The sequence below is a fragment of the Danio rerio genome, chromosome 19, assembly GCF_052040795.2.
Source record: "Danio rerio strain M-AB ecotype USA chromosome 19, GRCz13ab, whole genome shotgun sequence".
In the NCBI taxonomy this organism is placed as follows: Eukaryota; Metazoa; Chordata; class Actinopteri; order Cypriniformes; family Danionidae; genus Danio; species Danio rerio.
The window spans coordinates 18,519,920-18,592,008 of NC_141039.2; the positions used below are offsets into that span (position 1 = coordinate 18,519,920).

Genomic DNA, 72,089 nt, shown 5'->3' on the forward strand with positions numbered 1-72,089 from the left:
GAATCCACCAGCGGCCGCTGATGACTGACTGACCAACCGACCATCCCCCCTCTCTTCTCTTAACCCAAACAATAGTGTTTTAAAAGCACCAATTGACCTGCCCACCCCCTGCCCCAAACCCAACCGCACTGTTTTAAAAACAATCCAGAAAAAGCCCCCTGACTTTTACCACTTTTTTAGATTTTACCACATTCTCGCCCTGTTATTTACCTTTTTGTTTTTTAGCTTTTGTTTTGTCTTACCTGCTTTCTGAAACCATTGTTCAAAGGACTGGAACCCTGTTGTTGCGGTCAATCCGCTGTGTCTCAAGTCCGCCGAAATACATGTCAAGCTACCAGACAAACTGGAAACAGCAGAAAAGCCATCCATGTGGAGGTAAGTGGTCAGCTGGTATGCAAGAAAATGAACGGCATCATACCGCCCTGTAGCGTTTATTTTAAAGATGAAATGCAGCCACACGTAGCTCAGGCTAAATATTTTTGTGATCTCCAGAAATGTATATAGTGCTAAAATTTTAGAAAGTGTGGTCTCAGATATTTTTTGTCTGTCTGACCAGCATGTAAAACAACAAGCCACTGTTCATTTTGTCGTTGAGGATAGTCTAAAAAAAAAGAAATGGTGCTAAATTCATTATCCACAAGCTAACAACAATAAAAATGTGTATGCATGTGATCACATATGGAGTGAAAGCAAACCTTTTTCCCAGTATTCCAGATATTGCCTGTCTGCCTGTATGTCTGTGGCTTTGCCATTGTTTTTATATTACTGCAGGCCCCAATCATTCTCTCGTCATTCTGAACAGAGTCAGAATTCCCATCCTGTCCCTTCCATGTCAGGATTGGTTTTGTTTCCATGGAAATCCTCCCCTGCAGTAAAACAGGGATATTTCATACCCTTGGGAGTGGTTGCTAAGCAACAATGCCTGAACCAATGGGGACATGTTACAGTTACAATTAGTTTGAGCTTATAGAAAGGTCAGAAGATGTGTAATGTACAGCAGGGTCATGGATCTCCAAGCCTTATTGTTGTTCAAACATTGATCTTTTGCTCACAGATCAGGACGAACAATAGCTGAACTGCTGAAACAAGCCTTTAGGCACTGAAAAGATCTTTTTTAATTTCATTTGATTTTCAGGATCTAATTTCATTTTCTTTGTACATATCTGCTGTAACTTCAATGGCTCCAACTCCAACTGTCAGGTTGAAGGGTCTCTTGCGATCTTTAGCTCCCTCCACAGATTCTCAGACGAATTTAAGTCAGGATGGGCCACTGTTAATGTTTATGTCTCCTAACAACTTTTTCACTACTTTTGATGTGTGTTTAGGGTTGTTGTGCTGAAATGTCCACTGGTGCCCAAGGCCAAGTTTCTTTGCAGACTACCTGATGTTTTTTTGTTGTATTGCTCCCTTTTCATGGTGCTGTTTACTGCTACTATATAGGTTCCCTGGTCCAACATCTGTAAAACACTCCTCAAAACAATAGATTCCCACCACCATGTGTGACAGTGGGGATGGCTTACTTAGGTTTAAAGGCTTCTTTTTAACACCAAATGAAGGTTACAACATTGTGGCCAAACAATTACATGTTTGCTGTTTTTATCTGACAATAAAACAGAAAACAAGAAGTCTTCCTTGTCCAAATGAGCATCTGCTAACTGTCCATTTTCTGGAGAAGTGGTGTCTTCATTGGTCTGTGTCCATGGACCCCAACGGTGTGTATATTGGACTGTCTGCCAGATTTATGAGGAACCAGCTAGCAAAATTCATGTGGCTCAAATCCAGCCCACACCAGATACTTACATCCAGCCCACATACCGCATGGAATGATGGCACTTGGGCAGTCCTCTTCTGTTTGCCAGATCTGGGCCACAATTAGGCAATAGAAATAACACATATCAGCTAGATTTCAACCAAATGAACCACAACTGACCCTATTCTAGGCCACAGTTTGCTTTTATTATGGCCCAGATCTGGCCCACACCAGACACTTACATCTGGACCACATTCTGAACGGATTGATTGCTCTAGGGCGGTCCGCTCTTGTTTGTCACATCTGGGCCATAAATAAGCCAGAGCAATACTACATATTAGCCAGAATTCAACCAAATGAACCAGAACTGACCCTATTCTGGGCTACAGTTTGCTTTTGTTTTAGCCCAAATCTGGCCTATTACTTCTAATAATTGATCAAATATTGGTAAACATCAGTGAATTATATTATTTCATCACGGGTTGTGCCTCACTTTATTTTGTTTGTTGTAATAAAAAAACTTTTCACGTTTCTTAAAAGTTACAGGAGCCCAAAATATTTTTTTTATTAAGAGGTTCAGGGCTATGAGCCCAACTAAAGCAAACACTTTTCTCCATGATGGTGACTTAAGTCAATATGGTCTACAAATGTTTTAAGATTACTGGGCCATATATCTTCTATGGGCCACTATAGGCTAACGGTTGCATTAGCCAAAATTTACTGGGCCGAATATTTGCCAAAAGTGGCCCACATATGTTTTAATAACTGGGCCATATTTGCTATATTTTCTCTGGGCCACATTAGGCCCACAACCGCAATAGCCAGAGCTTACTGTGCCAAATATTTGCCAAAAGTGGCCCACATATGTCTTAAGATAACTGGGCCACATTTGCACTTACGCATATGAGCCACTTCAGGTTTAGACCCAGATTACCCTTAAATCACTATGCCGCTATTTTGCCAACTATGGCCCACATTTGTCCTCCGTCATTTGGGCCAAATTTATCATTTTCCACATGGGCCACAATCAGATTACATTTTGCCATAAATGCCAAATCTTTGTCTTAAATGGCCCATATATGAGTTTGAATCTTCGGCCCCCCTTTGCCATTGTACAGACGAGCCACTTCAGGCTTACATTTTTTGTCTGGGCCAAAGGAATACCGCAGTGCCCACATTTGTATGCTATCTGGGGATGGCCTTGGTGGTGAATTTTGGGTTCTGTTATTACCTCTCTTACTAGGCTACTAGCCAGCACTGGTGTCACTTTTGGCTTTCAACCACATCCTGTGAGATTTTTCATACTGGAGAAAGTTTTGTATTTTTAATAATACTTTGGACTGAAGTCACTGGAACTTACAAATATTTAGATAGGGTATTAGAGCCCTTTCCTGACATGTGAGTTGCCACAAGTCTTTTCTGAGCCTCTTTGTCATAGCCATGACTGTTCACAAGCCAACAGCAGAGAATAGCAGTTTTTCAATGGTTTGATGAAAGCAGCTGTTCTCAGTGAATTACTGATTAGGATGTTTTGGAACAGCTTGGATTGTTTGGAATATTATAGAACTTTGGAATTTCTTTATGACTGTGACAGTTTGCAAAGGGAATAAATAATTTTGGACATTGCACTTTGTTTTCAAATGTAAATGATAGCTGAGAATTTTTTTTCCCCAATTATGTCTCTTGTACATCATTATGTTATCTTTTGGAAACAAACAATCATATAAAAACAACTTTGTACAACAGATTAAAGAAATTATCTTGCTTTTGTTTTATCGACAGGCTGACAGTCTTACTTTGTGGCAGGATGATACATATCAAGCTGTTTTTGTGTCTTTTGTTGAATTTTCACCTAAAATGTGCCACTTTTTTTTTTTTTTTTTTGGTAATGTTATAAAATTTGGTCTAATTTTTCTCTCTCTCTCTCTCTCTCTCTCTCTCTCTCTCTCTCTCTCCTTGCACCTTTTACAGATCATTTGCTTTAAATTAAATATTGAACTGTGATGGCAAATCACTTAAACAGCCTTTTCTCTTTTTTTTTTTTTGAAACAATGATGATGAAAAGGAAATCCTTTCTTACACTTCCTGTCTGCACACACAGAAGCAGAGGAAGTTAAAAACAGTCTCTGAGCACGATGACCGTTACAAACAGTTCTCGTTACTCTAGTCTGGTTATAATCTATTTGTGTTTATGGACAGAACCATCTTTGAAAAAAACATTAATCATAAATCAAGAATGATATGTTTTTCACTGTAATATTGACACTCCTTATTTCCAGGAAATTACAATGGTGGTTCCCAACAAACACTCTCTTGAACCTCTGTTCAGACAGTAAGAAATATGTTTTTGATTATGTCATATTACAATGATGTCAAATTTTTATCTTGTAAGGAAAGCATGTCAATGTTATGCAAAAAATGGTGACAGATCGTTTTCCTATTATGAAGTGAGATAAAAGTAAGTTGGCAGTGAGTGGAGTTTAAAGAGCCCATATTATACATGAAATAGGGTCATATCTTGGTTGTAAGGGTCTCCAACAACAGTTTAATATGCATGCAAGGTCAAAAAACACTTTCGTGGTCTTATAATCTGCATTTATTTTTACCAAATTATCCCAGCGACTCCCGTATGAATCGTCCAGTGATTTCTTTGTTCCCAAACCCCTCCTTAGCGCGAAGCTAATCTGCGCTGAGTGGACCAATGACAGTCTGTTGCGATTGGTCTACTGCCTTCAGTCAGAGTGAAAAGCCAAACAGCTAATCAGCAATATAAAAGTAATCACAGTTCATACACGCTCGATAGTGTAGGCGTGGATTTTAGCTGCCAGTGGGTCAATGTAAATACAGACTATGGACTTGAAAATACAGGCGACTATTTTATTGAGCAAAAACTCCAAAAACAGTTGAGGGAGCTCCTAGCTTCTCACTCTGCTCTTTTCACAGACACACACGCATATTGCACACACACACACACACACACACACACACACACAAACACACACACCTCCGGACGACAGCGCGCTCACACACAGACACACACACTACTCCTTGTCCACGTAGCTCCGTTAATAAAGCAGCACGCGTCGCGTTTTTAACGTGACTTTGCACGCGATAAGAGAATATAGCCAGTTAACCTGATACAGTACACGCGGTTACAAGTAACAAATCACAACTAAATACATTTGCAAGCTAGAGTCAACGAGGCAACTTTAATCGCACGTACTTACACTTGAGAAATGGAGGAAGAAAAATCCATCCTGACATCCATCAGTAAGTTACTCTTTACTGATCCTTCCTTTAACAAACGCTGATGAAGTATTCTTTGTAGCATGTAGTTTCCAGAAGTTTCCAGTAGTTTCCAACTGCTTGGCTATAATGCTGAGGTTTCATCTTTGGGTAGAGACTCAATATATCCATCTGCAGTGTGACTTCAATCCACCGGCATGTTTGTGTGTGTGTGTGTGTCTCTGGGTTTCTGCGCCAGAGGGCGGGGCCTCAGGTTTGAAATCTCCCAGGTTTGCGCGTGCACGTGAATAACTTGGTTTCGTTCGTACGTCATGGCGAAACACCTAATGAATCGGTATCAAGGCGACTCGTTTGAAGCACTATGAGTCGACTCTTTTATAGATGAATCAACCGTTTTAAACACTGTATTCTTACAGATTTAAGCCTTAGCTGGATACTTCACTTCACTTAGAGCTGTGTTACACACTACATGGAGGGGAATTTTCAAAAACCCATAATATGGGTTCTTTAAGACTTAAGTCCTGCAGATCAATAGAGGACAGTTTTTATGTGTTTCTGAATGACATTTTGATTAAAATAAACTGTAATAATTACTATACTAAATAACCACACAGAAACAGCAATATGAATTTCCAATCATCCAAAAATAAGTTTTTCATGTTGTTGTTCATGTTGCTTTAGGATCGATTCCAAATTATAATAGAAACTCCATTACCTCCCCTTTAGGCTATTTGACAACAGCTCAAGAAATTAGCCTAATAGATTAGTGGTCCACAGTCCAGTCATTCTCTTGGTATCCAAACATACTGACTTTGCCATATTCAGTGCCATATTCACAGACTGTAAACAAATGTTAATGCCTAAAACAAACATCCACCTGATATTAATGTATTTCTACTGGGTCTACATTGTGAATGTCAATAAAACAAAGATAACTCTAAGATAAATTGTATTTCCATCCTCATAAACTCTGCTAATTATAACTTCTTCTTTAATTTATTTGTAAAATTTCAAATAAGTCAACATTGTTGGATTATTATTGTTGTTTTTGTTGTTGATGTGTTTTGGCCTTCATATTTAAGGATTATGAAACACTTACTAGGAGTGCATACTATGCATCTTAAATCTAATATTTTAGAATAGCTCATTTATTCTGCATTGACTTGAAGGATACAGCATATACAAATGAAGGTCTCCAATCCTTGGTCCTCAAAGTTAGCGTTGTTTTAATAAATCAGACAATGAAGACATGCTGACAATATAAAGTGTTGTGAGGGAATCTGAGGACAATTTGAGAATACTGTCTTCGCTGCACATACTAAAATGTTCAGAATCTGTTAAGGCTATGCCCTGACAGCCTTGTGCTTCTTGCCAATGTTCTTAGAATTATTAGCCCTCCTTTTCCTGCCCAATTTCTGTTTAATGGAAAGAAGTTTTTTTTTACTTATTTCTTAAAATATAGTTTTGATATCTCATTTCTAATTACTGATTTCTTTTATCTTTGCTATGATGACAGTACATAATATTTTACTAGATATTTTTCAAAATACAAGCATTTAGATTAAAGTGTAGTTCAAAAGCTGGTAATAGGGCAAGTCATTGTATAACAGTAGTTTATTCTGCAGACAATCAAAAATATATATTGCGTAAAGGGGCTAATAATATTGAAATTAAATTGGTTTCAAAATATTTAAACCTGCTTTTCTTCTAGCTAAAATAAAACAAATAAGCCTAGAAGAAAAAATATTTGAGGAAATACGGTTAAAATTCCTTGTTCTGTTAAACATAATTTGGAAAATATTTATAAAAAACTAATTCTCAGGAGCGCTAATAATTTTGACTTTAACTGATAATAATTTTGAATAATCGTGATCACAATTATGACCAAAGTAATCGTGATTATGATTCATAATCGAGCAGCCCTACTATTATATATGTATTTATAAGTACCAAAAAAAAAAAAATCAGAACATGCTTAAAATTCCAACATAATAGTAAAAAAATTAAAATAAATAACTTTAAATAATTATTTAAATTTTGCTTACTCGCGCAATGTGCTTGTCCAACATGTCATAAAGGCAAAATCAAAACAAAAATGGCAGAGAAACGTAAATGCAGTGATTCTTCAGAGGCGAAGAAAAAGATTAGACAGTATGACAAAGTCTACCTAAATTTTGGTTTTATTAAAGGCCAAGACATGTTGAAACTGATTAATTTATATTTTCTATAAATATTATATATTAATATTACACAAACATGGTGGGGGGGCTCCAATGTTTGTATGTTCATGGGGGGGGTGGGAACCACTGTTCTATACAGTATGTCTTTGTTTATCCTATATGTAAACACTTCCAGAGCTATTTAAAAAAATTGTTTGTTTGTTTTTTGTACTGTAAACACTCATGTGAACACAAAACAACTGACCTAACGTAATTGTAATGGGGAAAAGCTCACCAGCTCAAGATTAAGGCTTCACTGTTTGTCCAAAAAACATAGATTACAATATGTTTCTGACTACGATATGTTAACATGTTTCCAAATGTAAACAATAGCAAAAGGATTCATGATAGAGGGCACTACCTGAACCCATGATGAAAGAGAAAAGTTAAATTAGTAAGTACATCTTAATTGGTATACATGCAGGGGCAAAACAGGGGTACAGTGGGCAGCGCTGTTGCCTCACAGCAAGAAGGTCGTTGGTTCGAGTTCCGACTGGGCCAGTTGGAATTTCTTTGTGGAGTTTCCAAAAACATGCGCAATAGGTGAATTAGATAAGCTAAATTGTCCGTAGTGTATGTGTGTATGTCCTGGTCCTCAAGCATGTCTTTTTGTGTTTTAAATAGCACACTATAAGTGCAACAAAGGCACCTCATTTATTGTCTTATTATATATCTCAGAAGTGTGTTCCAAAAAGAATAATTTTTTGACCCCTACACCCTTTATACCTTCGAGCTGTCACACTTTGAAGGGATTAGTGCACATGGGAAGAACACTTCTGAACAGAAATTGGCATATTCAACACAATCTCACTGCAATTCGTAACTTTTTGATTTAGTGGTTAAAGCTACAGTCACACTAAAGTTTGTGTGTGCGCAATTCTGTCATACGGCGCTGCGAAAACAAGATGATTAGACATTTAAAAATGCGAGCCATTGCTCCATGTGTTAAATTTCTGTCCAGAGAGGTCATGTTTTGATCCTTGATTAGTCTTATGCAGTCTACTGATGCAACTTCGCAGGTCAGAGTTCACCACCTGCGAATCTTGACGCATGACCCCGCGTTTCCGGTCTGACGAATTCGCGTGGGTATGAATGGAAGTCTAAGGGAGGAAAAGCCCAGTGTGACCGCAGCTTAAAGCTACGGTCACACTAGAGTTTGTGTGTGCAAAATTCTGACGGTCACACTGGGCTTTTCCTCCCATCGACTTCCATTCAAACGCATGCGAATGTGTCAGACTTAAAACGCAGAGTACAAAGTTCAAGCTTGGTGAACTCTGACCTGCAAAATCGCATCACTTGACTGCCTGAGACCAATCGAGGATCAAAACATGACCTCTCTGGACAGAAATTTAAAACATGGAGAAATCGCTCGCTTTTTTTAATGTCTAATAATCTTGTTTAATCCCGCCCCTTTTCGCAGCGCCATACGACAGAATTTCGCACACACAAACTGTAGTGTGACCATAGCTTAATTCGTACAATTTAGTACGATTTGCTAATCCCCCAGGGACTGTTGGGGTTAGGGGTGGGGTTAGGTGCCACGCTTTTTTTTTTAAATCGTACATTTTCTTACGACTGAACACTAAACTGGCAAAATGTAAAATACTTACATTTTCTCGTGAGATCAGGCAGGCATATTTGTGTTTGTGAATCTTATTGGACTTTTCATTTTCAATTCATTTGTTATATTCTTGTTTCCTGCAAATCCTTTATTGCTCTTTTTAATTGCTATCACCTGTGTTTCATTACACTTAATAGTGTCTGTGTATTTAAGCCCTTGTGCTAACAGTGTTGTCTTTCAGGTTTTGCTCTTGCGTTGTGAGCTATGTTCTGATTTAATTTTTAACACGCTAATTGAAAGTTTTATTTAAGTTGGGTTGTCTTGCCCAGGTTGTCCATCATGGTGGATACTGGTGGAAACCACATTATACTTCCACTTTTAAAGATTATTTTTATTTTTATTACGATAATCACTGAAAAATCTCTTAGGTTGTCTTATGATTCTTTTTGTATTCAATAAACTTTTGTCATATTCTTAACTGACAGGTCACTTTTCACAAGAGGATCTACTACAATAAGGAGGACAACTGGAGTCTAGCACTCACCATCTCCAAAGTGCTATATGCTCTCTGTTTGCAGACTGTAACCCTGGTAAGTCACACGTCCATAAACACACTTCAAGCTTATCGGTACTTGTTAGTTGGTCATGTTGTTGATGCTCTGGTGTCTGTCAGTATGTTGGAGCCTAAGCTGTTTGACCTAGACTAAAACTGAGGCAGTTACAGGTGTGGGCAATTTTGCAGCAGCTTGATGTTCATGTATGAAACTGCATACACTATTTAGTTTCTTGTGTAAGTGTTAATGATACAGTTCTTATAGACCGAACGCCACTGTTCCAAAATTTTAAAGCAAGATTTTCAAGTCCAAATCCCATAAAATGGGCTTTATCGATTTAATCTTGAAAAGGAACCCTCTTGAAAACAATTGAGAGAAGAATGGCATCTATGATTTTGTCTTTGTCCAGCCAGCCTAGATGATCGATCTGCACGGAGGACAATCACAACAGTGCTATACAATCAGAGGACATTCATAAAAGAAGAACCTATCAGTGATGAGACCAATCAGATCTTCATGGCCAACTTAAACTGTGTCCTGCTACTTCACCAAGAAGGACAGAAAACTGTGTAAATCTAGTCCCAGTCCAGTTTCCTGGTTTCCTTCAGTTTTTCACCTCCTCGCAATAAGTTTTAACCTAAGACTACTGAATGTGTTGCAATCTGCTTTGACAAGTGGCTTTATGTGAAGCACTATAGAAAAGCATGTGATTGCATCCTTGGGCTGCTCTATAACTTGACATTTTATTCAATAAATTTGATAATTGGAATTTTGTTTTTTAAAGATGGTCTTTTTTTTTTATGTATGTATGTATGTATGCGTGTGTGTGTGTGTGTGTGTGTATATGTATATATAATGGCGTTAGTTCTTCTGCACCTTACTTCTAAAAGTTTTGAATGTGTGTAGTTTCTGTATAAATTTGTTTTGATTTTTATTAGGGCTTGTTTCTGTTGTATGATACTTTCCTTATCAAATTGATGCAAATAAAGCTGCACATTATGGACACACAAAAAAATATTGTACTGCATTCAAAAGAATAGAAAAAGTAATATTGCACATGGCTGTTTATTACTCCAGCTACCACTTTTTTTCCTTTAGAAGGCTTGTAAATGGTAATTTGTTTCTCTGAGCTACTTAAAATTTCATCCTTTCAATATGACAACTCAAAACCACAGTACTACTGCTATGAGTAGAATGTTATTCATGTCATAGGCCACAAAATAAAAATATTACCTTTAAATTTAAATCAACTTTAAAAAAAAAAATCACGAATTCAGTGCATAACAATAAAATAAAAATAGCACATTCAACCTTGTTTTGTTGAAGTTCCATCAAAGTAGTTGTTTAATCTGTCATGGTTAAAATTCTTTCATTCCAAAAGTTTGTAATTGTCATGTAATCTATTTAAATGTTTGTGCTTGAGCCTTTTTTCTGTACCTATTTTATGTTTATACACTTGACTGGTTAACATCAATATTTAAATTTACAGGAAAACATTTATTTTGTAAGTATTTTTAAACAATTAAAAGAGACATGCATTTGTTTTTATTTTCGGCTTAGCCCCTAATCAAGGGTTGTGACAGTAGAATGAACCGCCAACTTATTCAGCATGTCTTACGCAGTGTATGCACTTCCAGCTGCAACCCAAGCAACACCCAATCACTCTTGCATTCACACACATGCACTATAGGCAATAGCACATTTTTAGTGGACTGTGGGGGAAACCCACGTGAACATGGGGAGAACATGCAAACTCCACACAGAAATGACAACCAACCCAGCTGGATTGGTCTCAAACCAGTGACATTCTTGCTGTGGGGCGATAGTGCTACCCACTGTGACACCCCGTAATAGAGGCATACTGATTTTTAAGACTTTTGTATGGTAGGACTGAACTTTAAATTTATTACAACAGAAATTAAGGCCCTGGTAGTGTCTACGAGATAAAATTGCAATTTTGTAATTTTCTTTAATTAAATCCTGGTAATTCCATTCACAATGAAAAGGCCCTCAAACGAAAGACAGACACATCTTTCTTCACCTATATTTTTCAACAAGTTTCAAATATGCCATTTCCAAAAATAAATATACCGCTTTTTGAAACAAATTCATATAGGCAGCATAATGCACAGTTTGCAATAAGAGCTAACGTTCCACTGTAAACAGCGTTTATATTAGCAGGGTTTTTATAGGGTTCAAATAGACAATACAGAAATTGAATCTCTCATTGATTGCAGTGTATATGTGGCACTCTTTGAGTGTTGCTCATAATTATTGTTCATCTAATCTAGCGATCTAAACACTTACATGTTTGCTAAATGACCTCATGCTGCAGACAGCCTGCACTACGTTTATCTTCCATCCATGCAACATTACAAAGCCTGTAAAACAGACAGACAGGAAGTAGACTGGCCTACCTTCCTCTTTCTAAATGTGAGGACGGTATGTGTTAATGCGAAGATGGAATAAGGGGGTTTCCTAAAACAGTCATACTTGACAGGACTTTTGTTATTTATGTTTTGAAGTATATTACAACCAAGACCACTTATTATAACACTAGACAGGACACACTAGAGTTCACATTTTAATAAAGGACAAGCCACTAAATTATCAGTTTCATATGACCTTTCATACAGAAAAACAAACAAAAACAAAACAGAAATAAATCAATCTATTCATAAAAAAAATGAAATGTGTAAAAATTACATTGTATGGGCTAAAATTTTGGATTTTTTTCATGCCAAAATCATTGGAATACCATGTAAAATCATCTTCCATTAAGGCACTTTGCACTCTTCCTAAGTAGTCTATATCAAATCGAAATTCTAATAATAGTAATGTGTATTGTTAAAAATTTCATTTGCACAAACTGTAAGGCAGTTTTGTCAGTATTTAGATTTTTTGACCTCATTTCTTTCTTTCTTTTCAGCTTAGTCCCTTTATTAATCCGGGGTCGCCACAGCGGAATGAACTGACAAGTTATCCAGCACATTTTTACACAGCAGATGCCCTTCCAGCTGATCTCTGGGCAGGGGCGCAACTTCACATTTACTGAGGGGTATGCGATTTAAAGTTTTGCCCAAATCCCCCCTCCCCCTATTTTTTTTATCATCAACATGTCAAAGTTCTGAACGCAACAGAAATTGTATGAAAGTGTAAAAGTATAATTACACTAATGTTAAGTCACAAAGAATTACAACTCATCCCAACCCAAATTTCTTCTTAATTCCATTTTCCTCACCAAATGATTATAGCACCTTGACATGTCTTGTTTTTGTGCTTTTTGTACATTTTCGAAACAAAATAATAGATATGGGAGGCAAAAAAACTTAAAATGCAATCACTTCTCACATGCATATGTGAGAGGTGTAGTGTCTGTCTTCGCATGAACAATTGACTAAAACTGCTATCACACCTTTTACAAAGTGAAATAAAAAATGCTTAGTGTAAAAACATAGACAAACTGTCTGAAATGTTTTATTTTATCAAAATGTTATGGGCAAACTTTTTTGGAACTAAATTGAACTAGTTTTGAGCACAAAACCAAAAGGTTACCAAAATGCCTGAAGTATCAATATACTTAATAAATTTATAAAAACATTCATTCATTCATTCATTTTCTTGTCGGCTCTGTCCCTTTATTAATCCGGGATCGCCACAGCGGAATGAACCGCCAACTTATCCAGCAGGATTTTATGCAGCGGATGCCCTTCCAGCCGCAACCCATCTCTGGGAAACATCCACACACACACACACACACACACACACACACAACGGACAATTTAGCTGACCCAATTCACCTGTACCGCATGTCTTTGGATTGTGGGGGAAACCGGAGCACCCGGAAGAAACCCACTCTAAGGCAGGAAGAACATGCAAACTCCAAACAGAAACGCCAACTGACCCAGCTGAGGCTCGACCAGCAACCCAGCAACCTTCTTGCTGTGAGGCGAAAGCACTATCTACTGCGCCACTGCATTGCCCATTTTTGAATCCTCAGATATGAATTAGTTTTATATAAATTATTATAATATTTTAAATCTTAGCCAAATATTGTCCTGTCCTAACAAACCATAGGCTACATCGATACAAATTCAGTTTTAAGCAGATATATATATACATTTAAAAAATTTACACTTATTACTGGTTTTGTAGTATGTGATCTTTTATGTTGTACATTTGACATATTTGTCAAGAAATTATTTTTGGATTTTTTTAGCCCAAGGCAGACACCCGGATCTGCGTTGATTTGAGCAGGTGTACATTTACTTTATTCCACCATAAATAGCTAAGTTTTTTTATGTTTATTATTTGTTAGCTCAATATTAAATTCTTAATTTGTTATTTTTACTGGATTTGATTGTACACACACACACACACATACACAGGCTATAACATTTACTTAGCTGATACGTGTTTGATTGTCATTTTGCCAACTTTAACTCTCTTAACGTACCCTAATATCTGTTTTATTTGTTCTGAAGTGTATAATGTAAAGTTTGTAAACTGATTGTTTGTAATAAACTTGATTCTTAATATTCAAAATTCTCTCTCTCCCCCTCTCTCTGTGTGTGTGCGCGCAGCAGTAGCACTTCCGCTCCGAGAGACACGCGCGTCCACGGACACACACCGACACAAAGAGAGGTACACAATCCTTTAAACATTACAAAATAGCGCATATTTATGTTATACTTACATCAGCGGTGTGTTCGAATGCTCGTATTCTCGTCTGTATTGTGACAGTCTGAAATATTTGTCCATCGATGTTAAATGAAGACTGAACCCGGACAACTAACTTACAGGGCTGACGACACATTTACTGTCTTTTTCATCATGTTCATTCAGCATATTTGTGGGATGGGGTAAAGTTTAAGTTTAGTGAACTCGACGGCGATGCGTGTTTGTGCGTTTCCTACTTAGGATTAATCTCGTGTATTTGATCGCGTGTGTAACGTTACGGATTCGATCAGACTCAGCGTTACGTTTGCGTGGATTAAAACACAAGAGATGGATATACGTCTGATTATTTTGAGGTGTTTTAACCGATATTTCGAGCTATAAATGCGGAGTGATCGCACCCACGGTATCGCAGTGTTGTTAATCCAGTGTTAAAGGTCAAACACGCGCCAGTAGTTGATACATCGACACGGTAACATTTATATTACCTACCATTTCGTCGATACAGCGAAACATTGTTACATGTGTGCTCCCATACGGCACATACAATCAAAGTGGTTAACAAATTATATATTATTTTTACTGCAGTGTTTGTGTTTCACTCTCATGTAGATCGGGATGTCGGATGAGGACTCGCGTGCAAGCTCTAGCTCATCTTCCTCTTCCTCCTCCTCCTCCACCCATCAGCAGCAGGAGAAAGACACACCTGGAAAAAAGAAAGAAAGCAAAGCCAACATGAGCAAGACATCCAAACTCCTCTCCACAAGTGCAAAGAGGTGAGGAAACATCATAGCTTGGGCTTTGTCAGAAAGCCAGCGTTGCTCCTGGACAGTGAAGGATTTAACAGCAAACGATATGTACAGTATACTGGATTAGAAAGGCTCTCATGACCCCAAAGCATCATATGAAATTATTTCACAAATTTAGTAAGCCCAATATTTCATTTTACTGAGTGCAGCAGGGTTAAATCAATCAAATTTAATAAATTGCAAATAAAATAATTTTAAAATGGCCACATGCACACTATATCCCTTGCAAAAACATTTTGAAACAACTGTTAATATTTATGAAAAAAATTGTTGAGTCACTTAAACCTTCTTCAAAATGGTCAAATTTGTAGGTATTAAAAGAATGGTTTACATACAAAAAAAAAAAACAAAACTCAAAATTCTGTCATCAGTTACCCTTGTTCCAAATCTGTTTGCCTTTTTTTCTTTTGAACACAATGAAAGATATTTTGAAGAAAGGTGGAAACCTGCAGCCATTAATTTCCATTGTATTAATTTTTCCTAATATGGAAGACAATGGTTACACACTTTTAGCTATTTTCACCATATATTCTTTAGGGTTCAACAGAGTAAAGATGCTTCTAAAGGTTTGGAACTGCCTAATTTATTGTGAAATGTGTTAAATTAGGTTGACTGTTTTTTTTTATATTGCAATAACATTTGTCAACTGTTATCTATGATCTATTTATTCCACTCTTTTGTTGTGCTGTGCTGACGTTCATGAAAACTAAAGCATTGCTCAGTAAATCAACATCAAACATTTTGATTTGATTGGTCATACACATTTTTTTGACATTAATGAGAACGAATAAGCTACTAATGCAGACTGAGCTCAAATATTTTAGCACTTTGCTTCATCTCAACAAGTGGTGTGTTGTTTGTCCTTATTTTACTTTTTTGAGGGCTTCCCATGACTGTTTGTGGGGGTTGTGTCTTCAGATGCCAGTTTTCATCCTTTCATCAACCAAAATGACATATTATTAAACAGAATGTTACACAATTACATTTGTAGGTGTCTTAATGTCATTGCTTTAGTTTTGTTAAAGTTTATTTTGATGTTTTGGGCAGCATCTTTTATGTTTCAAAGTTTTTACTGCAAAACAGCTACATTTAAATGTACAAAGAAAATACCAGTTTATAGATTGTTGCTTTTAGACTGCATTTTTGGTCATGTTCCCAATGCACTCAAATTAATATGTTGTTTTGATGAAACTCTTGCTAACTGTTGTTATTTGGATTGTTTTAACTGTTATTGGATGCCAGTTCAGAGTTTATATTCATGGGAATCATTCGGTCATGTCTTCTTTCAGGATTCAGAAAGAGCTGGCTGACATCATGTTGGATCCCCCACCTAACTGCAGGTATGGAAAATGCTTTGGATCTCTCTGATATCTTTTTCTGTTTGCATTAGGTTGCATTATCTTTGGTTAAAAGATTAAGAAGCAACAAACATACAATAGTTATTTATAGTTGTTATATACAATAGTAATTAAATTCATGTGGTCCCACAGTAGGGGTCACCAATCTTTGTCCTGAAGGGCCGGTGTCCCTGCAGAGTAGCTCCATCTTGCCTAAACACACCTACCTGGAAGTTTCAATTCTACCTTGAAAGACCTTGATTAGCTTGTTCAAGTGGGTTAATTAGAGCTGGAGCTAAACTCTGCAGGACACCAGCCTTTCAGGGCCAAGTCCTGGCATTCAAACATAAACATGCGGCAGGTCAGATTAGTACATTAGCTCTTAGTTGAGATTTTGTGTACAAAAGAAAGACCTGTTGTCAGTGATGTCACATATAAAACCCTGTGTTCATATGGGTTTCCTCTGGGTGCTCAGGTTTCCCCCACATTCTAAAGACATGCGTTATGGATGAATTGAATAAACTAAATTGGTTTCCTGGTACTGGGTTGCAGTTGGAAGGGTATCTGCTGTCTAAAACATATGCTGGAATAGTTGGTGGTTCATTCTGGTGTTGTGAACTCTGAAATACAGACTAAGCTGAAGGAAAATGAATGAATGAATAAATTTTTACAAACGTGTAAAAAGTCATGCTGTTGGCTGTTTTAAATAATGCGCTTGTTTTTGTTATACAGTATGTTATTTGTTTGTAGCAGTGCTAGTAGTTGGCTTTGGATTTAGTTTACATTACATTGTTTAATTTTGACATGATAAAATGGGACAATTTTTAAAAATTAACCACGCTTGTGCTTGAGACAAAGAATGTAGTAGAATTATATACCATTAAAATTGGTGTGTTAAAGCGTAATGTGCTTTATGACATGCAGGATCATCCTCCCGCTTAACTCTGCCAAACCTTTCGCAAGTTTGCTAATGACACAAAGCAGCAAACTCAACAAGTTACACTTTTAATTCTCGCAACTGTATATTTTCAAAGAAATATATATTTATATATAATATATATATCTATATTTTTCAAAGAAATCTTGTCTTTGTATTTTTTCAAAAGCTTTTTAATAGCAGTAATTGTGACCTCTCAGATGGGGCTCAAACGTTTACACTTGATTTAAAATACTGATATAATGTATATGTGTACCACTTAGGGATGCTCATATTAATCGATTAACCACTAACCAAAAGGCTGCGTTTGTAACCGATTAATGGTATTAGTTAAGTGATTAAAAACTTAATTTTATATGTTTTTAGTTTGGATGCATAAAGGGCCGATCCAATGTGCTTTTTGCTTCAAGAGGGCCATCTTTTGAATGGTTTACAAACGGCCGCAAGTGTTTTGCACGCTGCTCAACGCAGAGAAGCAGTGTTTGTGTTGTCAAGACAACGTAGAGCTGAAGATCTTTGTACCACCGGGTTCGGGTTTAATTTCTATCATTTTAGACGGGGCCGGGCTTGGCATGCGCAGTAAATGAACAGTCATGTTATGTATTTCGATTAGCGCAAGAAAGTAATTAAATCGTTTGTGACATCATTAAATTCTCTCCCTGCATAGTTGAAACAAAAGATGACGGAGTAGTCAAAAAGAACATATTTTGACAGCAGTCAGGCCAGCCACCAGTTCAGAAAGGTCCTGTCAGTCTAGCCGCAAAGGTATTTCGGCGATCCCTCATACACTGCAAATTACGGAGTGCTAAACAGCCAGCCTGATCTCACGAGAAAACGCAAATATTTTACGTTTTGCTAGTTTAGTGGCTAATTGCTACAAGTTCAGTTGTACGAAATTGTACGATTTTTAAAAAGGAGGTGTGGCACCTAACCCCACCCCTAAACCCAACCGTCATTGGGGTATGAGCAAATCGTACTAAATTGTACGAATTAGATCGTGCGAATTGATACGAATTTGCTACTAAATTAAAAAGTTACGAATTGCCATGAGATTGGGTTGAAACAGCACAGGAAGCTGACAGGGAAGATGACAAGGCCACTCGCTATATTGAAACTGCTTTCATGGAAAATTAAATGAATGTTCTTGGTTGGGAAAAGATGAAAAAACAATCCCACTTAAAAATTGAAAAATTAGCCAGATCAGTTATGCATCTTGGCCTGTAGAAGCAGTGAAAGGGTGTTCAGTGCTTTTGAACACACCATCCTGAGCGCAGGTCTGCGCTAAAGCCATTTACAGTGGATTCAATAATGTTCCTCCACAAAAAAAAACACGTAGCCTAATCTTGGTGAGTAAAGGGTTTTTTAAATTATAAATAAATATTAATTAAACCTTAAAATCATAATGTAGTCAGAGTACACAGGCTAATGTTGGCATTAAGCTATTTTAATATTTAGCTTCACCGTCACCTTAAGGCCAGATTGTAAAGAGAAGTGGTAAAACAAATCTAGCAAAGCCTTTATCTTAATTTCATTATTGCCAAATACCTGTCATAATTTATTTTAATTTAATTTGATTGGAAAGACTAATTTTTATTGGTGTGTTGGCCAATTTAAAGGCTATGTGTGTGTACCTAGGCCTATTTAGAATGCTGAGATGTTACAAAGGGCTTATTTTATTTCTTTGTTCCAACTTCGAAGTGGTCAATAGCCTATGTTTGTTACTAATAAATTATGTTAAAACATATAAATGACTCATTCTTGGAAAAAAAAGGCAAACGAGCTGTGTGCATGTGCCCATTTGTATAATGCCAGGCTATAAACGGGATCGGGCTTTATAAAGCTGTCAATCAAAATGTAGGCTACCTGTCTAGCTCGGGCTGTATTCTGAATTCTGCAAGAGGTTTTGTGCACAAGCAGAGGAAATCAGCGTGCAAGTACACTCGTATTGCACGTAAATGCGATCTTGACTTGTAATACTGTGCTCATGACATTTCTCCATTTGTCATTGAAATAATGTTATAGGTATTTGGTAGATTTGTGTAAAAGGTCTGCTGCCTTAGCTGGAAAAAATCCTAGAGGAAACACTGAAGATGTAGGAGAGACTGCTCGCTGTTTCAAGTTATCCAGAGCTCTATGACTTTACAAATCTTGAATATCTAAATATTATTAAATATTACAATTGTGACGACATAGACAGCAACACTCTTGCACAATCAATACCCAGCTGATTCAGTCGTTTCATAGTGACATGTAGAAAGAGCACCGCGCTGCTTTTTTTCCTTGTAAAATAAAAAGCAGTGTGTGCGCCTCGCGTTTTTGGAATGGAAAAGCACGTTTGCTGTGATCCGCCCCTTGTTCAACTGCAACACATTTGTCAACTCGCGGGATGATTATGTGTAAAGCCTGGTTTATACTCGACACGTTCACTTAAGTGCGTGCAGCGATTGTGACGTCATTGCGGAGTTTGCTGAGGTTCCATTTGGGTGCGCGCTACCTGATTTCATCTGGTTGTCCGTAGGGCACTTTTTGAGACTCGAGCAAACATTGCACGCGGCGCCACAACTGATTTGAGTTGAACATGAACCACTTTAAAGAGATTTTATCTGAAACAGTACGACTGTAAACACATCTTAAGACCCATGATCAGAGAGATAACCAGATGATCTATAATTCTTGGCTTGAATTTGCAACCGCCGTGGGAAAGGATAAAATTTTTGTTAAAAGGCTTGGAAAAACCTGAAGGATAAGTTTATTAAAACCAAGAGAAGCCATGGCAAAAGTGGAGACCCAGGTACACAATTACAGAAATATGTTTTTCCACCAGTCATAGGTTTTTACACGGATGTATTTTGTTATATTTTGTATTTAAAACAATTTAATAGTTACAAAACTATAATGAAGTCACAAAATTATTTTTGATAACTGGAAAGGAATACAAAATATACTGATGCCCTGTTTCTCTGGGCTTTATTGTTGATAATGGTCAGGAATGTTGGACCATCATTGCCCTTTTTAGCACAAGTATAAGACAGAAACTAGCCAGACAGTAATGTGTGAATTGTGGAGTGGGCTAAATAAAAAAAAATCTGTATTTTTTAGAAAGTGTACTTTTATTTATTTTTCATTTTTAATAAAACATTTATTTGTAGAGCAACTCATGTTCTGTTGTCATTAATATTTTAATAAATTTTAATAGGTGTAACTGTCCGAGATATAAACAAAAGCAAGTGATAACTAATAATTATTTGTTAAAAATTGCAAATGCAGTGGGAAAGGAGAAAAGTTTATGTTAAAAACAATTTGGAAAAACCTGAGGAATAAGTTTGTTTATGCCAAAAGAAACCATCGCAAAAGTGGAGACCCCGGTACACAATTACATGTTTTTCCACCAGTCATAGCTTTTACACTGATGTAAATGGTTGTGGATCAGGCTAAATCTAAAATAAAATCTATACATTTTTATTAAGGGTTCTTTTTTTTCTTTTGTCCTTGCCATAATAAAAATATATAGAGATATAGAGCAACTCATGTTTTCTTGTGATTAATATTGTAATAAACTTTAAATGATAAAACTCTCCGAGATATGAACAAAAGCAAGTGATGCATCAAAGTTTGATTAAAAAAAATCTTGTATGGTAAAATCCTTATAATCATTAAAATAATGAATAAAAACAATACAAAATAATTATTTAAAAATATTGAATGACAATATGATTTGACGTGCTTCTGGGAAGTTCCTACATCTGTTTATCTGTCTGATTTTATGGTGGGTTTCTTTTGATCGCACCCTGTCGTTTTAAAGAATATCACAACGACGAACGCGGCAAGTATAAAAGCCTCGTCCACGAAGAAGAATATTGCTGTTTGATACAGACGAGTTGATGCCAAACCAGTGCTGATGCTTTATTCACACAGATTCATAAATTTGACAAGCAGCCTGTTATCTCTGATCCGAGTTGTAGTGGTTGCATTGTTTGCTTTAGTTTTTTGTAGTTTGTTTCTTATTTCTGTGGTTGGCATTGGTTCTGTCTCAATGCATTTTTGCAATTTGTTCACCGAGGTCAAAAGGCAGTTGATGCTGTAGTAGATGCTATAGTGGCTTGTTCTTGTAATCCCTTCTCTTCCTATGGTGTAAATGAAGACCCAGGAGAATCTGATGTGGCTTTGAATGCTAAACTGTTCTTCTGGACACTATTCACTTAGGGCTTTTCGTTTTTGAACAGTACAGTTTCAACTGGAATTTGTGGATGCAAGCATGTATTGTGGTACTTGAAAAAAGGTTTGCCAAAGTAGTCCTGAGCCCATGTGGTGATATGGCTTATAGATAAAGGATGATTCTAGATGCATTTCTACATGAGAGATCACAAAAGTTCAGCTTAGGCTTGCACCCTTGTCCTTTATGCACTGAAATTACTCCAAAAACCTTGAATCGTTTTATTATGTTATGCATTGTTGAAGGTGAAATTTCCAAATCTTTCTTTGAGGAATATTGTTTTTAAATCATTTTCAATAATTTTCTCAAGCATTTGTTGGCAATCTGGCCCGTCTTTGCTCCTAAAGGATTAAGGCCCGTGCACGCCGGGAGGCTTTTTGCTCATGTTTTCTGTTTACGTTTAACGCCTCATGACTAAATAAAGGGCGCCAATGATCATGCACATCAACGCGCAAAACACCAGGGGCCTCATGTATGAAGACTTGCATAAATCATACTAAAACATTGCGTACGCACAAAAATGTAAATGTGCGTGGAACTGTCACATGCACGAGCGCAAAACCCCTCCCTGCCTCCTCCCCCGTATGAATATGCTAATGACTCTACTTTGGCCAAACCAAATGAAAAAGCAATGGCAAAAGCTAGCAAAAAGAGAAACTTTGAACAGAATGTGAATTGGAGGTGCTTCTATCGGATGTAGACCGGAGAAAAATGGTGTTATTTGCAAGTTTGTCGTTGGAATGAGCTAGTTGAGTGATTTCTGCCCGTTTGATCGGCAGAGACAAGAAAGCTAAAGAAGGAGTACAGCAGCAGTGTGAGTGGCGTAACTAGTAGCACACATGACAAAATGTTTTGACACTGTCATTCAAGAATGCGGTTCGAATCCAGTGTCTGATGTACTTACTTTTTTTTTTTTTTTTTTTTTTTCTCCTCGCTACATATCAGATTTTGCCTATACCCTTCATCATGAGGAAGACAAGTAGGAATCATTAATAAGTCTGTACATCATATTTTATTCGCACATTTATTGAAAGGAAATGTTTCTGATTCACGTATGCAAATTCATCTTTAGATGGTGCCTTCATAGCAATGTGCGTGCAGTAGATAGCTCCGATTACATTGGGAAAACAGAAAGTGCAAATTGCTCTTTAATGTTTGGCTGGCAACACAATTGCCTCTCGAAGTCGCCAATGGAAATAAAACAGACACGCACAAGAAATGCACACACGCAAGACATGAAGTTGGCGTGGAACAACGCACATTCTCACCTTCATTTCATTGTTAGTAAACCCAAACATGAGCGATTCTGAGCGTGAATCCTGGAGTACGCAAAGTTTTTGTGCGTACGCAGCGTTGATACATGAGGCCCCAGGCATAAAAGCGTCATTTTTAAAGAAGCGCCTTATGCTAATTTTTTTGTTTTGACGCGCCACGTCAAAACCTTCTCCTGCAATCAGGTTGGCACTTTTGTTCACATGCACGGAGCTGCTTAAGTTACAGTAAACAGCACTTGGAGGCGCTCAAGCGCTAAACTGTCAATGCGAGCGCACATTTAAAAAGATGCCCAGAAGCGTTATGAACGTGGAGCTGCTTATTGTTCTCTGAATAATAATAATTTCATCATCGCTAGAGCTGCTACTTGAACTATCTATGCTTGTTCCAGTCACCAGTAACTTTAACAACAAGCATGTGAACTTCCTCTCTTCCTCTTCTTCTGTTATAAGTGGGGTGTCAGAAGCCCAAAGTTGTGTAGCACCATCTAACCTCATGGAGTGATTTTGCATACTCTTCTACTTGACGCCAGTGAAAATAGCTTGGGTTTGAATCTGGAAAAACGTTTAGTAAAACGCTGACGATAAACGCAAAAGAAAAGTGTCCCAGTGTGTACGAGCCATTAGACCTTTTTTTGGATACTGCTTTTACACCAAATCATAGTCTATATTATACAGTGGAATTCTGAATGAGATTATGCATCAGTGGATATTGCAGTAAGCTATATCTGTCTTAAAACAGTTGTCAAACTGCCGTTATAAGGAAGTCTCTTACTCTGTCATTTTGCTTTGAGTTTGAAGTGGAATTCTAATGAAGTGAAATAATTGATTATAGATGGGTGTGTGAGGCAATTCCTGCTTTTAGGATCATGCATGTAACAGTCAGGACAGGTGAAACTGATGGTTGGCTGTTGGGTTTCATCGTTCAGCATCTGTCTAGCTAGTTGGTTTGATGTATTCCACATTTTTCTTCTTATCAGGATAATATTGTTGGCATGATTCAGCATGTGAAAGTCAACTAAAGAGAGCACTCTGACTGGTTATTCAACAATGAATCAGAGCACAAGTGTGATGTAGTGAAGTGATGTAGCAAGTAAACGATTCAAGAGAAGAAGCAACACAGAGGCCGACTGTAATTTCCAAACGATATGGATTATTAGATTCTCAGGCATATTTGAAGGAGCAAATCCCTTCAGTGGTGAGTGACAATTACTGTGATAATGGTACTAAATGCTGCTTTGTTTACGCTTTGCATGTGTGCATTAAAAATCTAGGTTTTGGCATTCTGAATGAGAAAACAGATACCGCTCCTCCAGTGCAGAAAGACACATCCTCTTGCACAGATGCAGAATGCGTACTCTTGGATTGTTGCTGTCTGTTTGATGTGTTCACATGCAGAACCAAATGTGAGACAATCGAGGTGACAACACAGTTGGTTGCTGTCAGCTTGGTCTGTACTGGTCTAAACTCACAGTTGTATTGACCAGTAGCGGTGGACAAGATAGTCAATTTTTATTTCATAATACAATTTTTTATTTTGGTTGATGCAATATAATTCTGACCTCGTTATAACCACATTTTTTTTAAAAAGCCTGAAAAAAATATCTAGAACACCCACAACGATTGTCTGTACTGTACTAAGTCGATTTTACCTGTGACTAATTAGATGTGTCGAGATTTGCCTGTCTTAGCTAAAAAGAAAGCTTTGACTTCTGCCCCCCACATGTAAATACTTTGCAGTATATACTTTTGCACAGATGAAGTGGATTAGATGCAATATAAAGAAAAAAACATTTCATTCAGTACTTTATTTCACTGATATTCAAGAATAAAGTACAATGTAAGTTTATAATATTTACACATCAGTAAAGTTGATCTATACATTTTATCAGTTTCATTTTGATGAACAAGACAGAAGATAATGCTATGGTTAAATACAAATTTGTGAGCATCAGCTGAGCACACAAAACATTTGATTACTTTGTGAAAATGTCAATACCAAAATAGTAGTGAACGAACAAAAAACAAACCAACTAGATAAATACTAAGCAATAAGAAAAACACATGCTGCATGGACTTACAACTGGTGTTGGGGATGGTGCTTATGTTTTATAGACAAGTTGGCTTCAGCGTTTATGGTGCCTTATCTTCTGACTATCAAGTTGTTAGAGCTCATTCACAGAACATCAACAGAGATCAACAGAAATGTGTGAAATTGGTTACCATTATCATTGCTTCACACTCATTAATACGTGCTTACACAGACGCAATTTAAATCTGCGTTTATCAGCTGAATCATGCAGATATGTAAGTGATCCACTCATGAATCAGCTGATAGATGCAGCTTTTAAATGCTCCAGTGAACACTTTCAGAGCTATAATAACCAGCTATTGCAGAGCTCTGGCTGTCTGCAGGTCTTTGATGTAGGCTGTCATCATGCAAGTAGCCAGTTGTGTTCTGCTTTTTCTGACAGCCGGTCCCTGAAAGTCATTCACTGTAAGCTGTAATGTAAATCATTCACAATCAAATGTGTTTCTATTGTGACATATAGCGTTATTGAATTGTTGTTCAGAGCTATGCTTCAGTAAGGACTGTGTAAACTGTCTCTTGTGACAGTCTCTGTAAATGCACAACTGACACACCTTGGGCCCTACCATACACCTGGCGCAAGGCGCGACGCAATTGTTGTTTGCTAGTTTCAGCTTGGCGCAAGAGTCTTTTTGAAGTTTTGCAGCACGCTTTTAAATAGCAAATGCATTTGCCCTCATATGTGCGCACATAGGCGTTATGGTCTAAAAAAGGAGGCGTGTTAATGCGCATTGTTGGCGTGTTGCTATTTTGAGGAACTCGAATAGACAGCTCAATAGATCAGATCAAAGCTGGTCAATGTCCAGTAGTTGTGCGCCTCACTTACACATTGCTTAATACACACAGGATGTACAGCAATACGCAAATATCTTTACAAATAAAAAATAAATGAAGAATTAAAATATTACAAAAGTTATTTTCTAGCCTACATAAATATAAGAACCATACTTTCATGCCTTTATCTCAGGGAGGCTTTTTTCAGTTTATTCATAACAATTTGCTTTTGTATAATGTTTTCATTATTAGCAATATTATTTATTAAATGCAGATTTATGTTTGTTTTATTAAAAACAAGCTTAGATTTGTCCACCTGTCAGGTTTTAGACCATATGGGGCACAGCATGTGTTTTTGGATATAACTCAGTTTTTTGACCACACTTCGTTATTATTGTTCATTTATAAGTTTGCTGGAAATTAGAACTGAATTTAGAAATAGTTTTGAAACAAACCTTTGCCTTTAACCAGTTAAACTCTGCCTGCCTGGTACCAGGGACAAAATGACGTCATCGGGGGAATAAATATAGATTTAAGAGATTTATAGATTTAAGAGGTCTGTCTACATCAATAACACCATATGACCTATTGGGTGAAAGCTTAGAATGTCTATTTTTAACTGATGCACATCACTTTGATATTTGTTGTACTGTATTTTTCACATCGCTAATATTACACACATTGGCAAGTAATACATCAAATTAAAGCTCTCATTCCCAATAATAAGGATCCGTTATTTTTATTGATTTACAATCACATATCCAACAGTCTTTGAATGAGTCTTAAAGTATAAACACGTTTTTTGTAAACATACAAGGGAAATTATTGATTATTTGCTCCTTGAGCTGCCGGAGATAGCACAGATAGTTAAGCAAGCTACATCATCTTTTACCTTACTTTGTCGTCTGCAAATTGAGTCCATTTTCTGAGGATGTGTGCATCAGTAAACCCCTGCTGTGTCTTGCCAAACGCAACAAATTAGGGTCGTGATACTTCAAAATTCGGGAATATATGATAGCTTCGACCTATCTGCTTTCTACCTTCAGATGTTTTACATATCATTGAAAAGGTGAGATTCTCGGCTTTACGCTGATGTACCACGAGCCTTGATCAGCCAATCAGTGACTGAGATATTGCATGACAAACAGGAAGAGAGGTGTCCAAAACAGAGTGCATAAAAGTCACAAATCAGAAGCAAAAAAATTGTGATTTCCCACCCTTCGGTTAAACTAATATAATTATTGCATAATACATAATGATAAAAACAAAATTCTTTTTTCTGGTGTCTCCTGACAAATGCTGGTAACAATCAAAACAATCTGCAGTTTGATGGAGCACACAGGGCCTGAGTTATACACTTTCTAAATCAGGCTTTAGAACAAAAAAACTAAAAGCTGTTTGTGTTGAGGTGGTTCATCATAGGACAGACAACATATATAATAATATTTATTACTTTCAGCAGTTCTTTTTGTACTTTCAAAGTGTTTTCTGTAAAATGAAATTGAGATATTGCATTTATTGTACTGTATGAGGGTATGGGGAGACTTCAAAAATGGGTAGGCGGAAATAAAAAAATGGCATTTTTCCTTCTTGCAGTTGAAATAGAATAACTCTCACATCAATTATTATAAAGAAAGAATATATATTTTTTTGTGTTTGCTGACACCTGCTGGAAAAAAATAAAATTGTTTCCAGGGTGCTGGACCACTCCAGGCCTGAGTTACACATTTCCAAACTTCAATTTAAATATATAAAAAAAGCGCATTTTTTGTGTGTTTATTATAACACAGACAATATATACAACAAGTGTTTTTAATTTCAACTGTTTTTTTATAAAATTTCAAAGGGTTTCCTTTCAAATGATACCAAACTTTTGTACTTACACCGCTGCATGTGGGTATGGGAAGCTTTTTAAATCGAAAATGCTTGCTTGTTTCTTAGGAGACAAAGTGCTATTTACCTTATACTTTGTTTTCACCCCTTAGCTCTTAGTGCCGCATATTTCTTTCTGGAGCATTAGGTGCATTTTAATAGTTGTGTTATAATAAGTAAATGATAATTAAATCAATCAATATGTAAACTAAAAATAAAATCATTGTTCAATTGTTTGTAACCAAACCTACTTGCATGTTACAGCTTTTTTCAATGAGTTCATTTTAAAATGACTTTGGTCATACACTTTTTCTATGCTGTTTTCTTAGCTATTCCCGTGTGTTTTGTGGTGTGCATATAAATATTTTGTTTAGTGACAATAATTCTCATCATCAGTAAAATGTCAATTTTATTTTAGCCATAATTAAGAATAATGGTGTTTAAGTATTTATCGTGTCGCAGTAATGTCCATATTGCAGAAATATACAGTTCTGGAATGATAAAAGCATGCAAAAATGACAGTTTTAAAAAAAGGTGAACATTACTAAAGCAAGCATTCTATAATTATGATTACAATGTGATGAAAATTTTATATTTTTTTAAGTTTATTGAGACTTCATGCAAGGTCCTTTCAGTTACTGTGGTCATATATCACTGTGTTGAAAAGGCTGGATCCAAAATTGAGCCGGCGTAATCTCTGGTTAGTTAAAAAAAAAAAAAAAAAAAAGCTAATCGACCATATTTTTTTCAACCACTGAGGATTCATTTGACTATTAACTACTGCATTTCTCTCTGTACAAAGCAATTAGTCACAAGACTCAAGACAGGCCATTATTTAATCATTTCATCATAACATCAATAAGATATATCAAACAAATGTAGGATAATATTGAAATAAAATTGAAGCCCACCTGCAGGATCACTGTAGTCTACTACTTGAGAATCTCTGATCTAGGCCATGCTGCTCATTTTCATCTCTGCATGTGTTCTTAGTGCTGGTCCAAAAGGAGACAACATCTACGAATGGAGGTCCACTATCCTGGGTCCTCCAGGTTCAGTGTATGAGGGAGGAGTGTTTTTTCTTGACATCGCTTTCACACCAGACTATCCCTTCAAACCACCCAAGGTAAGATCTTCTTTTCAGATCCTTGTTACAATCAATTTAATAAATTATTACAAAAAGAGTATATAGTTATGTTTCAAATAAATGTGTTCATCCAAGAATTCAAAGCACAAGTTTATTACAGTTTTAATCAAACAAATGTAGGAAACTTATGATTTGTCTATGTTTTTCTGATTGAATATCACAAAGACTAACATGGCAGAATGCACAACTTGCTTGTTTTTATTATCTAAATTCAAACAAATCCGTGTACATGCCAAAAGGTGCTTGTGTGAAAACCCCTTTAATGACAGTGGTCCTGTTTTCTTTTGTCAGGTGACGTTTCGCACAAGAATCTATCATTGCAACATCAATAGTCAGGGTGTGATCTGTCTGGACATCCTGAAGGACAACTGGAGTCCAGCGCTCACTATCTCCAAAGTGCTACTGTCTATCTGCTCTCTGCTCACAGACTGTAACCCTGGTAAGTCACACGTCCGTAAACACACTTCAAGCTAATCAGGACTTGTTAGTTGGTCATGTGCTGATGCTCCAGTGTCTGTCAGTATGTTGGAGCTTAAGCTGTTTGACCTAGACTAAAGCTGAGGCAGTTACAGGTGTGGGCAGTTATGCAGCAGCTTAATGCTCATGTATGAAACTGCATACAAACAACTTCATCTTATATTAGAGCTGTCTGTTCCTTTCAACTTGACTTCTTTTCTGCTAAAACAAATCACATCTCAACTACTTCCTGGAGGATCACCAACACTGTGTTTATTCGAGATATACTTGTTTTTTTTTAACTGTGCGACTCGTGCCGAGAGAGCACCCTTTGGAGTTCGGAGGAAATTTACCACTGATCACATCACCGTTCTGTACTTGCATGATGGGCAAGACAATCGCAGCTTTTGCTGAATTACAAATGTGACTTTATGTCGATATATTTTTCAGCCCTAATCCTAATCAGAAGACATGGGAAATGTGCAGAGCTGGTGGTCCTCCAGGAACAAAGTTGAGAGAAAATGCTGTCATTTTCACATTCCATTGCTCTACTAATGATTTTCTACCCAAGCTTATATGAAAAATGTAATTTTATTGTTATTTGGGTTGATGAATTGATCACTTGAGATTGACAAATTTTTGTCCACGGATGGATTTGAAGTTATTTATCATTTGTTGAACTGAAAAATCTTATCTAATGTTTTTAATGTGATTTTATATGTAATTCATTAGTCTTAATTAGTGTTGGGTAAGTTACTTAAAGTAATAGATTACAAGTTACTGATTACTGCTGGAAAATTGTAATTTGATTACTTATTACTTCGAAGTTACTTTTAAAACACATAAAAATACTAAATAAACTGCAGCTCTTTCAGTAATTTAATATTCACTGAAACACATTATGATGGGTTTAACACAGCAGATTGACAAATTCAAAAGATTCAAAAAGATTGTTTCCCTTATCTTACCTAATCTTCACTTGTTTCAAACCCGTTTGTCTTTTTTATCGTTTAATCTTTTGAACAAAACAAGACATTTTTAAGAAAACCTGGAGACCTGTAGTGTCCATACCGGTCAACATTGGGATGTGAAAATAAGGGATATGCCCACCATAATAAGGGATTCCCTCAACCCCCTTCTGAGAAACACTGAAAATACAGGAGAAATATGGGAAAATACCTTTACGGGATAATAGTGGGATAGAACTAAAATACGGGAGAAAAACTGGAAAAACGGGAGGGTTGATGGGTATGGTAGTGTCCTGCAGCAAATCCACATAGCCTACTACTGTAAACACTCAAATGTTGAATTCGTAAAATCTAGAATATGTGAGCGCGTCTCGTAATAAGAAGAGGCCATTAAGCAGAAATGCTTCTCTTCAAATTTTCAGAAGTTAACTTCATTCTTGATCCTGTACAAAAATGTACCCAAACAATTTACCCTGTTAGGGTTAAGTTGGGCTGCTGTTTTTTTGTCCTCCTTGGGACAAATATTGTCGTAGAATGCTTTGTTCAAGTGCTTGAACAGGTTGCTGGTCGATTTAAAAGCAGTAGAAAATTCTTTATAGACTGGACATAGACTGCAGTTCACACTAATACTTTTGTTTTTATACTCAATGAAATTAAAATAATGTCTGTATTTCTACTTGAAGAAGCAAGTACTCTCACCAGCAGCTATTTCATCTTGCGTTTAAAGCGAATGTTCATTAACTGACGTTTTAGCTGAAAACGTGATTTAAAAAAAAAATATTGTTTTCTAAAATTTATATTTGTACCGCAAGTAATGGAATTACACTGACTTCAGTAAATGTAATCAAATTACACAAATTAAAAATGTAATTTGTTACATTACTGCGTTCCCCAAAAACTGAAATTATAATTGTACTTTACACCCAACTCTGGTTCTTATTATAAAGTTATCATTATGTCATGGTTTTGTCTATAATAATACAATAATACTGCTTTAGAAGCAAGCAGTGCATGTCAGTACAGTAGGTTTTGATGCAAAGCTAGTGATTGTTGTTAACCTAAAGAAACGTGATAATTTTTCTACAGCTGATCCTCTGGTAGGAAGCATCGCCACGCAGTACACAACCAACAGACCAGAACACGACAGGATAGCCAAACAGTGGACCAAACGTTACGCCACATAATTTTCTCCGACTGCAGAGTGCTGCTTGTCGGACATCTGTGGGAAGGGGTGGCGAGTCTAAAAGAGGAACTGGTGTGAAGGGGATCCATAGGGTAGAAGATACAGGGGGGTTTTATGATGGAGTTTCAATTTTGTTTTTTTTTTGTTTTTTGGGAGTATTTTTTGTTGATTGTTTCCTTCAGCTTTAGTAGCATCACGATTTAACAAAAAATGGATCTTAATGTGTGTTTTCTTTGCCGCCTTGTTGTAAATTGATCTTATTTGAAGCTTTTTCATCCTTGTCAATTGAAGTCTCAGCATGAGCCTATGGCACAGTTGTTTCATGTATGTATTTTCCCCACCAATATTAAAGCTGAAGTTGGAGTATAAAGTTGCTCAGTATTTTTTTTATGCAAACAAAGATGATGCAGAAGATTCACTTCCTAAAACTAATCTCAGATTTAAACACTGATAAAAACCTTGAGTTTCATTCTGAAGAAAATATGCTTAATTTGGCTGGAGCACCCGTGTCTGTTTGATGTGTCATCTGAGCAATACCACAACAGGGTCAAAAAGGAAAAAAGTTGAGAGATTGCAAATTCCCAACAAAACCAGGTGAGCAAATATGTACATTTTCTACCCCATTGAAAGCTTCTTTCTCATTATGTAGTTAATAACAAAAGATATACTACGCCTTTTTGATTGCGAGAAGTAGTTTGGACAAAGTTGTTTGAGATTCTTCCTATTGTAAAGTCATGCAGTGTGCATCCTGTCGCCGATCCATCTTGCAGTGTAAAAAAGCAGCGATTAAAAGCTAGCCCCATGCAGTGTAAAAACGTGACACAACTGCTAGTCTAAACTCGGCATAAGGGTAACTAGGATTTTTTTTCTGCTTTATAGTAATTCACATAAGTAACTGCTATTTAAAGATTGAACAATCTATACAATGTGATAGTGGTTGTTTTTTTAAAGATTTTAATGTGTGCTCACTCAAATAAGGTTTTTCTTTGCATTATAGTTGTGGTTCTTCATTTACATGGAAATCGTGTCATAATGCAGTTCGCCTATCAAAGGCTTAATTTTCTTAATGAAAAAAAACATTACTGATTTGTTTGAATTCAAAACAAAAATACAGCAAGATTTGTAAACAAGCGTAGTTTAGGATTGTGTAAAACAAGACAATGGAAAGTGTAGAATGAAATGTTTGAAACGCATATCTTTCAAGACTCGGTGCACATTAAAGCCAATTCAAAAAATCATTCAAGTTGTTCCAAACCTGCATGTTTTTCTTCTTCTATTGCAGAAAATAACTAAACAAAGCAATAAAAATCAGCAGAAGAAATGTATTTAACACAATTTCACAATTATGAATTTTCTGCTCATCACTCATTATGGTCATTTAAAAAGTTAAATATTTTTTTTATTTTTCATATAAAAGAGGAATAGCATTTATAAACTGTTGTGTATTGTTTTTGTGTACAAGCTGTGCTTTCTAGAAAAAGAAAGTGTTACATAATCAATAACAGCATGGCACAGGGATGACATCAAAACCAGAATAATGTGGAAGGTGTTCCTACACAATTTTACTGTGGGTTTGATAATGGAGTTGTTAGAACCCAATACTTCGATACAAAAACATTTGGAATGCAGACGTTATTCACATATTAGACACGTGTAATAAAATACACACAAGCTTTAAAATTCATACTTTGCATTCACCTTTTTACGTTCATGACTACATTTTAAATCGTGTAGTGCACTTTGAAGAAGGTCCATTTATAATAACCGGAAAACATTTGAAATGATGCTGCCACAAATAATCCACAGCGAGAGGTATATCTAGTTTTGTGCTTGAAATCATATGTGTGAATAAAATATTCATACTTGTGGACTTTCTTCAGTACAAACAGTGCATGTAGTGTTCACATTGAAACTCCAAAAAGAAAAAAACTGAAAACTAAATAACCGGAGGACACTTATTTAGGCAAAAGCACAATGTTTGCATATCCTAACTAAGAGTGATGTACAATTCCTGCTTGGGTGCAGTTGATGTTCTTATCTATTGGATATGGAACAAACAAAACAATTGGTTTCATTCTGTATTTTCCATTATGTAAAGATGCTTAGAACTGTTGACTTTAATGTCCAGGTTAAATTTTATCCACAAATAATTTAAGTATAAACGATCTTTCACATAAAGGAAGCCAATTTATTAAGAATAATGTAATTAATTAGTGAGCCAAGCAAACTAATCCACTGTATATTCTACCTTTTTGTGTTCCACCACTAAGCACAGTCAACATTTGAAATGGAAATGGATTTCCTCAAAGTTGTGCTAAAACTATTGAACAGCACCCATTCTTGCCCTTTTTGATTCTCTTCAAATGTTGACTACAGTAGATCTACTCCTAGTTTAGCTTTTTCTTAGAAGTCTGGAAGAAACCCAGACACTCAAATACAGTGCAAGTCTTCTGGTGTGGTGTTCAGATGTCATTAGATGGGGTTCCTTTGCTCTTGCGGCCCGGCAGAGGGAAGGCAGACTTGCTTTGAGGCTGCGTCAGGCGGCTAGTGAGGCTGGTGAAGGGTTCGATTAAAGTGCTTCTGTCTGTCACGGTCACCTCCCAGAGTTTGACTTTCTCCCCACGTGCCCACTGCTGGGCCGTATCCTGATCCACCTGCCGACGCTCCCGCAGCTCACACTTGTTCCCCAATACCATCACCATCACCTACACATAAAAAGAGTCAATGGGATAATCTCTTTAAAATAGGGCTGGGCGATTTGGCCTAAAACAAAATCTAGATTAATTGATTATTTAACTCGATTAGGATCATTTATTTATTTATTTATTTATTTACAGCCCTCATAGTTAACTGACAAGTTTTGTACAGTAAATATGCTCACATATTACAAGTGAGAGATTTTTGAATAGGGGTGCATTACTTGAATTTAAAATAATTGATGGAAACTTCATTAATTATTGATGGATAATTGAACAACTAAAATGAAAACACTCGCCGTCTAAAATAGACAGTCACATTTTCATGTTTTTCATATTAAAAACAAGCAGCATCTCTTCTAAATAAAATAATTCCTGTATATCCTACTCTGTAAAACCCAACAGTCAACTTTATCAAATTAAATAAGTGTAGTTAACTCTATTCATGAAAGTTAATTCTACTCATTTAAAAAGAGTTTTGAACTCAGTGTTGAAGGTAATTAGTTAATTAAATACTTCATTTCTTCAGCTTAAATGGAGTAAGTTCACTGTACTCATACTCAACAACAATCTTACCTCAAATGGCTTAACATATTGGGGTTTACAGAACTCAGTTGGTTTGAGTTCTCTTCAATTATCGGGTTTTTTTTGTGCTCAAATTGCTTCATTTACCCAAATGGATTAAGTTCACAGTACTCATTAGGATTAGTTTTTTAATTCAAATGGTTTGTTGTATTTGGTTTCCTCAAAAGTCATTTATACTGGTCCTGTATATGTTAATATTACTGGAGTATGATGATTCTTTTTTTAAAACTGCTATTAGAATCTTATGAGCAAAACTGCAGTACAATCTTGAACTTGATTTGTAATATAATACTATTCGAAACTTTGACGTCAGTAGGATTTGTTGAAATCAACAATATATTTAAGAATAAAACATGTACAGTTGAACTGTTGAAGTCAGAATTGTTAGCCCCCTTGAATTATTACCCACCCCCAATTGTTTCCCCCATTTATTTCCCCAATTTCAGTTTAACAGAAAAAAGATAACAAAAGTTTTAAGAACTCATTTCTAATAACTGATTTATTTAGTCTTGCCATAATGACAGTACATAATATTTTACTAGATTTTTAAAGACACATTTATACAGCTTAAAGTGACATTTAAAGGCTTAACTAGAGTAGTTAGGTTAAATAGGCAGGTTAGGGTACTTAGACAAAATATTGTATAATGGTGGTTTGTTCTGTAGACTATTGAAAAAGTATATCGCTAAAAGGGGCTAATAATTTTCTCTCTAAAATGGTGTTTGAAAAATTACAAACCTCTTTTATTCTAGCCAAAATATAACAAATGAGACTTTTTCCAGAAGAAAAATATTATCAGACATGCTGTGATAGGTCATTGCTCTGCTAACATCATTTGGGAAATATTTAAAAAAGAAAGAAAAAAAAACATTCAAAGGGGGGCTAGTATTTCTGACTTCAACTGTATATTAATATTTATGTATATTTAAAATATTCCTTAATTTTAAATTACAAAATATGGTTTACATTGTAATAGTGAAATTTGCTATTGTTCTGCAACAATCCAGTTATTCTTACAGTGCTCAGCACATATCAGTACACCCCTCACAAATTGCTCATTTAAATTAATATTTTCTATAGGATGCTTTACAATATTATACTTCTGTACATACATTAGTTTGGTCAGTACTGAAGCCAAATCTGGAGCTAATTAACAAAATAACTTACAATAAAGGTTAAAAAACTAGTAGCCCATATTTATATATTAGGAAAAATATTAAATACATATGTTTTTAAATCAAGAGACACAGAAAATATATAAAATTTTGTTGAAATGTTGTAGTTTGTAATTTTTAACATGAATCTGGATGTTTTATCTTTCCATTTCTAAAGATGTTAAGTAACTAAAATATTATTTTAATAAATATTTCTGTTTAATAAATCTGCTTTGGTCAAATGCACCATTATATATTACCCATATTCACTGAGAAATTGATCATTGTTTGACACATTGTATGCTGAGAACTGTGTACATTTATATAGAAATGTCACTGCAATGTAAAAGGCATTAATAATTTGACTAAATACTTCTATTTTAAATGAATGCTGGTTAACATTTCTTAGAAAGTTCTTTTTAAATCTAGGTTTCCACAAAAATTTAAACTATTTATTATTCTACATTTCTTAACTGGTTTAATTAAATGTTAAAATTTGCCATCACAGTAAAAATCTATTCTGATCACAAATATCACAATATTAGCGTTCTGCTGAATTTAGTTTGAATTTGTTAGGCTCCAACCATAATTAAACACACCGGATTAAGCTAATCTAGGTCTTCAAGTGTATTTAAACTGCACAACTGTGGCATTTCAAGAACCTGAGTTTGTGAGTTTGAGACCACTAGATTACAACCAACCCATACACAGTTTGAATGATGTGACTTTGTCATTTTCTATATTTGCGGATATACATGCCTCTTTTTTATCTCTGGACCTGTCAATCTCCTTCTTCAAGACCTCCACTTTTTTGAATGACTCAAGACAGTCTACACTGTAGACCAGCACGAAACCGTCAGCCACTGAGAAGAAGTGTTTGGGTAAATCAAGACCCTCGCGCAGCCCTCTTGTGTCGTAAAGGCGTAACTGCTCTCTCACTCCACGGTCTGTCTCAACAGAGGCCACATAAATATCCTCCTGAGTGTCACTCGTTTCTGCACCTGAAACAGGAAAGACGTTTACACATGGCTATTTAATCACAAAGATTTACTTCTTGATGACATTAAGCAGGAATTAAAACTGATTTGATCAAGACTGAACTGAAGAAAAGACACTAATGTCTAGCTGCTTTATACAGCATCCTTTATTCTGTGATTTGGCTTTTTTATTATAGTTTTTTTGTTTACTGTGAATGTATTTAGACACAATTTGTACTGTATAGCAATAAATCTGTGATGCGAAAAAGACATGAACTAAAAAATGAGTATTTTACATCATGTCAATAGTTTTAAATGTGCTAAATAGAGCTGGGATTTTTGATTCCAGAACTGACACAGATATTTTGAGTTCAGTACTGGGTTCTTAAACGATACTTTTTCTATACCAATTTTATCAAATTTGTTCTAACAAGATTACATAATTTAAATTTTTTTCTTCAAAAGAACAAGTTTCTTTTCTGACTTTTAATTAGCACACCCTCAACATGTGCATGTACTTGAAGTCATGTTCTAAGTCAGCTGGACCTACACAAGCAGTCAGTCATCAGATGTCTGACTGCTAAAGCACAGATCTTATTTTGAGGTTGAGCTTAGTGAATAAACTTAGTGAATATTTTGAAAACGGCAAAAACGGTTGATGTGACTAATTTCATAAGGTTCTTTTTACAGCATCTTCTATGAAATGTAATCGAAATATCAAAAAGCATTTATTTAGTTGTTCTAGAATGAAATGAAGAGGCAAGCACGGAAAAATCCATTGAAAAAACTGGTAAAATAAAGATTCATATTTTAAGCACAGATGGCATATAACAAATGAATTGAATGCAGTGCTTCTTTTCTGGTCTGAGATGCACTTTAAATTGTTTAAATTGTTGTCTAATTAGGCAGTTAACATCAATGATTTTAAACAAACCAGATCTTAAATGTGGCGAGTTTATAATTGCATGACAGTTCACAAGAAGCATCCGAGCAGGCTTATTTAATATTAAACATTACCATATATATAGCCCATTTGTCATGTGTATTGTGAAATCTGCCACGTACATTCGACATGAGGCAACAAACACATGTAGACAGCGAAATATAAGGCAGGGATGTCCAAACTCAGTCCGGGAGGGCAGCTGTCCTGCAGATTTCAGCTCCAACTTGTCTCAACACAACTCACAAGGTGATTCAGGATGTTTCTAGAAAGCCTAATAAGAGTTTGGCTGTTTCTCAATTCCAAGAACACAGAGAACAGACTTGCGTTCTTGTGAGAACCGGTCCTGCCAGGTGTCCTCGAAAGAATGAACTCGGGAGACCACGAGAACAGAGAAGGAGTCCTCTATGAAATGAGATGCTGCGTTCTTCCTAGTTGTCACATGATCTTCACTCATTTTTTATGGAAAATTATTGAAACATTACAGCATTCATACAACTATTTACTGTCAATGCTGTCCCCTTTTTAAAATATATACTATGCATGAAGACTTGACAAATGTACGTTGCACAACAAAAATATATATATTTTAATAGTATGTTCAGCAAATAAACACTCTTAATGTGTTTATTCCTTTATTAAGATGTTCATGGTAATGTTCATATTCACAGTTTCATTTAGGGAAACTCCTGAGATAAATAAGTTCTATCTCTGAACTTTAATAATAAACCTATATAAAAGCTGCGCTTCCCATCTCCAGTCGCAATGACTTCTAGGACTTCTAGAGTGTCCTCGATATCAAGAACACATCCAGGAACTTTCACGCGTCCTCTGTTCTTGCGGTCTTGAGTATTGAAACTGAACTTTGGCAGTTGATGATGATGTAACACGGAAAACGAGGACACAAGATCGATGAAGAATCCAAATTCAGATAATTTAGTGTTATTGCACCCAAACTCTGGAACTCTACCACGCTCAGTCCGTTCTGTTAAGAATATCTTAGAATTCAAATCCTTAATTAAAACTCACTTATTTTCTGAATTCTTTACTTCTGATCTTACAAACTAACCACTTTATTTGATCGACCTGCACTCTGCTTATCTGTCTCTTAGGTCTCGTTTCGTATTGTATTTTTGACTTCCTGTATGTTTGTGTACCTAATGTTGTATCTACTTATGTCTGCTTGTACTATCTCTTTTCGTTACATTCTTTGTAAAGTGTCCTTGAGCTCTGGAAAGGTGCTATGTAAATAAAATGTATTATTATTATTATTTTTATTATTATTATTATTAATATATTGCGAAACAGCCCTTGATTAGCTAGCTAAACTTTGCAAGACACCGGCCCTCCAGGACTGAGTTTGGACAACCCTGATATAGGGGTTTAATGCATGTTTATGCATTGTGTCATATCACTAAGCTCTTACTGTCTTTTTTCTAGAGTGAAAGAACAGCAATACACTTCATTAAACATTATCTGTTTATGCAGAGGTCAATAAAAATTCCTGGCTGTGTTGCGGATTTCATATATATTAAAGCTTCAAAATACGAATCTGATAACATCTCTGTCAGTCCTATTTTGTTGAGTATAAATATAATTTAGCCTATTTTCATCCACAACAAAACTCAAAATAGGTTTTTCTCCTAGATTAAACAAAAAGAGTAAACTTCTCTACTGCTTCAGTTGAAAAATATTTAAACAGGCATCTACTTTAAATCTTTTTTTCATAGTCCTGAGCAACAACTGAGTCTGTTGCGCATATGTAAATGTGCTGAACACATACCTACAGTATGACTCCCATATAGTAATTGCTCCAGGATGGCTGTTTTCCCCACAGATGCCATACCACAAACCACAACCTTGCAGCCCTTGCCCATAGTGACCTGTCATGAAACACATGAAGACTGAATAATTTAAAAGTAGAAGTATCCTATAAGTTTAGTGTGCTACCAAAATGTCTGACCACCTCTCCCACCACTCACAAATAAACTTTTCTAAATTTTACATTTAAAAATAAACAAATTCTATTAGCCAGCCAGGTGAATGGGGTATTTCTTTTTCTTAAAAAGCAGGACTTTTTGCAGTTGTTAGACTAATTTTCTATTTAATTGTGAGGTTTAAGTAATGTGTTTTAGCGACATTTTAACCCTCTACTGCACGGCTTAACCATTTGGCAACATGACACTTATGTTCATATCTTTGCCACTGTTTCTTTAAGACCAACATATTTTTTTTATTGGAAAGAGAAGACCTTAGAGTAGCCAATGATGTGCTTTGGTTAAGTCACATGACATCCAGTGTTTTTCTGTAGCGCGATTTCTGACAGACTGGCGTTTATTGTGATTAGCTACTAAATGCAAATGTAAACGTCAATAAAAACAAAGGATCAAATTATGTCAGATTCACAAAAAAAAATCTGAAACATCACCTTCAGTAAGTTATGATGACATATTCATAACTCAATTTTTATTTTTACCTAATTAGTTTTTTGTAAATCGATCAAATGTGTGTGTTACCAAAGGTCAACACTGTGCAATAGTGGAACATGCAATATTGCAATGGGTAAACTTGCAAGGTCAGCTGTGAACTTTTAAGTTGTAACAATAACAACATGAATGCTAGTAGCATAATGTTGATTAGTCATGTGATAATGGCATTTGCATTATAGATAAAATCTAGTTTTAATGGCAATACTACTTTTCAAAAGATATGAATAGAGGGAACAGTGTATTAGCGAGCACCACCATGTTCTATGGTGAGTGAAACTAGAAAAGGACAGAACTGGCTCTTCCTGCAGATGAAAATGAGGATGAGATGGGTTTTAGTGACCATGAGAATGATGCAGACTGGACATTTGATGGATACAATTCAGCTAAGTGTTAGCTCAGATGCACATAAGACAGATGTAGTTCATAGTATATAATATATAAACAGAATAATGTAGCTACTAGCTAACAATGATGCATCTGACTTGTTATTTGTTATAATATTTACTGGAGAAAATATTTATATTTACTGTATGTTGTATATATGATAAAACAATACTATGATAGTTTTCAATAATATTCAGCAAAAAAGAATGGAATAAATAAAAGCTGTTGGGATATGAGTTGTGTTAAAGTAGCTATCTTCACTAGACATGCATTCATTCAACTACTTAGACAAATTCTTACTCACCTTACGCGGATAGACAGACAATGTACATCAATCTGATCGACCAAATCGGTCAATGATAGATAGATCACACGAACGTCAACACAAGATTTCTAATGTCATCGCTCTGTGCCAGTGGTGTTGTATATATAGCTTCCGGTAATCGATTGCTCGCCTTTTTGCTCTTTAGTCGGAATTGTTGCTGATAAGTGAACGTGGAGGCAAATCATATTATTTAGAATTTGAGGTAAAACAACTGTATAATAAGAACGCTTACAAAGTTAAACATTTGATCTAAGAGCTGGGTTAAAATGAATTCCGTATGTACACTACATTTCCCGAATGCCCGCAACACTAGGAACCGGAAATACGCACTGAACTGGCTAATAAAGCATTATGGGTACTTTTTCTCTCTCTTTCCGGTTAGTACGCCATCAAGTAAGCGAGACTCGTTTTTCCTAGTGTTGAATCCATCAAATATCTCATTGTTTTTAATGTCATCCGAATCACGTAATTCATGGGTTTTATTAGGAATATTTCAGATGAATTATCAAACCATTATTTTCCTCTATTGTGGCGTTATGCGTTATTTTTTATGCTAAATCGCGCAGAGCGGGGCAGCTAATGTCATGCCGAAGTTTGCACGTTTCTGCTAATTTTTTTTCATCACTGTGTTAAACAATGTACATAATATTAAATGTAACATTCCCGAAGTACGTTGTTTGAATGTTAAAATATTGTATGTGGCACATTTTATGTAACTAGTCATGCCGAAACTACATACCGGTCACATAATACCGTTTATTACATTTCTGCGTCATAAATAAAGCCAAGTTAAGGCTTTCCATTGGGCTAACACTACACGATATATAACGCTATGACGTTTATGTAGTTTTTACTTGCGGTATTCAGATGTCAGAATCGTGGTCGGCCGAATTCAAATGATTGATAACCTAAAGATGTTAAAAAATACATTGTCCTTTCGAATATATGCGTTGTTTAAGGTATTAAGTAAAAAATCAGTTTTGAAGTAAAAAATCAATTACAAAGAATTATGAATTATTAGTCTGCTTGTATACAGATGTAAATTAGTTTTATATCTGACTCTGGCACATGTCATGTTGTAAATTGTCCGTGTATAAATAAAAATGTACTAGTATAATATATTTCAGTAATTTCTGGGTAACATTAACTATTTATATTTGAAATTTATACAGGCTGAGGCATCATGGGAGCGTACAAGTATATGCAGGAGTTATGGAGGAAGAAGCAGTCTGATGTGATGAGGTTTTTGCTCCGTGTGCGGTGCTGGCAATACCGTCAACTGTCTTCCCTTCATCGGGCTCCAAGACCCACCAGACCAGATAAAGCCCGTAGACTGGGATACAAGGCCAAACAAGGTAAATGATGGTTTATTTCTTGCAATTCATTCATATATTTGCATGTACTGGTTGCATATTTTTTTAAAGGGGTGGTCCACTACGATCTCATATTTTAAATTTTAGTTGATGTGTAATGTAGCTGTGTGAACATAAACAACATCTCTGAATGTAAAAAGTTCTAAGTTCAATGCAAAGGGAGACCTTGGTTTTTACAGAGTTAGCTTAGCAAAGCCTACAATGAACGAATTTTGGGGACTACAAAAAATACTTCCGCTTCCCCCTGTGAGATCACAAAAGTTTGTTACTGCGCATCTCACACTGCGCATGCAGGTAAGGGCCGTGGCCAGAGGTGCTGTAACGTTATAGCAGAGATGAAGGTAAAAATGCGTCTAAACACGGCTGTTTCCAAAGAGCTTCGTCTGTTTCTGTATTTGGGCTTCCAAAGGACACAACACAAAGACAGAAGTGCCTTTGGTTCAATATTAATTATGTTCCAGAGAGGTATAAAACGCACAGCAAGCATGATTTGACAAAACAGCTCCAGAATCTCTCCCAGTTCAGTGCTGGATTCGGCTAAAATCTTCTCAGAGCAGAAGTTGTAAGCTACAAGTGTTTTTATTTCTTAAAATTTATCATGACATGTACAGTGTCTAGCGTTAACGGTATGCTGTAGCAATGATGTAAACAATGCAAAATGCTGCTTTGCGGGCAAATGATTTAGCTTCAAATTCATATTTATCCGCCAAACTGCTGTAAACACACACATTCACTCCACCAGCACGGTCTCTTATGTGTGTGCGTGCACGACTGCACTGATCAGGTGCGTTCGACATGAAGCTCAGCTGCAGCCGGTGATCAACGAGATTAGCCGAGCGCAGGCGGGGGCGGAGTTGAAAACGGACCTGTCAAGACGAACAGCTGGACACTTCGGGACTCAAAGTTGCTGCAGTCATGATGACCAATTACATGGCGTCATCATATTTTTTTTAGTTTTTATTTATAACAACAAAACATTTGCAAATAAAACAGAATACAGTCTCTACAAACTATAGTTTCTTTTTAAACAATAAGGGAGAATTATGAATAAAATATATAACAAATGCATGAGAGAAATAAAAGGAAATGAGAGGTTAATATAAACATAAAAACGAACAGGTCTATTAAATACAAAGCAATAAGCATAAATTCTAGGAGTTATACATCAATCTTTAGGCTAATACTTCTTGTTTGAATATGCTAAAAAAGGGTTTACATATATGTACATTTATAGATATAAAAATTTCCAATGTAAAAAGCAAAACAAGGTGTTTTGATTAGGTCTTAATAAATGAGATTATTTTGGATAATGAATGAATTTTCAAAAAAGCATTTTAATCCATAAAGATTGTGTTGAAAAGAACAAAAAGTAAAATAAGTGAGCTATGTAGAAGTTTCCCAGAAAGAGCAGATAGCCTTTAAACTGCTAGACAGGAAATAAAACATATATTTATATTATAATAATAAAGCCATTTTATAATTATTTAATAAAATAGTTCTTTAACTTAATTTGTTAAGAGAGCTTTAGGGTGGCAGGATCAATGATGATGATTATTTTATTTCAAGTCTGTAAAACATATTTGAGTTCATATTTAGATTATTCACTAAAATATACACTAAAGTATATCATTTAATTTGTTCATGGAGAGGAATGCAGTAAACAGTCTGTATAAAAAAAGTTGTATAAAAAATAAACCTGTACGAACAAGCTAACCTTTATAACCAGATTATTTAACAAAAGATGATTACTGCAGTAAAATATTTGTAGTCTTTTAATAAGCAAGATGTGTACAGGATAGAGAGGGTGTGAAAAGTTAATTGTTTGTTTTGAAACTTTTGAATTGGAATTTGTCCAATTATAAACCCGAAATACACGTGTTTGTTGTCATGTGGTGAACTCGGCCAATCGTGTAATATTGGTTTCGTCATCAGAGCTCCTGCAGTCGCTCTTCAAAAGCTGCACGGACTGAGTCTGCTGTCTGATCTCGGAGCGCTGTCGCGGTACTTTGATGCCACATGTGACAGTCACGTGGCGTCGGCGCAGCATCAATCCGAACAAGATTTCTAACCAGTATGCGCAGCGCTGCATAAAGTTGAACGCACCTATCGTCTTCAGGCAGCTTTACCATGTGTTTCACATCTCAGATAATGAAGTCGCAAAAGATGTGTGGATGATTCATATTACTTACACCTGCATATTCCCGATACTCGTGAAAGGCGTCATGTAGAGTTTAAAAAAAAAATACAGATTAGCTTACCTGACTCGTGGTCGCAGCAGAATAATAAATCAAGGCTCAACAGGCACAGTAGTAGGATCCCACATCTTGTGCTTTATTCTTCTGTCACAATATATTACAGAAAATAACTTGATCCGAGCATCAAAGAAAAAGAAAGTCCCGCGCACATGCGCTGGTTATAGAAAGTTCACACATTCACACACACACATAGGCGCACACACAGACGCTGTTAAAGGTGCCGCACCCCATTTTCACTCGTTAGTTACAGACACTTGTCAGATTTTCTTTTAGAGAGCGGGTGGAAGGTTGACTATGTTTACACAGCAGAAAAGAGCGTGCTTTTACGGGGGTGACGTGGAGCCCGATCCGCCAATAGCAGCACATTATGACGATGACCAATCAGAGTCACTTAAGGGCGAGCCTTTTAGAGGAACTAGGAAATATGACAGTTGTTCATGTTAGCTGAGTAGCTGCGTATAATCAAAGTGAGATGTATGAAAAAATTACGCTATTTTCATTCAGTTTTCAAACATAAGCACACATGGCTTTGCATCTTATGAACACAACCAAGCCTTGATTACATTATCGACCACCCCTTTAATGATAGTCAAACACTATAGATGTTAGCGTTTTTTTTTTTTTTTTTAATTAATTAGATATGCTGTTTGTTTTATAACTGAGGCACTATATTTTTGCAGTTATGATTCGGTTATTATGATTCTTTTTCTTTTTTTTGTCATACAGGCTATGTTATCTACCGTATACGTGTGCGCCGTGGTGGCCGCAAGCGCCCTGTGCCTAAAGGTGCCACCTATGGTAAACCTGTGCATCATGGCGTCAACCAGATCAAGTTTGCACGCAGCCTTCAGTCAGTAGCTGAGGTATGTAAACAGCATCTCAGCCTGTGAGGTAATCCTCAAAAGGACATTTTGCTAATTGACACCAATGATTTTTCTTCAGTCACTGAATTAAATCATGCTATAAAATTAGGGCTTGGTTTTGCAGTATCGCGTAGTCTGTGATTTTATGGATTACTGGTTTCCTACTGCATACATGACCAAAAGGCTGAAACCATCAGCACATTTTCCCCCTGCGTTTCATTAAAGCTTGATTTACTGTTTGTTTTTAAAGTTTTTTTTGTAATTGTGTAGTAATTACTTAGGGTTTGTAATAACTTTTAGGCTGGTTAATGGTTCTTTTGGTTTAGTTTTGTAAGAAATAATCACAATGAATGAGCCAACAATATAAAGGCCTGTTTCCACTATCAAAAGGTACCAGAAAGCGAACCGTGCCATACCACTTTTTGAGTAGCCTTTCCAAATAGTACCTAGCACAACAAGTGTACCAAAAGGTGGAGCTAGACTTGGGGCATACTCACACTATGTACAGTTGCCTTGAACCGGGCCAAAGAACACTTGTCTCCCCTAACGACCCGCACTCACATTACATTCGGGCACAATGGAGATTTCTTAGTTTAATTGTTTTAGTCGTTTGGGATGCAATGACATGCAGTCAAATATTTTGCCGAACAGATCAGCCACTATTGACACTCATGAACAATCAAAGTCCTCGTGCTGCAGAGGTATTAGGAGGTTTGCTGAAGGTGCAGCTGTCGTACAATGAGGGGTTTGTGTCTTCAATAATCTACGACAGTTTGCGTTCATTGATCAGTAAGAATGATTAATTAATCTATATGAAACAGTCCAGTTAAAGTCACGTCTCGTCTTCAGTTTCGGGCTCAGGTGAGCTTTGCATTCGCACAACAAGCGAACTGTGCTCTGGCACACCTCTTTCAACTGGGCCAGGGCCAGCCAAGTGAACTGAGCCTGATTCAGAGCACTCACATTTCTCAAACGATCCGGGACACGGGCCTGGGCACGGTTTGGATAGCATAGTGTGAGTAGGCCCTTACATTGGTTTACAGAGAAATTTCAGAAAAGCAAGGAGAAAAACAAAGGAAGCACCATTTTTAAAACACACAGCTGACACATTAGAACTTTATAACATAGACATAATAACAAGCCATGGTTGACCCGAGCTTAATTAAATCTTGCCGTTGTCTTGATTAACAGACACAAAGTCAAGAAGAAGAGCAGAATCTGCATGTGTCCTGTTATTTGAGGCCGTCTAAAGCGTGAGGGTTTCACTTTCTCCAGACAGCTCATGTGCATGTCCATATTTAAAATTTTATATATATATATATATATATATATATATATATATATATATATATATACATATATATATATACATATACATACACACACACACACACACACATACATGACGTATATAAAACAAATTTGTTTAGTAAGAAGTGCTTCTCATACAATCTGTGAACTTCAAGTAAGAATGATACTGACTTGAGGGCACGCTTTGTCGAACACCACGCCCACCAAAAGGATACCATTGGTAGTGGAGACACAAGCCTGATAAAGGTGACTTGTACCGAACCCCACCACTCAGTGGAAACTAGGCATAGTTTAGTACATGTAGATTTTTGATTAATATTTCTGAGCAAGTTATTTAAACGTAATGCCTGCCTGCAGTGGTGAGCAGATCCTTGTTAATACAAAAAAAGCATTTAATACAGCCTTTTATTTAACGACATGGCAGAGGAGATGCTTTTCTAAAGTTATTCCTTATTGCTGTATTCTACTTTGTTTAGATACCATACTTTACTGAGATGGCTATTTATCCTGCAACTTTTACATCCAAAGTGGAACAAACTTTTTTTTTTTAATCTGAGCATAAATTTGCTGTTTTAGAATGTATGGATGTTTTTTTTTTGTGTGTTGACTTAGGTTTAAAAATGGTTTTATTTACATAGAACAGAACTTATTGTTAGGGATATGCATCGAGACACCTGCACATGTAAACAAAAGCTCTGGCTAATGTATTTTGGCGTTCTTGTCAGTGGACTGTGCAACTTCTTGTTTTATTTTTTTTATTTTTTTATCTTCATCAGTTAAATAAAATTGCACTCAGATTCTTTTTTTTTTTTTTTTTTTTAATCATGCACTCATTTAGTACTGTACAGTAGTACGATGTTTCCCAATCCTATTCCTGAAGGCACATCAACAGTACACAATTTCAGCCTTCCTATTCAAACACACCTGAATCAAATCATCAGAACATTAGAAGAGACTTGAAAACCTGATTTGTATGGTTAAGGTCAGGGAGACATCTAAAATATGTACTGTTGGTGTGCTTCCAGGAACAGGCTTGGGAAACATGCCAGTAGTATTCTTTCCAGATACAGCTATTCTAGTTGTTTGATGACAGTTCCAGTATCAAAAGTAGTACCAAAGTACAATAACTTAAGAAACCTGCAGTCAAGCCACAACTCTTTTCTGTGTATAAGCATGACACCATGCTTCCCTGACAAGATGTGAATAACATTCACAATTTTTAACTTAAAGTTATAGTTTTAAAGTCTTTGAAAGCTGATTGGAGCAATTTGTAACAGTTGGCTTTCACAAAAGCAAGTCTTTCTGATTAGAATTTATTTGCTAAACAGTTAAATATTGATGCAGCATAATAATGCAATATTTTACACTGCATTATAATGTAGATACCTGATTGTTTTATACTATTTTGTATTTCTTTATAGTCTGTTGTTTTTGGGACCTTCAGTAAGTAGTAAGTTATATATAAATAAGGAGGCATCGCACATGGCAAGGTGCATAAAACATTTCTAGTTCTCTTTAAATTGTTGATCACTTGCTTGATAATCCCATTTTGTATTCCAGCTATACAATTGAATTGAGAAACAACTGATTATTTAGCCAAAACCAATATTGCTAAATATTTCTTTTGAGGACATAATTTAAAGAGAAAGTATCAAAATGGCAGCATAGGACAATACTTTTAAAATCGCAATAATATTGCATCCAGATACAGTGTCGTGTTAATAATATATCAAGGGGACTCCCACTTTTAGCCATGGCTTCTGTTTACGGTTTCTGTCAACCAGTAATGCACAAGACTTTGATCATTTCTGGTGGGGTTGTTGATTTCAAACCTTTTTTTTTTTTTCAGGAGCGTGCTGGCCGTCACTGCGGAGGTCTCCGGGTCCTGAACTCCTACTGGGTGGGTGAAGACTCCACATACAAGTTCTTTGAAGTCATCCTTATTGACACCTTCCACAAAGCCATTAGACGCAACCCCGACACTCAATGGATTACCAAGGCTGTGCACAAGCACAGGGAAATGCGCGGCCTCACGTCAGCGGGCAAGAAGAGCCGTGGTCTGGGCAAGGGCCACAAGTTTCACCTTACCATCGGCGGCTCTCGACGTGCTGCATGGAAGAGACGCAACACTCTGCAGCTGCACCGTTACCGCTAGACAAAGTGTGCTTAAACTGTACATTTATCCAAATAAAGATCCTTTGTATGGTCATGTAGTGTCTTTATTTTGAGGTTGTAAAAGAACAGAATTCCAGTTGTTAGTCAACCAATCAACCATGAAACAAATTGCAAAATACATTTTAATTGAACCATTTAAAATCATCACATAAGCTGTCCTCTAAGTAAATTGTAGTGTTTGTCCACTTAGGATGGTATTTATGCAAAGTTCAATAAATAAAAACCGTAACTATTGACTTCCAGATTGTTTTTCAACTCTGGTTGAGAATGGTTACAGGTTTCAGCTTTCTTCAAAATATTTTCAATAGAAAAAAGAAAAGATTTAGAAGCAATTGTAGTAAATATTGAGCTAGTTGTATTGATCTGAGTAATAATTAGAATCAAACAGACTCATGTTTTGTGATTGGCTGTTTGGTGCATGTTACTTTCAGGTGTAAGTGGTCCAGATTTAGTCTTAAGCTCTGATTTAAACAGTTTAAATTAGGAAGCCACTTAACATGGGTTCTTTAACTTGATGGTTCCTATTACAGGATTTTTTGAGTTGGCAAATTTAAACTGGTGCAATTTGGATTTGTTGGAACCATGATCAATGATCTGAGGTTTTGATCGCCTTGGGTTCATGAAAGTCGGACATGCCAACAGCCAATCTCACAACAAAAAAAAGTGTTTCTCTTGATTGACTTTCTAGTTTACAGCGAAAGATAAATAATTGTAAAAAGAAACATGCTGCAAGGTGTAAAGAGCTGCCCATGAAAAAGGAAACCGTTTTATTTGTGCAAGTGAAGTTAATTAGCATAGTTTCTAATATTTACAGCTACACAGACTCAAAAATCTAAGCTAATATAATCTTTTCTATCTCTTAGTTGAAAATAAAGTACAGCTGTATATTTTTAAATGTATACGTAAAATAAGTTTTAAACTAAAGTTGGTTCTATGTATTGGATTACACATTTTATGGAATATAAAAGTCTAATAAGTTATATTAAATCTAAAGGATTATATCAAATAATTTCAAGTTTATTCGGTTAATCTAGCAGTTGATGTGGGCAATGGGACTTCAGTTTAAGTGCAACTGTGGGAATAATTTGCTAGAAAACACCAGTGAACAATAGATTGCTCTGAAACTTTCTAACTTGACTTTTTGATTAATTTATTTTCTAATGTTGTAGAGCATTCCTGTCAAAGACACCGGAAATTGACCTAGAGTCAATCTATGGAGACACCTTTGCGTCAGAGGGCTTGTCTGACAATAAAGTTAAGTTAGCCTGGTCAAGTAAGGTTTTACTCATACTCAAATTTGTTCTCTGCTTTTATCACATCCAGGTGTGCACACACACATCCAACATGCAAACCATTATGCCACATCTGCCCCCAAGCCACTGAGGGATGCTTAATTGACCCCAAACCTAGCCAAGTTTGAGGCTTAAGAGAAAACCTAAGAACAGGCATCTGGGCCACAACAGACTATGCAAACTACCAAGTATGCAGCACACCAAGAAAAGACAACATTTCTCATGCAAATGATCACAGTAGTACAAGCCAGAACTTGTAACTTGTAAAAATGAAAATAAATGACTGATCTTCAACATCCATGACACAACATTTCTTTGTGGAGTTTGCATGTTCTTCCCATGTTGGCGTGGGTTTGCTCCAGGTGCTCCAGTTTCCCCCGCAGTCCAAAGACATGTGGTATATGTGAATTGGGTTGGCTGAATTGACCGTAGTTTATGTATGTTGTGTAGTGTAGTGTAGGTGTTTCCCATGGGTAGTGGCTGGTATGGCATTTGCTGCTGGATAAGTTGGCGGTACATTCCGCTGTGGTAACCCCTGATTAATGAGAGACTAAGTCAGAAAGAAAATGAATGTAAAATGAATATAGTATGTCAGACAGATGTACAATGGTTTGATTATTTGGGGATGCATGTTAAGAGGCTTAATGGTAGGGGAGTTGCACTTTCAGGTTGAAGTCCCGGTACCAGCATGAATTAAAGACATGGAAGTTATGTATGAGGAGAAGGACGTAATAGCTATACATTCACACTGCAAGTAAGAATGTAAATCCACCATGTGTGAAAGACAAAAATACTGAAAGGGATTCTTTGAAACTATTTTGTTTCTTTCATTTTTAATGTGCCATTGTATCAATAAGTAATTGTATATGTGGCAAGATAATTACTTATAAAATATTAGCTGTCATATTCTCATCACTTTATTTTATTTGCTTTCTTCACTACTGTAAATAGAGAAATAACGGGTATAAGGAAAAACATTAGGAGATTGTTTAAGAAGTAATTTTTCTTTATTGTTTGGCTAAAATGTTAATATTTATTTTATTCTATAGAGGTCTGATAACATTTGTTTCAAATTACAAATAAAAATTTATGTACTTTTGAGATTTTATATTCAGAAAAGTTTATTTAGTCAGGATATTTTTCTTATTTTTTATTTTTTTTTTTTATTAAAAATCCTTCCCAAGAATTGATTTTCAAATTATTTAGATTCTTTTTTGTATGTCTTAAATCATAAGAAAACATAATATAGACAACATTGTAAATGACAATGTATAAAAATAGCGAAAGATGTTTCACCTAAAACTACAAATTGTAAATAAATGACAGTTTTGATAATAAATGACATATTTGAAAATGTGCTCCAGTTAATAGACGTTTGTGTGTGTGTGTGTGTGTGTGTGTGTGTGTGTGTGTGTGTGTGTGTGTGTGTGTGTGTGTGTGTGTGTGTGTGTGTGTGTGTGTGTGTGTGTGTGTGTGTGTGTGTGTGTGTGTTTTACCAAATCAGTGACATTATTTATGAATTTGGCAATTAAAGAGGTTGGTACTAAGGTTGATTATCAGATTTATGCAAAAAAGCTAATTAAAAGCAGTTAAAGCAGTTCAAATTAGATGTTTTTTCATCCCAAACATAACAAAAGGGTTGTAATAATTGAACCTGGAAGTGCAACTCCCTAACCATTAAGCCTCTTACATGCTTCATCCCCAATTAACCAAACATTGTACATCTGTCTGACAAACTATTTGTAGAACGAACTGTCAACTTATCCAGTATATGTTTTACGCAGCGAACACCCTTCCAGCTGCAACCTAACACTGGGACAGACCCATACACTCTTGCATTCACGAACATACACTACGGCCAGGAAACCAACGCGAACTTGGGGAGAACATGGTAAATGGTGCCAACAGATGATTGATAGTAATAATGGCAAATTTTATCTCTTTCCAACAGGAAAAATCACCAACAATCAAAATGCATGATTATATGGTGTCATGCTTTTGTAATAAAAATGTGGTTACAATGAAAGTCAATGGGGCACTAACAGCAACCAACAGTGAATTAGGGAGGAAAAAATTAAAATCAGTTAAAAATGCATCAAAGGCACTGTTGTTTCACACCCAAGACTTTGATAAAAGTTAATATATATATATATCCAGTCCACAATTACATTTTATATTAAAAGTAAATCATTTATGAATTTGGCAATTAAAGAGTTAAAATCCTGTAATTTTCTAAGCAATAGAAGTTTTGATCAGGACTTAGGTTGATTAACAAATTTATGCAAAAAGCTGATTAAAAGCAGTTAAAGAAGTTTGATTTAGATTAATCCCTAACATAACAAAAGGCTAGTAAATTTGCTCAAAGTGTATTGTTGAGTTTTTCAAAAATGTAAAAGCATTTTCTTAAAATAGCTATGTGTCAAAATAAGATTTGTCACCAAAAATCAGAGTGGATAAAAACATCCCCAACAGTGCATAGGGTATATGTTCAGTAATATTATACACTTTACTAGCAGATATTACTTTCTGTTGTGTACATTTAGGCCATTGTTTTGATTTTGAGCATTCATAATTTAATCTCTATATTCATAGGGTTTGTATCTGTATCTGTAAAATGCATTAGAAGTTTGTTTGCTGTAAATCTGTAATAAACTGAAACACATTTTGGAGATGAATGTATTGTAATGTATATTTATATGGCACATTTATTGTGTATGCCCATACACCCAAACCACTTTACAATCATTACGCGGGATCTCTCCACACCACTCTCCATCCACTTGGATGATGCGATGGCAACCACAGGACAACGGCGCCAGTGCACTTACCACACACCAGCTGTAGGTGGAGTTGGGAGAGTAATAGGATGGGGATGATTGGGAGGCCATGATCGTAAGGGCTGATTAAGGGACTTTTAGGACACCAGAGGATTTTTAATGACCACAGAGAGTCAGGACCTCGGTTTAACGTCTCATCCGATAGACAGCACCCACTGACAGTATAGTGTGCCTTTCACTTTTACAGGTGCATTAGGACTCACACCGCAGGTTTAGTTTATTTAATTCACCTATAGCACATGTCTTTGGACTGCAGGGGAAACCGAAGCACCTGGAGCAAACCCACGGCAACATGGGGAGAACATGCAAACTCCACACAGAAATGTTGTGTCATGGATGTTGAAGATATGTCATTTATTTTCATTTTTACAGTTACAAGTTCTGGCTTTTGACTTTAATAATAGAGTAAATCTATTAATCAGCATATGAGCACACCCCTCATAAATATCTCTTTTAAATTAATATTTTCTGTTGACAGAATTTACAGTATCATATTTGTGCATAGACCTTAGATTAGTCAGCACTGAGGCCAAATCTGGAGCTAATCTAACAAATAACTTATGATAATGTTGGTCCAAAAATGGGATGCCCAAATCGATATGTCAGAGATAAATATTAAATAAAAATCTTTAAAAGAGGAAAAGTTAAGAGAAACAAAAATTATTACAAATCATGTAGTTTTTATTCAATATATTGCATGAATTAAAATGTATTATCTTTATGTTTCTAACGATGTTCGGTGACTAAATTATTATTTTAATAAACACATCTGCTTAATAAATTTGTTTTGTTCAAATGCACCAAAATATAACACATATATTCACTGAGAAAAAGGATAAAAATAAATAATAATTTCCAAAAGGGGATGTACTCATTTATGATGATCACATAGAAATCCTATCTCATAAGGGTGTTGTCATAATTCATGGGCAAACTCGTTTAAAATTCCTCCTCGTCAAAACTTTAAATTCAGTAAACATATTTAGCCCCCAGACCCCTGACCTCTGTAGTCAGATCCTAAAATGGAATGGAAAAGCTTAGCAAGTATTTGGTATGAGAACAATCTCACATGCTCATCAGTTCAGTGGAAATACTATAAAGTGGCATTACTGAATGAACAACAGATGTGAATGTAACAATAAATAATGTCAAACATAACAAATATGATTTTATAAAATTTGGGATGTACATATACCATATAATATAAAAGAGTTTAAGATAGGCAACACTTTAATAGTCCATTAATGTATGCACTAACATGAACATAGCAGTGTTGATTAATCTTTGTTCAGTATGTTCATATTAACTCAGTGTATTATTACTACATTAACATTACTACATTAAATTTGATTTTAATAATGCATTAGTAAATTTTAAACTGTGACTAATAAATGCTAAATAAGATTTAAGCATTTAAAGTAATAAGAAATACAATGTGTTGAAAACATACAGTTGAAGTCAGAATTATTAGCCCTCTTCAATTTTTTTTCTTCTTTCTTTAAATATTTTCCAAATGATGTTTAACAGAGCAAGGAAATTTTCACAGTATGTCTGCTAATATTTTTCTTCTGGAAAAAGTCTTATTTGTTTTATTTCGGCTAGAATAAAAGTAGTTTTTAATTTTTTAAACACAATTTTAGGGACAAAATTATTAGCCCCTTTAAGCTATATATTTTTTTCTCAATAATCTACAAAACAAACCACTGTTATACAATAACTTGCCTAATTACCCATACCTGCCTAGGTAACCTAATTAACATAGTTAAGCCTTTAAATGTCACTTTAAGCTGTATAGAAGTGTCTTGAAAAATATCTAGTAAAATATTATTTACAGTCATCATGGCAAAGATAAAATAAATCAGTTATTAGAGATGAGTTATTAAAACTATTATGTTTAGAAATGTGTTGAAAAAATTTGCTCTCCGTTAAACAGAAATTTGGGAAAAAATAAACAAGCGGTCTAAAAATTCAGGGGGCCAAATAATTACTATATAATAACTGTATTATCAACATTTTTTTTGAAATTGGGGTTTACATATATAAATAAATACATAAATATAAATAAAGCTTTCCATTGAGGTATGATTTGTTGGGATAGGACAATATTTAACCGAGATACTATTTTAAAAAAAAACTGGTTTTAAAATACAGAGAAATTTGCCTACAAAGTTGCCCGAACTATGTGCTTGGCGTTACACACTAGTAATTAAAAATGAGTTTATATAAAAGAAAACTTACAAAATATGGAATCATGGAACAAATTTTGAACCTAACATTATAATCATTTTTGTCATTTTGACCTATACAATGTATTTTTACAGTTTCTACAAATTTTATATATAATTTACTCTTGTATTTTTTTAAATTCTTCTTTTTATTCAGTTGAACACAAAAGAAGACATTTTGAAGAATGCTGAAAACCTGTAACTATTGACATAGTATTTGTTTTTGTTAATATGGAAGTCAATGCTTACAGGTTTCTTTGAATATCATGTGTTCAGCTGAAAAAAGAAACCCATAAGTGTTTGGAACACTTGCGAGTGAATGTTTTGTCGTCCAGGTTTTACCATTCAGCTCCCTTTGTTTATATATATATATATATATATATATATATATATATATATATATATATACATATATATATATATATATATATATATATATATATATATATATTATTTACTTTTTTGGCTTCCTCTGAGTTTGTAGATCTTCTTCCATTAATGTGCAGAGCAAACACTGGCTACTGACATTTAAAATAGTCAGTTTACTGTTTTAAAGCGAAGCTGTCAGGGCGTTTTCTTTCTGTATGTAAGAGGAGCTACAGCCCAGGGGTCATCAGAGCACTTCGGGTGTGGGGTAAGGGTGCATAGAAGACCCCTGCAGGAGCATTAAAAGTGTGTCAGTGGGTTATGCTGACACTAATGCAGAGGGAGGAGCCACCGTCGTGAAGTGGGTCACATGATCTGGAGACAGTAGCAGCCGACGCTCAGTTTCGCTCTATTCGCCCTACGTGCGCCCACACAGTGTTAAACCGAGGCTCGTTTTATTCAGAAAACCGATCTACAGCAAGCTGAGTTTTTGACAGACTTGTAACCGTGTCGTTTTAGGCTCTAATGCTTTTAAATTACGTTTCGGACTTCGGATGTCTACTTTTCCAAAACAAAACAATTACAGACTTTTTTCCCATGTTTCTAAGAGGATAAGTTAACTGTTTTTTCCTACCTAGCAACAGGGCGCTTTTATCCATTTTGTTGGCTTAACAGTTACTTGGGAATGTTCCGCAGGTAGTGTCTAGGTAGAGAGATAACTTGCTCGTTTATTGGATCACGGCGACTAGATAGTTGCTGCAAACTGTAAAAACGGCAGTATCGGACAGGTGACTGCGGCTCAAAGCTGTCGGAGGACATGGAATCCACAAAGGCTGGTACGATCAATCTATTTGATTCTTTTCCTTTTACATGGGACTAACGTTAATAATCAGTTTCTTTCAGTACACTTGTTTAAATAAATGACTTCTTATCGTGTAACGTTATATGGATGATATGCTATGAATTTTCTTTGCACATTAAGGTATAGCTTGGACTTTGAATATTTATTTGCAGCATGAAAACACTAAGTAGGTTAATAGCGTCAGGCTTGTGTTGTTATGCCATAGATTGTGGGTTACTATTGAGCTGCAGTCTCTCAACTCACATGGATTGCTCAGCCTAGCCATGTGCATCTGTGTTTACGCGTTTTGTGCGTCTTCTCCTATTGGCCGAGTGAAACAGTGACGTACGTGTTGCATAATTTGCATGGCAGCATGGATGCGTCTGCAGCTGCAGATACACGTGAGGTGGCTGTGGACTGACCCACTTTTCAGCTTTTACACTCCCAACAAGACATGCCGACTACACGTGGGGGCGGGACTAAGAACTTGCTCTATGACGTTCATTCATTTTTTGTTCAGAGAATAACTTAATAACATTGATAATAAAATTGATTTCTGATTAAAAGTTTTAAACATTTTTAAAGTTTAGAAATACTATATCTATCTATCTATCTATCTATCTATCTATCTATCTATCTATCTATCTATCTATCTATCTATCTATATATATATATATATATATATATATATATATATATATATATATATATATATATATATATATATATATATATATACATACATACATACATACATACATACATATATTGTAATTTATGGATTGTGTGTGTGTGTGTGTGTGTATATATATATATATATATATATATATATATGTATGTATATTTGTGTGTGTGTGTATTCACAATGTTTATTTTGAACTTAACTGTCAGTTTGTAAAGAAGCCTACACCCTGAAAGAGGTATTATGTAATGGTGTTACCTAACCGTTTAGAGTGGGGCAGCAGAAATCAGGTCAACCCATACGGAGAGCACAGAGTCAAGTCCACTTTCTGGTCATATAAATGGCTGTACTTTTAAATAAATCTTAAGAACAAAGAAAACTTGTTTTGTTTTTTTATACGGATTGCATCTACTCTGTATCTATTAATATTGTTGTATTAACAATGACAAAGGCTGTTATATGTCAGCAGTTATATATAAAAGTTTAAAACAACATTTTGCTCATGTTTTATACTCAGTTACTTCATAATAGATATGTACATATTAGGATCCATGTAATTTAGAAAACAGCAAGCCTAACAGAAGTCTTCTTGTCTTGCTCTTTTGTGTGTCATCCACCAGGTGGAGTAATAGCTTACATTAGCTCCTCAAGCTCAGCCTCCAGTCCAGAGTCGTGCCACAGTGACTCCTCCAACAGCAGCTTTCAGTCCTGCTCTCCACCCCATACAGGGCAGGGCCAAGGCGAGACCCTTCATGTGGCCTCTCATTCTCGCCCACCAAGGCATGGTGGAGGGAAAGCACGATCACTCTCCTCCACCAAAAGTGGCATTACAAGTAAGTGACTATATTAAAATCTGGTTAAACAGAACAAGAAATGCTTTCATACTAGAAGCAAACATTTTTAAGATTAACATAATGTAACATTCATTTTTAATGTTACTGCATGAATATATATGATTTATTTTCCTATCCTAGCAAAAGAAAAACTTTATTGTATTGCCTAAACATTCATTCATTATTTTGCATTCCCTATTATTTATTTTATTTTTAATAGTAAAGTATGCATCTATGCTTAATAGCAGGGAGCTCATAATGCAAACACAGAAACAGACTCAGAAAATTGCTATGCTTTGCATTTAAACTGTTTGCTTCATCATGAAGTAATGGTCTAGCTATTCGAGGAAACGGAAAATAGTCAAACAGAGCGCAGAGTATTCCTTATCTCATTTTCTGTATTTCTGCTCCTGCAGAGATTAACGGTCTGGTGCTGCTATGTAAAGTGTGTGGAGATGTGGCGTCAGGATTTCACTATGGTGTTCATGCCTGTGAGGGATGTAAGGTGAGAAAATATGGAGTGTTTATCACTCAAACTAGGTGTTAGTAGCCACTGCCACATTTTGTTGTATAAGCAATCGAGGTTTCATTGTGTTATTTATTAGGTATAGTGCAATATTAGTTACAGTACCAAGTCAAAGGATCAAAAATATGTCTGAAATGTTGTCTGAAAATGTATGTTTTTACTACAAATTTGCACAAATGGACCAGAATTTCTTGATGAACAAATCAGGTATTTTGTTGTGCTGTGCAACAAGGTCCTCTTGTAGCATTTGCAGAATCAAGGGCAAGTGAGGTAGTCACTAGCAATAAATGCATATCTTTTTATAAAAGTCATGTGACCTACAAATGTGGGGGAGTTTTGCAAAATATTCCTTTTTTAAAGTGCCTGAGAAAGCAACTCATATGAGTGTAAAACATACAAAATGGAAAAAAAGGCATTACATGGGTGAAATTTACTTGTGCATCTTCCTGAAAGAAGATATCACTTTGCCTTATTTAAAAAATATAGAAAGCCCCTACCCAACAATCTGTTTAACTAGCAGAGCAAAGTTTCTGACAAAATGCTGTCTTCAGTCCTGAAAGGGACACCTGCTCTACATACTGACCCCAAGGCTGGACACCCGTTACTCACTGTGTGGGCACTGTGACCCTGACATCTCTCTTTATCTCTTTCACTTTTCCACACTGCAGGGTTTCTTCAGGAGGAGCATTCAGCAGAACATTCAGTATAAGAAGTGCCTTAAGAACGAAAGCTGTCCCATTATGCGCATCAACAGGAACCGATGCCAACAGTGCCGTTTCAAGAAGTGTCTGCTTGTGGGCATGTCAAGAGATGGTGAGCTCATGCTGGCTCTGTGTCCTAGTTCTAAACAATGTCATCTGTTGACTGTAAACCTCAGTGGGACATTAAAATAAATGTTGCCTTGGTTTTATTTTATTTTACAGAAAGAGTGTCAAAGGCAGATTTGGATAGATTACAATCTCTAATTTGATTTCTGTCTATAATTAACCATATATCTGTCTATGATTTTTCTAAGCTGTTAGTCTGTTAATGGTTGTGAATTGACTGTGTCTGTGCTCCTTAGCTGTGCGTTTTGGCCGGATTCCCAAACGAGAAAAGCAACGCATGCTGCTTGAGATGCAGAATGCTATGAACAATATGATGAACAACAGCCACGGCAACCAGTCCCTTAACAACCAGACTTCAGCTGCTGATGGCACTTCTGAGGATGGCACTTCTGAGGATAGTACTTCTGGTCCTTCCTCTCGATCCCCCTCAAGCTCACCCAGGAGCAATCGATCTGAATCCAGCCCAGATCCTGAGCTGCAGATTGCCATGGATACAAGCTCAAGCTCAGACTCATCCAGTGCTACTGACAGTGGAGAAGAGGAGGTTATTGGCACAGTCACTAGGGCACATCAGGAGACATTCATGTATAATCAGGAGCAGGGCAGTATGGCTTCAGAGGCGCTTAATAACTACAGCCATTGCACAGAGAAGACTCAGGAGGTCTTGAACCACCAGAACAATGTGTCCTCAGTAAGTGAACAGAATCCACAGTCGAGCTGTGGTCCACAGGGTCCTGAAGACTCTGGTCAAGACTACAGTACTCTGAGCAGCTGTCCAGTCCGACTTTCCAATAACAGCTCCAGGGGACCATCTCTGCAGACCCTTACTTTTAGAGCTCACAATGATCATGAAACCCATGCCAATGGCAGCTATATTGTCCCAACATTTCCAAGAGCAAACAGGATGCACCTGGTGAGTACCAGTACCAAAAGAGCAATACCAAAATTTCAGTTGTCCATTCTGAAACTTTCATGATGCTATTTTACAGGTCTGCCCGATGAATACATCACCATATGTAGATCCTCAGAAATCAGGTCACAGTATTTGGGAAGAATTTTCCATGAGCTTCACACCAGCTGTCAGGGAGGTGGTGGAATTTGCAAAGCGTATTCCAGGATTCAAAGATCTATCCCAGCATGACCAGGTCAGCCTGCTCAAGGCCGGCACCTTTGAGGTATGAACCAAATACAATGCAATGTTTAGAATAAGAGACTGAGTCTTATGCAAGTAATTCAATTACTTTGAACTGTGAAAAAAGAACTGATGTTTCTTGTTTTGTTTTTTTTATACAGGTGCTGGTGGTCCGTTTTACATCCTTGTTCGATGTGAAGGAGCGCAAGGTTACATTTCTGAGTGGCAGGAAGTATAGCGTGGATGCTCTGCGCTCGTTGGGAGCTGGAGATCTTCTCAACTCAATGTTTGACTTTACAGAAAAGCTGCAAGCTCTGAATCTTAGTGAGGAGGAAATGAGTCTCTTCACCGCTGTAGTGTTGGTGTCTGCAGGTATTTATCACTTTCTTTTGTGTCATTTTGTTCTTAGACCTTTTCCCATATTGTATTTGAGATGTTTGGCATGTATTACTGTGAATTGAATCAAAATAAATGATTACAAAAAAACAGAAGGAACAAGAAGTGAGTGGTATCAGGAATGCTATGACGTTTTACTGAACCCATGAAAATGTGTTAAAATTCCCTGCTCTGTTTCTCCCAGATCGCTCTGGTTTAGAGAATGTCAACTCGGTTGAGGCCCTTCAGGAAACTCTGATAAGAGCTCTGCGCAGCTTGATCACCAAGAACCACCCCAACGAGATCGCCATCTTCACCAAACTGCTTCTCAAACTCCCAGACCTGCGCTCTCTTAATAACATGCACTCTGAGCAGCTCTTGGCCTTTAAGGTCCACCCCTGATCGCCCACCAACTCTCATAAACTTGGACCACACTCCACTCCATCCACCTCTAGATCCTCCAACTCATTCCTGGGGCCCACTCAGCCCCTTTTGCTGACATTTTCCCCCGTGACCTGCTGGTTTTAAAATGGAGGTAGAGGGGGGCACAATAGAAGTCATTGTACTGTAGTATGCCTCTGTTTGAACTAACACACACAACTTGCAAGCACAAACTGGAAGGGTTTCGTTGTAGATGCTTACGAGAGTTTGTATGATTATGCAGTTTGTGTGTGTGCAAAGGCACCTTGAATTTGTTTTTGGATTTAAATTGCTTGTGCAATAAGTGGCACGTTCACTGTTTTTGGATTGTTTCTTGTTGGTCACTTAATACTTCCAGAAAAGAGGAAGTAAGGTATCTTGTGGAAATACCTAGGCTTTGTTTCTACACACAAGCTTAAAACAAATGAGCACATTCTGACATGCTTTCTTATTTGAAGATGAGAAAATGACAAACTATGAATGAAACAACTATGAATTAAAGAATGTGGAACAAGCTGCTAATCAAACTTTTTGGCAGAAAGACACAAGAATGTTTAACGGATAGATCTATTTTTGAAGTTTGTTTTAGGTCTGAAGAACTCTTTTTCAAGTGAAAGCCACTTTATCATTAGGCCCGAAACATTATGCAAGCATGGGAAAGCAAACGTCTCGTCTTTTTCAATCTGAAACGTTAGACCACAAGTTTTAACATGTGATAATGTAGGAGAGATTGGCCAAATCTCTGTTTTATTCAGTTTTCTCTTTATGCGACTGCCATAGTAGAATGACTTAGACCGTCTTTGCCAGTTAAACTTAGTTCAATTATTAATGTTTATAGCTAGCTACAAGCATTGGTTTAATGGCAGACATTTAAACGTGATTCTGTCACCTGCTTGTGTTTGTTGCTGCCAGTATTTAACCAGACTGCATACTTGGCCAAGCGTTTGCTTTCTTGCATAGAATGTTTCTGACTTTAGATCTGCATAAAGATGCAGCTATGTTTATGTTTCGATTCATAGGGCTTTTAGTAATGACACAATCTTTGTTGATGCTAAATGACAAAAGGAGGAGTAGAACGTAATGCATTTTATCACTGAGAATTTCATATTCTACTCCCGGTACCGATGAGACACAAAGCCATCAACAGTCATGTTATAAATGCCTATAGCTGAGGTCATGTAATTCTGTTCATTTCTTATTCTTTATTTTGGGCAAGTCTGATCAGCGATTGTGTAATTTTTGTGTCTGTATGATCTACTGCACTAAGCAAACCTAATCGTCGCTTCATTAGACAGAAAGATACAAGTGGTTTGATTTGAAGAGGAAAGAGAAATTGGCCCAAAATTCCTTCAATGCCTCTCATCTTGCTGGCTTTGAGCTCTGCTGCAGATTAACGGTCAAGTAAAGAAGTATCTCGAATTCCGTTTGGTGTTGGTGTTCATCATTGTTCTGCCTGTGGCTCACTCAGTGACATTGTTGTGTTGCCATAATACAGTCTGTTTTTCTCTCTCTCTGTGAAAGCATTATATGATAGCTAGATTTATATATATATATAAAATAAATATACATAATATAATTACATGAATACAAAATAAGAAAATAAACAAATGCTGAACATTCTCTCCTTGTGTTGTTATCTTTGAACAACGAGTTCGAAGCAAGCAAAAAATCTACACCTTTTAATTAAAATATAAGCACTTAATAGGCTTCAGCATTCATTTAGTAGTTCAAGCGTAAAATGAGATGAAAGGCTATTCAAACCTAAGTGCCATCAGGATTGCTGTGTTGAGAAGTATGCAGTAATACCTCATTTTAATTCATTGTTACTTTATAACATGTAATGTAAAACTGCAATGCTGGAGACTCCAGTGAGAAAGTATGTGGAAAGTGTTGGCTAAAAGAAACAAGAAGAATAAAGGGAGAAGTTGAGTGTTTTATGTTAATAAATGAACACAAACTGGCCATAAGAAAGAGCGCTTCTGTGCTAATCCCGCCTCCATTTCTGTCTGTCAGTGGGCGATTGATGAAAATTATTAAAAATATAACATTTTGCCAGAATGTGTAATGCTGCTGCAAGTAAAGCCTCTGTGGTGGTTGTTCCAGATGTTACTCTGCACTGTGTGGCTAACATGAGGCAAGTTGTTGCAGCCAATAACATCTGAAGTAAATATTGAAGCACCAAGAGGTAAAAAACACATACACTGTTGAAAAAAGGGAACACTTAAACAACTCAATATAACTCCAAGTCAATCACACTTCTGTTAATTCAAACTGGCCACTTAGGAAGCAACACTGATTGACAATCAATTAACATACTGTTGTGCAAATGGAATGGACAACAGGTTGAAATTATAGACAATTTGCAAGACACGCCCAATAGAGGAGTTGTTCTGCAGATGGTGACCACAGAACACTTCTCAGTTCATATGCTTTCTGGCTGGTGTTTTAGTCACTTTTGAATGCTGGCTGTACTTTCAGTCTAGTGGTAGCATGAGATGAAATCTACAACCCACACGAGTGGCTCAGGTAGTGCAGCTCATCCAGGATGGCACATCAATGCATGCTGTGGAAAGAAGGTTTGATGTGTCTGTCAGCAGTGTTCAGAGCATAAAGGCACTACCAGGAGACAGGCCAGTACATGTGGAGCTGGCTGTAGGGGGGCAACAACCCATCAGCAGGACCACTACCTCCAAAGTCCTTTTAAGGCATGTAATTTAACTTGGTGGCCATCTTTGAAAAACCTCTCCGGTTGTAGACTTGGACATTCTGTCTGAATGGGGAAACATTAAATTCTCCAAAACTGCTCACAAAGTTTACGACATATCATACAAAGTCTGCAAAAACTCATGTCTGGTCCAAGCCCCTCGCCTGGAGTATCATCAGTCTATATCGATCAATGATTGGCTCCTGTACTAGAAGGCGGGCTTTATTTGCCATATAAAGATCAATGATTGGCCCCTGTATTAGAAGGCAAGCTTTTTTCGCGATATTGACTGTTACACTTTTCCCTGATTCAAAAAAATACGAGTGACATATCTTGTGTATTCTAAAGTCTTTGCTACCTCTGCCTTTGTGTAAGGAGGAACAGAAGGAGCACTATCAGAGCTCTGCAAAAAGACCTCCAGCAGGCCACAAATATGCATAGGTCTGCCCAAACGGTCAGAAACAGACTCCATGAGAGTGTCTTGAGGACCTGACATCCGAAGGTGATGGTTGTTTTTACAGCCCAATACTGTGCAGGTCATTTGGCATTTGACCATTCGTTCATTTTCTTTTCGGCTTAGTCCCTTTATTAATCCGGGGTCACAGTGGAATGAATCACCAACCTATCCAGCACGTTTTCTGCAGCGGATGCCCTTCCAGCTGCAACCCATCTCTGGGAAACATTCATACACACTCATTCACTACAGACAATTTAGCCTACCCAGTTCACCTGTACTGCATGTCTTTGGACTGTGGGGGAAACCAGAGCACCCTAAGGAAACCCACCCAATGCAGAGAGAACATGCAGACTTCACACAAAAACACCAATTGACCCAGCCGAGGCTCGAACCAGCGACCTTCTTGCTGTGAGGCGACAGCACAACCTACTGCGCCATTGTGTCGCCTAGAGAAGACCAAGATTGACAAATTTGCCACTTGCACCCTGTGCTCTTCACAGATAAAAGCAGGTTCACACTGTGCACATGTGACAGATGTGAAGTCTGAGTCTAGAGATGCCTTAAAAAAAAACATTCTGCTTCCTGCAACATCCTCCAGCATGACCAGTTTGGCAGTGGGTTAGTAATGATGTGGAATTTCTTTGGAGGACCACACAGCCCTCCATGTACTTACCAGAGGTACTTACCAGAGAGCCTGACTGTCATTAGGTACCAAGATGAGACCCTCAGACCCCTTGTGAAACCCCACGTCAGTGTGGTTGGTCCTGAGTTCCTTCTAATATAAGACAATGCTAGACCTTATGTGACTGGAGTGTGTCAGCAGTTCCTGCAAGATAAAGGCATTGATGCCATGGACTGGCCCGCCTGTTTCCTATACCTGAATCCAATTGAGCACATCTGGGACATGTCTCGCTCCATTTACCAATGCCACATTGCATCACAGACTGTCCAGGAGTTGACGGATGCTTTAGTCCAGGTATGGGATGAAGATATTCCTCAGGAGACCATCTGCTATCTCAGGAGTAGTCAGGCATTGTGGGGAGGTAATACAGACATTTGAAGGTCACGCACACTATGGAGTCTCGTTTTGACTAGTTTTAGGGACATGACATGAAAGTTATGTCAGCTTGTAGTGTGTTTTTACACTTTAATTTTGAGTGTGATTCTAAATTTAGACCTCCATGGGTTAATACATTTGATTTCCATTGATACTTTTTGTGTGATTTTGTTATCAGCACATTTATCTATGTAAAGAACAAAGTATTTAATAAGAATATTTCAATTATTCAGATCTAGGATGTGTTATTTTAGTGTTTCTTTTATTTTTCTGAGCAGCTTCAACTGGTTGAGGATATAGACACATCAGTTTTTATACATTAAGACACTGTGTATAACAAACATTTTTTATAATGCACATTGCAGGAAGACTTACCAGTTATCCGTTGACTATCAGCATTAAGTGTTCAACAAATGACGAGGTTGTTCCTGTAACTCTTTATGTGGTGACTTAAAGATCCTACTTTCTAGGGCTAGACTTAATTAGATCACTGACTCTAGACATTGTCAATAGAACGGTAAAGTCCATTGACCCTGAAAATGAAACATTACTTGCATCACTTCGAACAAATGAGCCTTCCACAAGTCCTGTGTCTACACTGAAACCAATATCAACTGATCATCTTGGATATTTAAAAGGACTTGTTCACAAAGTGCAAATCCATTTAACACTGATAGCAGTACATCCAAAGTTGAGATGTTTGCCTCTTAGTATTCGCAAGGAGGAGTCCACTGAACTTAAATGTCTCCACACATCAGGTATTACGGAACCAACTGATTCTTTGGAATGGGTCAGTCCTCTGATGGTCATACATAAGAGGGATGGACACATTAGACTTTGTGTAGAACTCTGTAAACCCAACAAGAGCATCATTATGAATTGTTACCAATTACCTCAAATGGAGAATTTGTTTACAGAACTTGCAGGTGCCTTACATTACAATAAAATTGCTCTGAGCTCTACCATCAGCTGCTTCTTCATCCTGACAGTTGTAATTTTACTGCATTCATAATTCAATTAAATTCAATTCACCTTTATTTGTATAGCACTTTTACAATGTAGATTGTGTCAAAGCAGCTTCACATGGAAGATCATAGTAAATTGAAATAGTGTAGTTTAGTTTTAAAGTTAAGTTCTGTTCAGTTTTGCTCATTTCAGTGTGGTTTAATAATCACTACTGAGAGTCCAAACACTGAAGAGCAAATCCATCGATGCATAGCTCTACAGATCCCGAACCATGCAATCTAGTAGCGAGAAAAAAAACTTCACCAATTAGCAAAAGTGAAGAAAAAAAAAAAACCTTGAGAGAACCAGGCTCAGATAGGTATGACCATTTCTCCACTGGCGAAGCGTCTTGTGCAGAGCTGCAGTCTCTAAGCACCGGACGCTGGAAGCTGGGCCTCAGCGAAGACTCGTCTGTCCATGGAGCGTCACAGAAATTAGGCTTATGCTCTCCACTCCTCCATGACCACCACAGCAGCTGCTCAAGGTACGGCCTGGTCCACAAAACCTTGGGATCATCTCGTCGCTCGTCTTGGATCAAATCAGTGGCACTGCGTGGTCTGAGGGCCTCGGGAAGATTATCCCCAGCTGGAAATAGAGAATAAAGAGAATAATTAGAGTAGCTGCTGTTCATAGTGTATATAAATGAGATGAAGAAACCTGTGTGGAGCACATTCATGTATCATACCGCTAAGTGATGCACTGAGTGTATGCTTTACTAAAAAGATAGGTCTTTAATTTAGTTTTGAACTGCGAGACTGTGTCTGAGCCTCGGACTTTATCAGGAAGGTTAATCCTCTATTAAAATCTACTAGATTTAAATGATTTCAGTAGAACATAAAATGTCAGGTACATATTTGTCAGGTAAAGATTTTACATGCCAATACACATAATTAAACAAAAATAAGCAAATTCAGAAATGTACAACATCAATTTCCCAAAGATACATTTATGACGCAATTGCAATTAGGATATCTTCTATTTGATTGCGACTAGGCATAATATGCATTGAATATATAAATACAATGTTAATTTTATAGTCATAATATACATTAGAGAAATCTACAACCCTAAAATGACTAGCCATATTCTTCCATTGAAAAATAATTGTAAACATCTACAGATTTTTGACTAATAGAAATTGTAATTACATATCTATTAATAAATTTTGACTAGGTAGAATTGGAATTAATGATATCTCTAATTACAATATTACTAGTGACAATTAAATTAGAGAGATCAAGATATAATTCAAGATATCTCTAACTAGGTTTTTACTATAATCAATCCAATTGGAGATATCTTTAAATTGTCACTTTTAAGATATCCACAAATACATTTGTAGATATGTGTAAATAATCGACTTAGTTGAATCACAGTTTTAGATTGCTTGAACTGGATTTTTGACTAGTCAAATCTCATTTAAAGATACCTGCACTTGATATCTCAATCAGATTTTTGACTAGGTGGATCTTTCTTTGGAGATATCTGCAATCAGTCTTGTAACTATAGGAAGAATGCAATTGTAGATATCTTGAATAAACATTCTAACTAGTCTGAGTGAAATGTTCTTTGAGTAGATATTAATAATCTGTTAATGACTGGTAAAAAAGCAAATGCTTGCAAAAAAGATGAAACACTTTTTTTTAGCAAAAGTTTGGGTGCACGAGCATCACTTTTTGTAATTTTTATGACAACTGAATGCACCAATAGGTTGTTTGCAATCATGTGATTCTGGTGATGTGAAATAAAGGAGGACAGGACATAAAAAACTGAACGTCTGTATTTTTGCAATTTATACGATATTACAAAGGACAAATAAATAGACATATTATAAAGAGGACCGAGTTTTCTACTGAACTAAATTATATTTTCCTGCGATTGAAGCGGTAGATACTGTGAGCTACTTACATGAAAAAAGCTATAGTAAATACTACAGTGTTTTTGAACCATACTATAGTTAAGTGCTTAAATTAAACTGTTGTAGTAGTTATATGGTTGCTGTGATACAACACAACAACAGTAATAAAAAATTATCCAATAGGCTGTACAGTTTTCTACACTATAATTATACACCAGAATAAAGTCCCTGCAAAACTCTTGTAGCTTGTGTACAAATTGACCTTAAATGTTGCTGAAAGATATTTCTAATCAAGATTTGTTTTATTACAAGAAATCGCTCATTTTACTCCCAACAGCTTGTGTCATAATGTTTCAGTGCAAAACAAAATTGTCAAAAAGTATTCTAATATTCCCGGTTTGGTGAAGCCCATCGAGTACATTTTTGCAACAACATAATTGTTGATGCCTTGGCATATGAGCTTCATCTGTGACTAATAATGGACCAATTAGTTTTCAAGTGTGTACAAAAAAAACACCAGTACAAAAGACCATCGGATTAACTGCAACTAGATCTCTACAAACATGCTTAAGGTTCGCCCTGAGACTACAGTGTTGATTATCAAGAGGCTAAAGACCACATCCACTGTTGATGTGGCAGACACCTTCAATGTGTCTCAGCGTCAAGTACAGTGGATAAAAAAAAAAGATTAGAAAAAAAAGTGACTGGAGATGACTTTGACAAGCCCAGGTCAAGCACAACCCTGCAAGACAATTGCTCAAGAGGACCATTTGTTGGCTTGAAAATCCAAGGCCAGCCCATTTTCCATTGCAGATGAGCTCTACGAGACCTGGTCACCTGAAGTCCCTGCGTCAGCTAGAACAGTTTGTCGGATTCTGTCTCGAAATGGCCTCCAAATCAGTGCCCAGAAGCCAGCACTAAACAAAAGACTGAAAATCCATGTGGCGATGAATCTTCTTTCAAATTACACCACAGTCGCCACAAATATAGGAGACCTACTGAAGCCCGCATGGATCCGAGATTTACCCAGAAAACAGCTAAGTTTGGAAATCCTAGCTACCTCTTATAATCCCAACCATAAAAGAGGCCAAATTCTGCAGCAGGATGGTGCTCCATCACATATATCTATCTCCACATCAAAGTTTCTCAAGGCCAAGATCAAGATGCTCCGGGATTGGCCAGCCCAGTCACCAAACATAAACATCATTGAGCATATGTGGGGTAGGATGAAAGAGGAAGCATAGAAGAAGAAACCAAAGAATATCGATGAATTCTAGGAGGCATGCAAGACTGCTTTTTTTGCTTTTCTTGATGATTTCATCAATGAATTGTATAAATCCTTGCCCAACCGCATGGATGCAGTCCTTCAAGCTCATGGAAGTCATACAAGATATTAAATTTGGATCTCACAGCACCACTAATTAATTTGCTGACATCTTTTTGTATTTGCAGGAAATTTGTTCCATTTTTGTATAGGCAACAAAATCTTTGTGTTGCCAAAATTGTACCTTTCGGTCTTGATTAAATGATAAACCTTTAAAAAATAATTTAAAATAAAACTAATTTATTTAATTGTATTAAACATAATTTGGGAGAGTTTTAGCTATAGTGTGGTTCAAAAACATAATGTTTAATATATATTTTGTTTGGTCCACCTACAGCCCTTCAATGTCTCTTTAGGCTGTATAGCAGTGTTTTAAAAAATAACAAGTGAAATATTATTGCCCTCATGGCAAAGATAAAATAAATCAGTAATTAGAAATGAGTAATCGAAACTATTATGTTTAGAAATGTGTTGAAAAAATGTCTCCATTAAACAAAAATTGGGCAAAAAATAAACAGGGAGGTCTAATTGTAACGGAAAGCCTGGCAATGAGGGATCCATTTGCAGTACGTTTATTGAACACAGTTAACAAACACACAGTAGGTGCTGATGGATGAACTCACATAAACAACAGGCTTAAAGGGTCAATGGGCAGGCGGCATACAATCGTTGGTCAGTATAACAGGCATGGGTCAGGGTAGCAAGGTGCAAGATCGGAGAGACAAGCAGATAATTTGGGCAGGCGGCAGGCAAAACAAGGTCAAGGACAATTCGCGTTGGCGACAGGAGATCAGAGAGGTACAGAAGTAAGCGCTCAGAAATGTCTGCAGGGCAGAACAAGACTTCGCAAAGAAGTGAGCGCGAGCGCTGCGTGTGTGAAGCACACGCACAGCGCGGAATTTAACACCGGAAGCGCCCTTCAAAGCAATGTATCGATATTTCCGGATTCGCTAGGAGCCGCAGAGACATGACAGCCTCGGGACAGCGGATGACTTTCTCACGGTCAACTTTGCCATAATTCGGACAGGAAGATGTTGTTCGGTGAATGTGTAAAACTGCCTAAATAAAAAACAGCATTTAAAAGATGATACCGGGTCCGTGTATCATCCGTTCATTTGATTATTCCTTTTATTACGGAAAACGAAACATCAGAAAAACGATGAATATTTCGTTTTTCTGTTTATTCTGTAGGCAGAAAAAACGGAAACTCATCTGTTATTCTGCTTATTAACTTAAAACGAAATATTAAAACAAACACAAAACCAAAACGAAATAATGAGTCAAAAAATGGTCCGTGTACGGTCCGTGTACGTTTTGTTCATTTGTTTTCCATTTTCAAACGGAATAAAGGAAATGGAGAAAACGGCCGTTTTTCCGTTTTTATTTTGCTCACGAGAAAACGAAAAAACGAGATTTTGGCTGGATTTTCGTTTTTTGGTTTAGGGTAGGAAAACGGATAAAAGACTTTAAAATTCATTTTACACATGTAGGCGGTGCTGAAACGCCCACTTTCCTCTAATTGGTCAACCAAATCTGCGCTCGTGACGTCACCCTCAAAATAAAAGCCTTACACGCAGGCTTTTAATTATTATTATTTAATTATATATATAAACAAAGTTTACATATTCTATCATTCGAACCACACACAGTTAGCAGGCTTACATTCATTGCGTATGTATAAATTAAATAAAAACGTAAATCAGCAGTATTCTTAGACATTTGTCATTAAAATAAGGTCATAGTTCACTGCCAAACTTCTTGCTGCTGTGCACCTGATGCTGAGCAAAGATAGCCATTTCCGAGGAGCACCTGGTTTACATGATTGTTTCAGAGCTATTGTAGGCCTAAATAATAGCCTACTCTGTATAAAATAATAATTTATTATTATTATTATTATTATTATTATTATTATTATTATTATTAGGCCTATTATTATTAGTATTGTTATTATTATTATTTACTTAGTTATTCAATGGTTGTAAGAACACATTGGACCCTGCATGGGGCTATAATAAATGGTACCTTTTGTTTCTATTGGATTTTCTCCTATTTCAATTTAATATATGCCTTTAGCCTATTGTAAATATTTATTTGATAATTAATACTTTTTTATTGCAACGTCAAAGTAGACCTGTCTTATTATTATTATTTTTTGTTATTATTTTGTCGTTGTTGTTGTTATTATTATTGTGGCAGGGACATAGCCACAGGTGTGGCAGAGTGTGCTGGTGCCACCCAAAGTGGCATCTTGCACCTGAAAATAGATGCCTTCGCGCTCAAGCGCGCGCAAAAAAACTTGCACAGGCAAAAGTAATGATGAATGTGTTGAAGGAAAAAAAACATTCTAATTATTTGTTAATAAAATAGTGCAACATTATTCTTAGTCAGTGTAGGCTGAAAAAATTAAGATCGCCAGCATTTCAAGGGTGGTTTTATTTTTAGTTCATTGCTGTGACGCGCTATATTTCACTAAGGCTGCATGAGACTGCGCATCTTGCTTATTTTCTCTATTTTACATACAGAACATATCATACAGTCCAGGTTCTACCGTTCTAGTGAGTGTGGGGCATGGCTGTACGGTGGTAAAGTGGATTATTTCTTGGCAAATTCATAATGATTCACTTTGTTTAGTAATAAATTTCATAGTTATAAAATAACTACATTTCAAGAATATGTTAACACTTTCAACTATTTAGGATTATTTATTGCATCAAAAGTAATTTCAAAGTAACATTAAA

General features: G+C 36.3%; 4 protein-coding genes and 2 long non-coding RNA genes across 9 annotated transcripts in view; 5 read left to right on the top strand and 1 right to left on the bottom strand.

Moving 5' to 3' along the window:
- The first annotated feature begins 9,015 nt into the window (after positions 1–9,015).
- LOC147832518 (uncharacterized) lies at positions 9,016–10,099 on the top strand. The gene is made up of 2 exons (XR_015945336.1): positions 9,016–9,366; positions 9,740–10,099. It is a non-coding gene; the product is annotated as an uncharacterized LOC147832518 (long non-coding RNA).
- Positions 10,100–13,911: 3,812 nt separating this feature from the next.
- Positions 13,912–31,433, top strand: ube2e1 (ubiquitin-conjugating enzyme E2E 1). Of its 2 annotated transcripts, none has more exons than XM_087294708.2 (6): positions 13,912–13,974; positions 14,620–14,783; positions 16,106–16,156; positions 28,303–28,435; positions 28,748–28,895; positions 30,967–31,433. In XM_087294708.2, exons 2-6 carry the CDS (start codon positions 14,626–14,628, stop codon positions 31,062–31,064), a joined length of 588 nt encoding a protein of 195 aa, XP_087150834.1. In that variant the 5' UTR covers positions 13,912–13,974; positions 14,620–14,625; the 3' UTR covers positions 31,065–31,433.
- Positions 31,434–32,732: 1,299 nt separating this feature from the next.
- On the bottom strand, positions 32,733–40,944 carry nkiras1 (NFKB inhibitor interacting Ras-like 1). The gene is given in 4 exon segments (NM_001100076.1): positions 32,733–33,768; positions 36,258–36,499; positions 39,199–39,298; positions 40,593–40,944. Coding segments are annotated over 3 exon segments (579 nt in total). The 5' UTR covers positions 39,293–39,298; positions 40,593–40,944; the 3' UTR covers positions 32,733–33,525.
- A 39-nt stretch (positions 40,945–40,983) lies between these two features.
- Positions 40,984–48,624, top strand: rpl15 (ribosomal protein L15). 2 transcript variants are annotated; one of them, XM_087294335.1, is made up of 4 exons: positions 40,984–41,078; positions 41,786–41,968; positions 44,968–45,104; positions 48,265–48,624. In XM_087294335.1, the coding sequence occupies exons 2-4, from the start codon at positions 41,797–41,799 to the stop codon at positions 48,568–48,570; spliced, it is 615 nt and encodes a 204-aa protein (XP_087150461.1). In that variant the 5' UTR covers positions 40,984–41,078; positions 41,786–41,796; the 3' UTR covers positions 48,571–48,624. The 2 variants fall into 2 exon arrangements, with proteins under 2 accessions (XP_087150461.1, NP_001003447.1); NM_001003447.1 differs by having other exon boundaries at positions 40,998–41,006; positions 48,265–48,622.
- Positions 48,625–55,710: 7,086 nt separating this feature from the next.
- nr1d2b (nuclear receptor subfamily 1, group D, member 2b) lies at positions 55,711–62,566 on the top strand. 2 transcript variants are annotated; one of them, NM_131065.1, is made up of 8 exons: positions 55,718–56,146; positions 57,454–57,666; positions 58,083–58,171; positions 58,861–59,005; positions 59,256–59,932; positions 60,009–60,194; positions 60,313–60,523; positions 60,732–62,566. In NM_131065.1, exons 1-8 carry the CDS (start codon positions 56,128–56,130, stop codon positions 60,926–60,928), a joined length of 1,737 nt encoding a protein of 578 aa, NP_571140.1. In that variant the 5' UTR covers positions 55,718–56,127; the 3' UTR covers positions 60,929–62,566. The 2 variants fall into 2 exon arrangements, with proteins under 2 accessions (XP_087150001.1, NP_571140.1); XM_087293875.2 differs by lacking the exon at positions 58,083–58,171 and having other exon boundaries at positions 55,711–56,146.
- A 7,740-nt stretch (positions 62,567–70,306) lies between these two features.
- LOC147832527 (uncharacterized) overlaps positions 70,307–72,089 on the top strand; it is an 845,986-nt gene continuing 844,203 nt past the window's right edge. The window contains exon 1 of the long non-coding RNA XR_015945333.1: positions 70,307–70,392. This is a non-coding gene — a long non-coding RNA (uncharacterized LOC147832527). The remainder of the gene's footprint in view (positions 70,393–72,089) is intronic.

What these genes read in the sequence shown, in the direction of transcription:
- ube2e1 (XM_087294708.2), top strand. Translation starts at nt 14,626, where the DNA reads ATGTCGGATGAGGACTCGCGTGCAAGCTCTAGCTCATCTTCCTCTTCC. An exon ending in ATCCCTTCAAACCACCCAAG is followed by an intron (nt 28,436 to 28,747) that starts GTAAGATCTTCT and finishes TTCTTTTGTCAG; the next exon opens with GTGACGTTTCGCACAAGAAT. An exon ending in GCTCACAGACTGTAACCCTG is followed by an intron (nt 28,896 to 30,966) that starts GTAAGTCACACG and finishes ATTTTTCTACAG; the next exon opens with CTGATCCTCTGGTAGGAAGC.
- nr1d2b (NM_131065.1), top strand. An exon ending in CACCAAAAGTGGCATTACAA is followed by an intron (nt 57,667 to 58,082) that starts GTAAGTGACTAT and finishes CTGCTCCTGCAG; the next exon opens with AGATTAACGGTCTGGTGCTG. An exon ending in TCAAGGCCGGCACCTTTGAG is followed by an intron (nt 60,195 to 60,312) that starts GTATGAACCAAA and finishes TTTTTTATACAG; the next exon opens with GTGCTGGTGGTCCGTTTTAC.
- rpl15 (XM_087294335.1), top strand. Translation starts at nt 41,797, where the DNA reads ATGGGAGCGTACAAGTATATGCAGGAGTTATGGAGGAAGAAGCAGTCT. An exon ending in GGGATACAAGGCCAAACAAG is followed by an intron (nt 41,969 to 44,967) that starts GTAAATGATGGT and finishes TTTGTCATACAG; the next exon opens with GCTATGTTATCTACCGTATA. An exon ending in GCCTTCAGTCAGTAGCTGAG is followed by an intron (nt 45,105 to 48,264) that starts GTATGTAAACAG and finishes TTTTTTTTTCAG; the next exon opens with GAGCGTGCTGGCCGTCACTG.